General features: G+C 42.3%; 1 protein-coding gene across 1 annotated transcript; it reads right to left on the reverse strand.

Moving 5' to 3' along the window:
- Positions 1-11,352: 11,352 nt before the first annotated feature.
- On the reverse strand, positions 11,353-48,130 carry ATP1A1 (ATPase Na+/K+ transporting subunit alpha 1). Its single transcript, XM_069090258.1, has 23 exons — positions 47,876-48,130; positions 35,179-35,283; positions 34,402-34,461; positions 32,476-32,679; positions 31,310-31,423; positions 30,749-30,887; positions 29,810-29,923; positions 28,639-28,907; positions 28,065-28,263; positions 27,026-27,135; positions 24,402-24,536; positions 23,478-23,670; positions 21,841-22,043; positions 20,756-20,892; positions 18,661-18,811; positions 17,748-17,916; positions 17,470-17,624; positions 16,769-16,892; positions 15,071-15,216; positions 14,835-14,965; positions 14,242-14,343; positions 12,229-12,320; positions 11,353-11,691 (listed from the first exon to the last, which is right to left on the reverse strand). The coding sequence occupies exons 1-23, from the start codon at positions 47,885-47,887 to the stop codon at positions 11,663-11,665; spliced, it is 3,093 nt and encodes a 1,030-aa protein (XP_068946359.1). The 5' UTR covers positions 47,888-48,130; the 3' UTR covers positions 11,353-11,662.
- Positions 48,131-52,745: the final 4,615 nt, after the last annotated feature.

Here is a 52,745-nt window from a genome sequence, read left to right on the forward strand (position 1 = left end):
CTTCCTTCCTTCCTTCCTTCCTTCCTTCCTTCCTTCCTTCCTTCCTTTTTTGCTTTTGTTTTGGAGGGAGGAAAGCAGGGTAATTGGGGTTAAGTGACTTGCCCAAGGTCACACGGCTAGTACGTTGTAAGTGTCTCAGGCTGGATTTGAGCTCAAGTCCTCCTGACTCTAGGGCCAGCTCTATTCACTACGCCACCTAGCTGCCCCCATATACATTATTTCTATGCTCTCATGGCTCTCTTCTTGCATCTACTGGCCTTTCTTGATCTCCTCCACTGCGTCCTCTTCCTCTTCCTCTTCCTGTCCTATAAGTGTAGATGGCTCCCAAGACTCTGTCTATCATAGACCCCCTTCTCTGTCTCCACTTTCTCTTGGGGAGAGAACATCATAGTAGAGGGACAAGCAAGCTGAAGCTGGCCTCAGGAAGACGGGGTTCATACCCCACATGTGTTGCTTTGTGACATTGGGTGAAACAACCTTTCTGAGGCTCTGTGAGAATAATACCTGTAGTATCAACCTCAAAGAGTTGCTGTGAACCTCCAGACAGATGATATATTTGTACTAATAATAGCATCTATATGGCACTTCAAGGGGAAGGCATCAGAATGGAAACAAAACACATTACAAACATTAACTCACTCTTCACAACAACCCTGGGGACTAACAGGTGCTACTATTAGTCCCATTTTACATTTGAAGAAACTGAAGCAGACAAAGGTTAAGCGACTGGCCCAGGGTAATACAGCTAGTAAGTATCTGAGGTCAGATTTGAATTCAGGTCTTCCTGATTCCAGAAACAGAGCCCTATCTACTCTACCTCCTAGTTGCTAAGCCTTAAAATGCTAAATAAATGCCAATTATTAACATTGATGATTATATTCCTGAACACTTCCCCCCAACCCAGTTCTCGCCTCTTTAGAAACAAATTGCTTCTGTTCACTTTATTCAATCTCAGTTCATACAAATGTTCCCAGATTTCTCTTACACCATCTCTAGTAGCATAATGATTTTCTTTCTTTTTTTTCCCAATGGCTGTGGGTAGGAAGGAGAATATTTTTTCAAATCCTCCTTCATTGAAAAAAGTAAAACTTATATAAAAAAAACAAAAAATATTTTCTCGCCTAAACATTTAGCCTTGCCCTTTCCCCAGAGCTCCAGTCATGTACTTCTTATGACGTGATGGACACCACTACCTTGATGCCTCTCTGGATGGTTAAGCTCAACATGGCTCAAACCAAATCCATAATTTTCCCTTTGACACCTGTTCTTCCCCTAAATGCTCTATTCCTGTTGATGGCACCAGTATCCTCTCAGTTCCCCAGGTTTAAAACCTCCGGGTGACCTTTGATCCTTTCCTTTTCCTCCTATATTTCCACTCAAACCACCACCAACCTAACTCAGGCCTTCATTTGCTCTCTCCGAGTCTATTCTAACAATCTCCTGACTCGTCTTCTTGTATGTACCGTTTCCCACCTCTAGTCATTTCCCCCCCCCCACCAAAATCATTATTCTATTATGTAGGTCTGACCATGTCTGCCCTCTGCTCAAATGTGATCTGATGCTGCTTACTTTAAAAAGGCTAACCTCATTATCTTGGCATGCAAGGGCCCCCATAAGCTGCCCTTTGCCCACCTTTCGAACCTGGCATCTTATTATTCTCACACTAATGAGGCAGCTAGTGAATAGAACTCTGGGGCTGGAGTCAGGAAGACCCAAGATCAGGATCGACACTGACCAAGTCACTTAGCCTCTGCCTGCCTCAGTGTCATCAACTGTAAAGTAGGGATAATAATAACATCTTTGAGAGTTGTCATGAGGAAAAAAACAATGTATTTGTAAAATGCTTGGCACATGTTATTGTCGAATCGTTTTAGCCATATCCAATTTTTCAGGACCCCACTGGGGATGGTGGTGTTTCTGGGCAAAGATAGTGGAGTGATTTGCATTTCTTTTTCCAGCTCATTTAACAGATGAGGAACTGAGGCAAACAGGGTTAAGTGACTTGCCCAGGGTCACACAACTAGTAAGTATCTGAGGTTGGCCTTGAACTCAAGTCCTTCTGACTTGAGGACCAGTGCTCTATCCACTGTGCCTCCTAACTTCCCCTACTTGGCACATAGTAGGTGTTCAATAAATACTCATTTCCTTCCCCATATTTATAATGGGCTTCTGCCCTATCTCTGTCTATTGACATTCCTCCCTTCCTTAAAAACCAATTTCTCTCTCTTCTCAATTTTTTCATAGCCCCACATCCCCACCCTCCATTTTGAGAGAAGAGAAGGTGGGTAATTTCAAAATTGGTTAAGTTTATTCTTTTGGTTCTCTCCTCCTTCTTCCCCTCTGAGGATTCAGGGAGGATGTGTTTCTGTCCAATTACACAGGAAAGACTTGGTTTACTTATCTGTGAAATGGGGGTATTGATAACATTTGTACTACCTACCTCACACTTTGGCTGTGGAGGAAATGTTTTTAAAACCATAAAGTACTCCACAAATACAACTTCTTGTTATTGATAAGAAAACCAAGTCTCAAAGACATGAAATGATTAGTGACAGTCACTAGCTGGTAAACCCCTCTTCATTCAAGTCTCTCAGCCTCCTAAAACCTCTGTGTGCTCCATCATATTATGAGTAGTTTGGTAAGAGAGAGTTTGCCTTGGGGGCTGAAAGAAGTAGGAAATGAATGGTAGATAGCAAATGGGGTGAAAATGAATCAGGTGAGAAGGAAATGGAAATTAAGAGTGGGTGGTTCCCAGGATGCTAGGAAGAAGGACAAATACTTAATCACCTCTTCCTTAAAAGCCCATGGCAGGTGCCACCATCTTGTTGCTCCCTCCTACTCACTTCTCCAAGTCATCTTTTTCTTTTTTTTTTTTTCAGAAGCAATCAGGATTAAGTGACTTACCCAAGGTTACACAGCTAGTAAGTGTTAGAGGTAGGATTTGAACTCATGTACTAAACATGCATGTATGTGTATGTATATATGTATATGTACATACATATGTGATATATAAAGCAATAGGTTCAGGGATCCATAAATTCTTTATTTTGGTGGATAATTGTCATAGTCAATAGAGAGAGGTCTAGCCCAGGAGTCAGAAAGACCCAAATTCAAATTCTGCTGCAGACACTTACTAGCTATACTAGCCTTCTTGCCCCACTTAGTTTTCTCATCTGTAAAAATGCTTTGCAAATCTTTAGGTCGTATATAAATTTTAGCTATAGGCTATATCTATCATTTCTTTTAGCTTCATTGTTTTCTGAGCTTTGATTTGAATTTTCTTTTGATGTATGCTACTAGATTTTAAGCTCCTTAAAGACAGGAATTATGTCTCATGCAACTTTCAATTTCTCTTAGATTTCTGCAAAGTGCTTTATGCAGAAATGTTTAGTAAATATTAGTGAGTAACCTCTTAAGGAGATCAAAGAAAGAGGAAAAGGACTCATCTGTTAAAGAATATTTATAAAAATAGCTCCTTTTGCAGTTGCAAAGAACTGGAAACAATAGAGATGTCTTTCAGTTGGGTATTGCTCAACAAGTTAAGATATACGAATATAATGTGCTTTAAGAAATTATGAAAGATCATTTCAGAGAAACCTAGGAAGACTTGTATGACCTGATACAGAATGAAGTGAGCAGAATCAGAACAACGTATACAATTACAACAAATTTTAAAGACAAATAATTTTGAAAGACTTAAGAATATGATCAGCACAATGACCTGATAGTTCTAAGGAACCAATAATAATGTATGCTACCTAACTCCTGGAAGAGAACATAGACACATGCCACATATGTGCATGTGTGAACGTATATGCACATACATGTATGTATATGTCTGCCCATATAGATACAGTGTAATTTCTCTGTATGTGTATCTATATATGTATTTTTGTATTTTGATATGAATCTCTGTCTAGATGTGCTGTTATCTGTGTAGTGGATAGGGAGGTGGGAAGCAGCTGGGTTTCTTGATTAGTAATATAGCTGAACAATATTTGTTAGAAGTATCTACAGGGCAGCCAGGTTGCGCAGTGGATAGAACACTGGCCTGGAGTCAGGGGGACCTGAGTTCAAATACGGCCTTAGATAATTGACACTTACTAGTCGTGTGACCCTGAGCAAGTCACTTAACCCCGATTGCCTTGCCAAAAACCAAACCAAAACAAACTATCTGCAAATTGCCAGCAGTGTGACCTTAGGAGCTGGAGACACAATGTCAAAAATGAAAAGCAGTAACTCTTGTCAAAGAACTTAAATTCTGCTGGATAGTAATTAACATTTAGGAAATGCTTTTTAAGTTAGCAAAGAATTTTTTACATACATTATCTCATTTGATCCTTACAATAATCTTGTCATGTAGGCATAATTATTATTTCAGGTTTATAAATGAGGAACTGAGATTCAGGCAGGAAGCAGAAAAGGTAGGATTTGAACTCATATCCTGTTTTAACTGTCCCATACTGCCTTTGTCACACCACTAGTAAGTGTTGGAGGTTGGATTTGAACCCAGTTCTTCCTCATTCCAAGTCGAGCCACTCTTGCTACTTCTCCTTGAACAATTTATTCTTTGAGCATAGTTTCCTCATTGGTCTACTTTACTATGTTTTTTTGAGATATGCTATAATTAAGAAAGTGCTGAATTTCTCGTTCAGTCATTTTCAGTTGTGTCTGACTCCCCATGACCCCACTTGGGATTTTCTTGGCAGAGATACTGGTGTGGTTTGCCATTTCCTTCTCCAGCTCATTTTATAGATAAGGAAACTGAGGCAGAGTTAAGTGACTTGCCCAGGGTCACAAAGCTAGTAAGTGTCTAAAGCTGGATTTGAACTCAGGTCTTCCTGACTCTAGGCCTGGTGATCTATCCACTGTACTACCTAGCTGTATAAGTATAAACTGTTGTTGATTATATTGATATTTGTATACTAAATGTCAATAAACTTCCTATTTTATTATTATGTGTTTGAAGTATAACAAAATCATCACATTAACGTACTTAACTTCCCAGTCCACTCTCCCATACCTTCTCTGCTTTGGCTATCACCTTCCTCTCCCCTCAGATGATATGGACTCCATCTAATAATGGAGCTTTTACTGTATCTGACATATGCTCTTACTTTATATGAAATATGTCTTTGCATGTTCCTCTCTCCTTAAGTATCGTCTTAACCCATTAGAATATAGCCTCCTTGAGGGCAAAGATTGTCTTGCTTGCTTCTATCTGTACCCTCAGAATGTGGCATGGTGAGTTTTCTCCCTGTCTCTGTCTCTCTTTCCCTTCCTCTTTCTCCTCTTCTCTCCTTTCTTCTCCATTCTCTCCTCCCTTCTTCTCTCCTCTACATTCTTCTCCTCTCCTCTCCTCTGCCCTCCTCTGTCCTCCCCTCCCCTCCTTTCCTCTTCCCTTCCCTTCTCTCCTCTCCCTTCCTCTTTCCTCCCCTCCTTTCCCCTTTTCCCTCCCCTTCTCTTCTTGTCTTCCCTCTTCTCTCCTCTTCACTTTTCTCTCATTCTCTGTCTCTCTCTGTCTCTGTGTCTGTCTCAATCTCTGTCTCTGCCTCTGTCTCTCTCTCTCTCCCACTATGCATTCTTGTGCTTACAGTTCATCTCAGGTCAAGACACCACAATGTTGATAGCTTACCAGGAGGCATACCTCCAGCTCAGTTTTCCAGGCCTGTTCAAGAGAAGGGAAGTCCTTTTTGAAAACACTGAAGGGCTTTAAGGAGGCAGTCAGGACGTCCTTATTATGAATACATTGACCTTGACCGTGACTGTCCCTCACTTGCTACATTTTTAGGGGAGGACCCCTCCCCACCCCAAATATGCACCAGGCCAAGGATTCCTGGTATGAATGTCCACCATAGGGAGATTAACAAGAAGAATGCGGTAACATCAACTTCAGGAAACCAGATCTCCCCCTTGGACTGAGCAGTTGTGTGGGAGTTAGTGGCATCTGAAGTATGGGCTCTTGGTATGAGAAATATCTCCTACTGTAATTCCCCCATCATCTTCCTCACCTGTCAAATGGACAACATGATCGTTAAAGTCCCTTCCAGGCCTGACATTCTATAGTCTCTTGTCCCAAGGACCTTTTAGTTTGGGCCTTCTGTGATTGTCACACCATGCAAATGATGAAGCACAGGCCATTGGCACCTTTTCTAGGTGTATGATGCCAACTCCTCTGGGAGAGGGTCATACAGAAAAGACCTCATTGTACTGAGAGAGAGGATCATTTGGATATGGGCCCTGGAAAAATATTTAGCAGGCCTTTCTGATAGAAGCAAAGGGGCATAGGTATACTCAGAAACCATGATACATGCAAGTAGAAATTAGGGGATTTGGAGAATCAGATAACAAAATGTGAGCTAGCATGGTGCAGTAGAAAGCCTAATGGTTTGTTGCAAGGGTAGAGAAGAGAGAGGCATATTTGGAAATAAATGTAAATAAAAATGAAACAGAGCGAGAGGGGGGAAAAGAAATCAAGTTATCTGAAGCATGGCGTCTGACAATTGACCCGTCAGTTTTATGCAAGGTTATGTCAGAAGTCTCAGTGCAGTTTTACACACACACACACACACACACACACACACACACACACACACACACACACACTCTGGTAAAATGTTCACATGACAGTTGGTTAGCCCCCCCAAAATGTAATAAGTGTATTATTGGCAACTAGTTAATTTTTATTATCTTTTAAATTTTTAACTGATTAAAAATGATTTTTTAAAAAATTTATATAGCAAGAGGAGTAAAGAAAAGGCTTTTGAAAAGGATCTTGTATTTATTTTATGGGAACTGAGTCAAAGCAGATGTGTAAAATTTCAAACAAAGGAAGATTAAATGAACCCACACAAAGTCCACTGCACCAGGAGTCCAGTTGGCTTGGGTTCAGATCTTGCCTCTACAATTAACTTGGGTGCTCCATGGACACGTCAACATATAGTCACATTTAGGTACCACTTTGGAGTTTACAAAGTAATAACCTTAAGGTAGGTAATGCAAAAACTCGTACCCATTTTACTGATGAGAAAACTGGGGATTACGAAACTAGGTGTCTCACCCAAGGTCATGTAGCTAGTAAAGTGGGAGAGCAGCTTTTGTTCAGTTCTCAAACTGCTTTCACTTTTCCTGAGCTATAAAATGGACAGGCCAGACTAATTGATCTCATAACCCTTCATGATTCTATGTGTAATGATTTCTAAACAACTACTATTTAAGTCAAGAAGCACTTGCCTTCAAAAGCCAGCAGGGCGTGTATTAGCCAGAGGCCAATTGCATAAATTAGCTAAGGATTAAAGCTCCTAAACTGTCACTTCCTCGTCTTTGAGCTGGGGCAGGATGAGCTGCAGCACCTGGGGGCAAGGCCAGTGGCCTAACCTTTTAGCCGAGTGAGTTTCATTTCCAAGAAACTTTCCATGATTATCAGTCTAACTTTCCTGGGGGTTAGTTTGTTCTTTTTAAACGTGCCCTGGGTCAGATGACTGCTTCTATTTTTTGGCTCATAAAACCAGTTTTCGTCTTTAACTGCTCAGGTACACAAAACATCCCCTTTGGAACTGAGAGCCTCTTGGGATCCTTGGACCTATTCTGAGTAGTAGTAGTGCCTAGACTCACAGGGTGTGACAGTGAAAAGTGCTCTCTGCACCTGGGGCCAGCAGATTGAGGTTCAGAATCTGCTCCCAGAAACCGAACAAGTGTCTCTATCTGCCAAAGCCTCAGTTTCCCCAACTGTGTGATAGGGATAATAAAACCTCACAGGCTTGTTGGTAAGGAAGGAGTTTTACAAACTTTCAAATGCAATAGAAATGTGAATTATTATTATCTTCCTTTAGGTATGGAAGCAGGAGAAGCAAAGGTTCTCCTCTGTTAGCAGAGGAAAGGAGTTGGGCATGGGGGTGGGGAAGAAGAATTGTTAGAATGATCATAGTAGTCGGTCATTAAGCATTTCTGTGTTGAGTACTGTGTTAAGTACCTCAAAGAGCTAATAGTCTAATGGGAGAGGCAACATACAAGCAACTGCACAACTTGAAATACTCAGGTATTACCGTAATTACCAACTCTCACCCAACCACATTTACAATTTCACGTCTATGTAAGCTTTAGGTCTGTACAATGTTTTACAAAGTGCTAGGTAGGGCCTGACTTGGAGTAAGGATAGGATGTAAGGATGAGTTCACATCTGGTCTCAGACACTGTGTGACCCTGGGCAAGTCACTTAAGCTCTGACTGCCTCAGTTTCCTTCTCTGTAAAATGAGGATAATCATAGCACCTACCTCTCGGGGTTACTGTGAGGATCAAATAAGATATTTGTAACTGATGGTTATTGTCATCATTTTCTTGAGTGAACTTTGTAATAGCCCTGTGAATTAGGTAGTGCATCATACAAAGAATTTCAGAGTGGAAAGAAACCCCAGAGACCATTTAGCACAACCAAATAGGAATGACTTCTTCAAAAATTTATTATACAGCGCCTACTATATGACAGGCTCTATGGCAAGAAGTTTACAAATATTATTTCACTTATTCCTCTCAACTCTGAAAGGTAGGTACTGTTATAATCCTCATTTTACAGATGAGGAAACTAAGGCAGACAGAGGTTAAGGGACTTGGCCAAGGTCACTTACTAGTTACATTTGTAAGGCTCTTTTCCAGCTAGAATTTTCATGTATCCCAAGAATTCTGAAGTTTCCATCACCTCTAAGAAATGAACCCTATCTTTGTAAAACCAATTTCTTCTTTAAAATCTACATGTGACAAGAAGGCAAAGGATTTTCCAAAGCCCGGTCTCTCTGAAAATTTAGTTTCAAATCTAAGGACTGAGGGGTGGCTAAGTGGAGTAGTGAATACAGCACCGGCCCTGGAGTCAGGAGGACCTGAGTTCAAATCTGGCCTCAGACACTTAATACTAACTAGCCATGGGACCTTGGGCAAGGCACTTAACCCCAATTGCCCTCCAAAAAAACTCAAATCTAAGGACTGGGCCCTGCCTCATTATTCTTAACATACTTTATTGGGTCACTGAGCTTAAGACCTTGCTCCTATGAAATTAATAACAATCAGTTTCTGGACATCTACTTGTCTCTTTGTAAGATTTTTTTTTAAATATCCAGACCAAAATAATTTCTTCCTTATATCCCCACCTCAATTCTGTTTTCTTCCTTCTCTTTGATAATGGCCCTCCAATTACCCACAAAACCTTGGAGTAGTCTTTATTTCTCCCTCCTCCACTTCTTCAATTACTGTAAATCAATACCCTCTCAATCTTATCTTTAAAAATTTCCTCATCCCCATTGCAATATAATTTCTTCAAGGGTGGGAGCTTTTAGGTGGGAGAGCTAAGTTTTTGTTTTTTCTATTTTGGTGACATAAGGAAATCCCCTCACCAGTGAAGGGTGGTAAACTTCAATAACATGAGAGTTATATCAGAGGAAATGACTTGTCCAGGGTGATGGTAGCTAGTATATACCAGGCAAGGGCTTTGGATCCAAGGCTAGCTCTTTGGTCACATCCCTTCATGGTCTCTAAGTGGGCTAAATGCAAACACTCATCCCTGCAATGTGCCTTTGCTTATGCAGTTAGTGCCTTCCACCAGGAATCAATGTTTCCATCTCACCTATGTTTTCCATAATTGACCACCTCCTCACTATTTCAGGATGGGTTCCAGCAAGGCTTGATTTCAATCATAACTTATTTCTCAGCAGACACTTTAGTTTTCAGATTTTTTTTTTAATTTTTAGTTTTCAACATTCATCTCCACAAGATCGTTCCAAATTTCCTCCCCCCCACCCCAAAATGGCCCTTTCCCCAGTCTGCCTCTTTTCTATCTCCCCATCCCCTTTCTTGCCCCCCCCCCCACTTCTTTTAGGGCAAGACAGATTTCTATACCCCATTGCCAGCATCTTATTTTCCTGTTGTGTGTAAAAACAACTTTTTAACATTTGCTTTTAAAACTTTTGAGTTCCACATTCTCTCCCTTCTTCCCTCTTCACTCACCCCCATTGAGAAGACAAACAATTCAATATAGGTTATACACATGTAGTTATGCAAACCATTTCCATAGTAGTCATATTGTGAAAAACCTTATTTCCCTCCATCCCATCCCACCCACCATTTATTTTCCCCTTTGACCCTGTCCCTTCTCAAGTACATGCTTCTGACTATCTTCTACCTCAATCTGCCCTCCCTTCTATCATCCCCCCTCATATTCATTAGAATGTCTTGCTTACATTTCTAGCCATAGCACTTAGCACAATGCAAATACCTAATGCTCACTGTCCAACTAGGAGTGACCTCTGCTTTGTAGACACATTTTACATTCCATCTAATTCTTGTGCTCTTAAACTATTTAGTATTATTTCTGCCCATGCCCTAAGCCAGGGGTGGAGGAACCTGTGCCCTCAAGGTCACATGTGGCCATCTAAGTCCTCAAGTGTAGCCCTTTGACTGAATCCAAACCTCCCAGAAGAAGATGGTCACAGCACCTGTGAATGAATGAATTTTTCCTAGGTTGTGAAAATTTAGTTTCATCTGATTTCTTTCTTATATAAGGTGGGTGTGGTCACTGATTAAAAGGCATTCTTTAAAAGTCACTGTTGCCTAGGTAGAAAATTATGATGGGAAAGGTGTTCTGTGACGGGCAGTGTATATGCCACAAACTCTGTTCTTTCTCCGGGACAACAAAAAAGAACACATTGTGTACTAGTCCTGGGGGCTCTTGCCAACAAGGCCTTGTTATTTTCATGAGAAACTCTTACTAATTCCTAGAGAAGAAAGGTGACACAGAATGGGCCCTACCTTGGAGTCAGACATCAGAATACTAATTCTATTTTTGGCCAACTGGGAAATCTGGATGACCATTTTTCTAATGGGTACTGAGTGGGTCATAGTCCAAAGGGATTCTCTGACTGGGTGTCAAGGAAGCAGGTGTTTCTTAATGATTTCAGTGAAGTTTCTATCAGAAGTTATAAATAATGAAATCAGTAATAAAAACCCTTGGAGTATGGAATCCATAGTGAATAGCCCTTAATCCAAGGCCTATAGGAATTGAGGGAAAAAGTCAATAATGTGGCAGATATTCCAGGCTATTCAGAATTGGAAATTCCTTTTGCAAATTTCCTTTGGAGGCTATGTGAGCAGCATACTAAGTAGGAACTTTACAGCTATAGGACTGAATGGATCTAAGGGAACCAATGTGAGCTCGTGTCTCTAATGACAGAGATGACATCTGAAAATGGGGTCAAGTGAACCCACTCATCTTTCCAAGACAAAGTAAGCCAACTCCAAATCACAAGTATTTGTGCCAAAAGCAGGCATCTCCTCCCCAACTCCCCCCTAAAAAAAGACAGGAATCATTCAGTTATAATCCATCTTTATTGTAAAAATCCAGATATAAAATGTATTCTTTCAGTCTTTCCGGTTTTTCCTTTTTTACAAAAACAAAAAGGCACATAAAAACCTTCCCATAGACGGATGTATACAGGCAGCCCCATCCCCCCTCCCCCCCATATCTACATGCTTCATTCCAGAACACATTTGCTTTCCCCACATGCTTTGGTTCTTTCCTACCAGGGTAAAATTCTGAATTCCAAGACTGAATTACACAAAGAGGCGGTGATGGATGTGGAATATGTGGAAGGACCCACGACATGCAGTACAGGGGGGCTAGTAGTAGGTTTCTTTCTCCACCCAGCCTGGAAAAGTGCAGGAGCAGACAGGCACAGACACACACGGGCACAGGGGTTGGGGGAAAAAGGAAGAAAAAAAAAAAGCCGTTAGCTCTGATTGAGAACTCTTATTTAAGTAAAAACAAACCACAAGGTGAGGATTATCAGCATAAATAAGCAAAGCTAAGCTTTAGGGATGGAGCCTGTCCCCAAACTCAGAGTGCACTCTAAATTTCCCTGCCAAATCTCCTTTCAAAATAAAAACGAACTCTCTCTGGAAATAGGGTTTAATTGTAAATTCTGACAGTTATCAAATTAGACCTTTGCATTTCAAAGCCAGTGGATGCTACTGGATCCTTAACATTCCTATGGATGAAAAGACACTTAAAGTTCAGTTAAGCTCAGACATCCTTATGAGCAAGTGTTGGGACTGGTTCCTACCAAACACACCCAATTGTTAAGATTCACAGGTCCCTGTGTTCAGAGAACACAGACCTTTTAAAGGCAAATCCAAGATGGCACCACCTGCCTCCCACTCCCCAATCATAATAAAAACGTCCTTACCACCAGGGCTCCTCCTGATGATTAACTTTCTGACTTCATCATACACGAAGATAAGGAGAGAGTAAGGGAAGGCACAGAACCACCAAGTTGGTCTAGAAATAGAATCAAATAAGTTATGCACACTCTTGACTACATAAGGGAGAAGAAAGAAGAAGTAAGTAGGACAGAAGTCATGTGCTTCTGTCAAGCAATGATGAAACCCTTCCTCATTAGGACACCCTAATGACACTCCTGGATATGCACAACACACAACAAAGAGTCACATTGAGATAGGGTTAAATAGAAAAGCTAACAGAAATAAGCATTGAGCTCCATGCCTCAGGCCTAAAAGGACACTTCACTAAAGGAAATCAGGTCACGGGGTTTACTTAGCCTTTTTTGATTTTATTCTATTTTTAGCTTATTCTTCATGATGGGAAGAGATTTGGGCATGTTTTCTGTTGCTAATTTTGTGATGATCCCATTAAAATTCTTTTTGGAAGTTGAACAATTATTTGCTTCATCTGCTGGCCTTCTGAACCTTGGAACTATGGCCTAGTCAACCGGAGTCATAGTAGCCTCGAGGGATATGGAGCTTTCTTTTTATTTGTATCCTTGGCACTTAGTCCAGTGCCCGGCATATAGAAGGCACTTAATAAATGTTTACTGACTGATAATAGGCTCCAAGTCTGAAGTCTGGGGATGCTAAAACCCATATGTTATGGGAAAATTGGGGGGGTGGGGATTTTTCTCCAGCTCATTAGTTGGACCCTGGACAAAATCCTGGCCAAATTTTAAAGGAATGTCCCTGTTACTTTCCTCTATACTGATCCCAGGCAAAGGAATTCATTTTAAAATAAATGTGGGAGAACTATACATTGTAGTGACAAAAACAGTTTACCAGTATCATCACAGTAAGGACAGCTGACGTTAATATGGCACTTTATAAGTTTGCCCATAGTGCTATAACAAACACACACACACACACACACACACACACACACATTTGAATACCAACAATCTTGTGGGGCAAGTATCATCATTTTACAGATAAGTACAGTAAGCGGAAGAATCCATCCATGGTCTCCCTTAGCAACATCAACAAAATTGCAAGTAAAGTCCTTGGAGGGGTTTAAAACTCCACAGAGAATTTTATAATTTCAGAAAAGTGTGACTCCTTCCCTGTGCTAATACAAATGGAATTAGTTCAGGAAGACTAAAAGGTAAGCAAAGACTGATCTCTAACAGAGACCTGCTACTGGGTTCCCCACTACAGTGCCATGTGGTCTAATGAAGACCAATACTGCTGCTGCCATTGATTTCCCAGAGGAAGCTCTCCTACTTCTTTGGGAGTTAAGAACAGCAGAATGCCTTGATACTTAGGCTTGAGAGCAGTCCTCAATGAACTCCTCTAATACCAGTCCACTCACCACTACATTTGTACTGCTTGATAATCTAGGCGTGTCTCCATTTTGGTCAAAGGTTAAAAATCAGATTAGAGGGGCGGCCAGGTGGCTCAGAGAGTAAGAGCGCTGGCTCCAGTGTTGGGATAACCTGGGGATCAAATCTGGGTTCAGATACTTAGCACCACACCCAGAAATAACTGGCCGTGTAACCTTGAGCAAGTTACTTAACCCTGATTGCTTAAAAAAAAAAAAAAATCAGATTAGAGAACCTCTGGTTTGTGGGGCAAAAACAGAGCTCTGCTTCTGCTGGCAGATGGATGTCCAGGGAAGACCTAGTTTTCTGTTTAGGGAGTAAAGAGTGGCCAGCAGTCCTGTGTAATCAGTCACAGGTTGTAGGTGAGGAAGTCTCAGAGACAGTTTTAAGTCTCATGTTAGGCCAAACCCAAAACCAATGTAGTTTAGCAGAGACCATATCAGCCTCTGGGTTGGTAGACCCACTACCTGACAACTAACATTCGCAAGCACACTCAGAAAAACTTCCAGAAGTTCTGAAAGCAATCGCCAAAAAGAGCTACATCTCAAAGTTTATTATTTTTTTGGTAGATATCATCTGAGTCTAGTAGCTTACTTGAGGGGATACATCCTTAGGGCAACACCCATTCCAGGACAGTATGAAAGGAAGGCAGCAAGGGCAGTTTCTTCAAAGAGGCCAAATATTAAGATCTTGTTCCTAGGGAGAGAAAAAAAAAAGTTGAATGGGGGTGGGGAGGCAATGACAAAATACCCCTACCTCCAAATGTCCAGCTTTCCCCCAACTGCCCCAGGTTCCTTAGAAAACAACTTGAAAATGATGCATTTTTTTCTTCCTGACACCTCATTTTAAAACCAAGGAGGCATGATGGAAGAGTGGACAATTAAGCAGCCAGTGGAATTAAGCAGGGGAATGCTCCAGATCAGTGGCCCAGACCACTTCAGCCCTTGTGCCTAAGGTTGGGTTGAGCCCAAGAACAGAGGGCTATCCTACATGTAGCCTTAAACCTTCAAACTATGTCTGAGGTGAGGAGGGGGGATAGGCTCAGGAGGAAGAAGAGGGCCCACCCAGCTGTCATGGAAAAGATTCTCTCCTGGTGTCCCCAGGGGATGACTCAGCACCACCCGAAGGCTGTGTTCCACTGAGGTACTTTCTACCTGAGCTCTCCCCTTTCAGCATGTGCTACTTACTTCATTCCCTGCTGGAAGACTGAATTCCTTCTGGTCTTACAAATGATCAAGTCAGCCCACTGCACCACCACAATACTGACAAAGAAGGCTGTGTGGCAGGTGAACTCCACTATTTTCCTCTGTTCGTAGGTCTAAAAGAGGGGGAGACAAAAACACAGGTTCAGACACAGTCAAGCCGGTCACCTCGCTCTTCCTTATCTTCCCTAGTCTTAGGAAAGCCATCCAAGAGGTCTTACCCACTGCTGACCGTAGCTGTCTTCCACATCATTCGTCCAGCGGTCATCCCAGTCCACTCGGATCCCTAACAGGCCTGAGGGCAGAAAACCATTCTCGGCCAGAATCACAAAATACGTAAAGAAGCCTCCGAGAGCTTGGATCATCCCTGAGAAAGGGGAAAATGTGCTCTGTTAATGTCACACCCCCATGATACTTCACAAGGGTGTTAGGTTAGCCCTTTTACGTAAGGGACATTAACTTGTGTGATCTCCACTGCAGCTCTGAGAGGTTTCATGGGGAGGAATTGATGATTGCTCTTCCAGAGGTGAGGAAATAAGGTAATGAAGCTCTCTTCTTAATTCTATAAACCAGTCAGCCCCACCTGAACGTTCTGGTCACCATTCCTTTCACTGTACCAGCTGTGATTCCAGGCAATTCTATTTTCAGACAATGAAACACTGATCACTTGACTTGCCCACTAATAACGCAACTAGTACTTCAGGGCGTCTCCAAAAAGCGTGTTAAGAGCTATGGTGAGAACTCCCCACCCCCCCAAGGAAGGTGGAAATAGTTCGTTCCTGGGTGATTTCACAGGAACAAAGTTGTTCTCTGTGGGCAGCTCTCCCCACTACATGACTCACTTTTTGCCTCTGAGCACGAGTGAGCTGACCTTTTCAAGCTATCATCTCCACACTCCACACCTCCATATTCCAGGCATTTTCATTGGCTATCCTCCAAGCTGGGGGGGATGCTTGCCCACATCTAGGTGTCCCGGCAAGTCCCAGCTAAATTCCCACACAAGGAAGCCTTTCCTGATTCCCTTTGATGATAGTGCCTTCCCATTCCCATTTTCATACCTTGTTTGTACAGAATTATTTGATGAGCATGTTGCTCATCCATAAGACGAAGTTTCTTGAGAATGGACTGCCTTTTGCCTCAGTACTTAATAAACTTTCATTGATTTAGCCATTCAACTAAGTCTGTGCCAAATACGACTTCTCCATTTTTTCCCCTGGTGGTGGTGGTTTTAAGCCCATAATTGCTATCTCTGCAAGTTCTTTTACTCAACCAAATATCCTAGAAAGTCTAACTTTCTAATGGTACAAATTCCAGATGCCTTAATGTACATAATCAAAGGAGAGTGAGAGAACTTAACAGCAAGGAAAGAGAGAGAATGCAAAAGAGAGAACATAATAGAGAGACAGAGAAAGAGAAAAAAAGAAACCTTTGTCTTTCAGTTCTTACTTAATAGTTCAGGATTTTCATCTCTAAGAAATGATAATTTCTTACAATGTGACCAGTCAAATTCTTCAGGCTTGGAAATTAATCTCTAGCATTCACCGCAAGCCTAAGGTCCAATTCAGACTAAGGGCTGTCATTTGAAGGCTGCTCTGATGGATGCCTTCTTTTCTGGGCTTCATGAGGTGAGGCTGTCCTCAAATGCCAGGCATGATCTTACCCCAGGGAATAAATACCAAATGTTGAGTAAAAAACCCAAAACTCCTCTGAAAGTGACTTGGCAAGAATTAACATGTTAATCTTGAGATACTTTCTGAGATAAGGAATGGAAGAGATTCCATAGGCTTTATTAGATTTCTGAAAGCCCTTTTAGACTATCTAGGACAAACACTGAAGTCTTTGGTCCAAGTTTGTCTGTCTCTCTCCCTCTAAAACCCAGGTGCTTCGAACTCAGCACAGACACTGTGTCTGCCACTTACCTATCTGTCCATAGGCCATGCTAATAAGCCGTTCATTCACCAGTTTGTCAGTTTTAGGATTTCTGGGCTGTCTCTTCATGATGTCACTCTCAGCTTGCTCGTAAGCCAGGGAAATAGCTGGCACCTTGGTAAAAGGACAGCAGACTTTCATGATTACAGCTGTGACAGCACGGGCCATGGCACAGAGATGCTGTAATGTTTTTCTTGGGCTTCAAGAGGCTAAGGTAACCTTATCGTCCCAATCTGGTTTAGAAGAACTGGGGTTATTATGGTCTGGTTACCTGATCTAATTTGTAAAGGGAAAAGACATCCTGCTATCTGAAAAAAAGGTGTCACTGATACCAAGAAAGACATCAAGGGAAAGCCATCACAATACAAAGTGTTTCTGCTGTGCTCTCCCTTTGGGATAGAGGTATTCAAAACACGTACTCAATTAACAATAGAAATGGAGCTGATGACCTCTAAGGTCCTTTCCAACAAGGATTCTATGAAAAATGAGGAAGGAGGGAGATTATCAGTACCCCAGCTGATGTGATTAAGCATTATTTTCCCTATGGAGCAGACAGGGGGATAATCTGAACATATCCCTGCAGTGGATGAGAACACCAGCACCCCCCGCACCCCCACCGTGATGTAACTAACATCCTCCAAGGAACAAAATGTTTGCTCTCTACTACGTGGAAGCAGTCACCTGAACTCACCATGTCAGTGCCCAAGTCAATGCAGAGAATGGTGACAGTCCCCAAGGGCAGAGGAATATTTGCAATGATAAAGATGAGGAAAGGGGTGATTTCTGGAATGTTACTGGTCAGTGTATACGCAATGGATTTTTTCAGATTATCAAAGATCAGTCGACCTAGGAAAAAGCATTATCAAGCTGCATTAAGGAGTCAAAAAACAGGTACAAAACAAATATGGAGCATCTTTTTGATGGGGGAAGATTTCCAGCAGATGCCAGAAGCATCAGGGTTTCTTGTACCTTCTTCGACTCCAGTTACAATAGAAGCAAAGTTATCATCAAGAAGGATCATATCAGCAGCCTGCTTGGACACATCAGAGCCAGAAATACCCATAGCGACTCCAATGTCTGCTTTCTTAAGGGCAGGAGAATCGTTCACACCATCCCCAGTCACAGCTACAATAGCACCCTGCCCAGAGAAAAGGAAAACATTAACAATAAAGGAGACGCTTCACCTTTGAGGGACTGGCTGCCCAGCAGGGGGTGGTAGAGGTTGTCAAAACTGGTCTCATGCTTATCAGTCACTCTCCTAGCACTTCCAATGTGCCACATTTCTGCTTTACAAATGTAGCCTGGGTTTCCTGGTCACCTTTTTTTTATTTTTTAGAGGGGGAAAGGCAGGGCAATTAGGGTTAAGTGACTTGCCCAAGGTCACAAGACTTGTAAGTATTAAGTGTCTGAAGCTGGATTTGAACTCAGGTCCTCCTGATACCAGGGCCAGTGCTCTGTTCACTGTCCCACCTAGCCACCCCCGGTCACTTTCAAATCAATTTTCAAAGGGGAGAGATTCTGCTAAGCAGAAGGAATTCCAACCCAGGCATCCTTACTGAGTGTACTACTGAACCAGACTGCTTTCTTTCTCTACTTCTCTCTGACAGTGCTTTCGAAATCAATAAAGCCAGAGGCATCCCAGGCTCATTGGCACTGGAGGGGATCTTAGGTCATCCGGTTCCCTTGCTTTGCAGATGAGGAAAACAAGGCCCTGGGTGTTTTTCCTTTCTTTTCTCCCCAGGCTAAGAAGACATTACAGTTTAGCCCTTCTTACTACTATGCATAGACATGATCTTGCCAGTGCTTCCACCACAGGTACCATGCTGCTGCAAGTGTCATTGTGAACTACCAGCAACCCACAGGAAGGGTCCTGCTCTCTGACCTGTCTCTGGCAACCTTCCACAATAATGAGCTTCTGCTGAGGGGAGGTTCTGGCAAAGACAATCTCGGTGTGATGCTTCAGAATGTCATCCAGCTGTTCAGAAGTCATGTCCTTCAGGTCACTGCCATGCACGACACAGGCCTTGGCATCTCTAGAATTGCAAACAAACATGGCAGCATGAAGTGCTCTCTGCCTCACCTCCCTCATCTGTAAAATGGGAGCTATACCTATACATATGCAACAAATATGTACACATGTTCATAAAATATAAAGTATCTACATGACTTATTGTATATAAACACAAATATGTGACATACATATATTTGTGTATATACACACACAACATGACTGTTACATACAAATGTGATGACATATCACATATATTGGTGTTTGTTGTAGATATGCATTGCTACAACAAAATTATGTATGGAAAAGTGTTTTGCAAACCCCGAAGCAATGTAGAGATACAGTATTACTAATTATTAGCTCACCTGCACAGCACCCCCAGCCCCTCCCGCCCCCTAAAAGGCAGATCTGTATAGGTAAAAGCAAATTTCATTATCCCATTTTCCACAGTTATTATGCAGAAAATGAGTACAGCTGATGTTTTAGCTCTGGGGGAAAGAGATTTAGACTGGCTGGGGGGAAAAGGACAAACTGACCACAAGATGCTAGCAGCCAAGGGAGGTCATCTATCTCCTCTCCTTCTGGAGTTTTGATCAGACCCTCTTGGGAGTTTCCTAACTATGTGACCTAACTTAGGAGGCAGGTGACCAATATCGATGGCTAAATGTTTCAGAAAGTTTATTTTTAAAAGACTGGGGATAACCATGAAAATAACACTGGGTTGGGAGCCAGGAAATTTTGCTTTTCAATAATCCTGGTATGATGGCTTTCTAGTTGTTTGACTCTGGGCAAGTCAACTGTCCCCAGCCCCTTTTCTCTACAAAATGAGGGGCTTATTCCAGTTTCCTTCAGCCATTAAAAAAATGTTATTCTAGGTTTGCCTTTACTGATTTGGACTCCTATAACTCAGTATTCTGACCAGATTCTGTTGTCTACATGCCTAATTTAGAACCAAAAGGGGCTGAGACAAGTGATTCTCTGTCTGGATAATGCAAGGAGAAGTTGACTTGCTTTGGTTACTGGAATTTTTTTGTCCTAGGAACTCCCTGATGAGGTAATTCTTTCTATTTATCAATGCAGAACAGCAACTGCTCTAAGTAACTTGTAGTATCAGGGGCTGTTGTCTAGGCAGCCAAAAGATAAGTGCCTTATCCAAGGTCACCCAGTTATCAGGAGCAGGATTAGACAGAGTACAACATGGCTTCTTGACTCTGAGTCAGCTCTCTAATGCTATATTGGCTGCCTGAATATTTTAGGGGAAAAGCAAACTTTTTAGGGGTTAAATTATATGGATTTAGTATACTCTACTTTCTTATTGTGGGGGACTGGTATTTTCCCTTGTTTTCCTTGGTATCTTTAAATAATACTTAGGTTGTTTCAAAAATTGTTGCCCTGTCTCTTTCCCCAACCCCAACTCCCCAAGCAGGACTTACAGAAAGGGAGGCAGTTTGCCTAGGTCTAGGTTCTAACAACCTTTCAATTTCTCACGAATTGGCTTAGCTGGTTCCCATGTCACCTAGGAAGGTGAGATGGTGGCCTTTTAGTTATCCTTGTCTATTCCAAAGATACTTTCGATGAACTGGAGAACACCCATGATGATGTCCTGCCAGCTCAACTTGGGGTAACATTTAAGCACATCTGAGCTGCTTTCGGGAGACAACTCCAAAACCCAGGGCTTGTTCCCTTGGGAATATTGGGGGTGGGAAAGAGAATGAACTAACATGCAGCTGTCATCCTGAGTTGCAAACTAGTGAATGCTAAGCTTCTTCCTCTAAACTTCTTAGCAAGCCTGTTCACATCTGACTTTCTAAACTGCTAATATACTCACTCAGAAAAGAACTAATTCCTGACATTGTCTGGTTATGCTGTACGAAGGCTTGGAACCAGAGAGAAAAGAGAGAGAAACCAGAGATCACTTAGTCTGATTTCACAAAATAGCCATCCCAGCAAAAAGAGCTTCTGGTCTTACCTGGCATTTACTTGGCTCACGGGAATATTGAGACGGGCAGCAATGTCTTCTACCGTCTCATTGCCTTCGGAGATGATGCCTACACCTTTTGCAATAGCTTTAGCTGTGATTGGATGGTCCCCAGTGACCATGATTACCTGGTAAGAGAAAAAAATCCAGTTCTTATAGTTGCCAAGAGAACAAATGAAAGAAAATATCTACTTGTGACGGCCACAAAGACCAATGAAAAAGCAGTACTTTGTTCTCAAGAGGGAGGCTTGGCAGAGATGACAGAGGGCTGGCCTTGGGAATCAGACAGATGAGGGTTGATTCCAACTTCACACATATAACTAGTTGTGAGACCATGGGCAAATAAATCACTGAGACTCAGATTACTCTCCAAGTCACAATGAATTGGTATTAGTGAAGGAAGGCAGGGACCGAACAAAAGGGTTATTTAAGGGGAGTGGAGGGGGCACAGCCACATTATTAAAAAAGAAATTTCCTGAATTAATAAGTATGAAGCAAAACCAAAACATAAGAACCCCAAAGAACAATCACACACAAAATACGTAACTCTACTAGCAATGAAAATTTGAAATGAAAACTCGACTCCATGCTACTACATGTATTCAACTAGCACAGAGATTAGAAAGTTCAATGTTTGTATATCTGGAGGAAACACTCCCCACTCCCACTTCCTCACACGTGAACCATACAAAGACATTTGTAGTGGATGTTTACTTGGAATGGCAGATGGGAGAGAAGGTCTACCACCAAAATGTGCCACATTGACTCAACTGAATAAAGGGGGAGAAAAAATGCAGAATGACGGGACACATACTGACCAGAGTCATGTAAAAGTGTCTATCTGCCTGCATTAACCAAAAAAAAATTTTCAAAATTCACCAAGTTTAATTTTTGCTCCATTCTCTACCCTTCGAAGACTATAAATAATACTCAAACACTGTCACACCTGCTTCTATTTACAGCAAAATAGTCGAGACACAGAACAAAAACCATAGTAACTTTAAACCACTCCTAAAACATAGAACCTGATTTTTTCCCCCTCGTTGGATGTTGTGAGAGCAGGTGCGGAAAAATACCTTAATGCCAGCACTTCTGCATTTGCCCACAGCATCGGGGACAGCGGCCCGGGGAGGATCAATCATGGAGATGAGCCCAACAAAGCAGAGGTTATCCACAGGGAAGTTCACTTCATCCGTATCAAACTGGAATCCTTCGGGAAACTGTTCATCAGGTAGGTAGGAGTGAAGAATGCCGGGGGGGGGGGGGGGGAACAACACAGCTGGAGATCCTCACGAATACCAAGGAATCTTAGAATCAGCCAATGGCAAGAGACCTTGGGCATCTTTAGTCCACAACCTGATGATATGAATGACTTCCTCTCTCTCAGGCCTTTGAATCGGGTAACTTTCTTGGATCACCAGCACTTTCTGAGGGGCCAGAAACAATGTTGAATTGAGTCAGGGGTCCAGGGCTCAAATTCAGATGGATATTTTTACCATGTAAAATGAAAAGTAGATAAGCTCTAAGATCCCTTCCTGGTTCTAATTTATGGATGCTGTGAAAAGACTGGAGAAGACAGAGGGATGGCAATCACCCAACACAGTTAAGAGTCTCTTTAACTTCTTTCTTGTCATGGATCCCTTGTTATGGCAGTTTGGTAAAGGGTATGTCCTGCTTCCCTTTTCAGAATAATGCCTTTAAAATGGAAGGGAGAGCAGGTGGAATGGCAGATAGAGCACTGGATTTGGAGTCAGGAAGACCTGAATTCAAATCCGGCACTCACTAGCCATGTGACTTTGGGCAAGTCACTTAACCCCAATTGCCCTCCAAAAAGCAAAAAGCAAAACCAAACAAAAACAAAAGACAAACTAGGCCTCAGAAACTTACTGCCTATGTGATTCTGGACAAATCACTGAACTCTGTCTCCTACCCCCTTTTTGCCCCCAAGATTAAAAAGGAAACTAAAAGTTAGTTTTTCTCCCCTATCCAAATTCCCAAAACCCATGAAATCTATCTGAACCCCAGGTTAAGAACTTCCAAGTTCAGTGGGTTAGACATCTGGAATCCTGAGCTTTGGGCTCTAGGCCTAAGCCAAGTCACTTTGGCCTTTTGCAAGCTATTTCTGTAGTCTGTATATCAATATCCTTGGCTGCAGAAATGGGGACAAGGCTGCCCTCTGTCCACCTTGCTTACCCACCTCAGAGAACTGACCCATTTATGCTTTGTTCAGGCTAGCATTTTAATATTTGTATTCTGATCACTCAGTCACGGACAGGCAGGGAGGCAACATTCTGTTAGAAGATATCATTCAGGATGAACTCTTCATTGTGGACAATCCAAAAATATGTAATAACCAACTACAGAATTCCAAGGAAGGGATCCTTAGGGACCAGCTGGTTGTCTACATCCATCAGGAAGGAATTTTTTGAACGGGTTTAAACTGTGAGCTTTATTTATTTTAGATAAAAAGGAAGATTACCCTTGCCACAGAGATTTGGAATTGTTGCTCTTAATGATAAGGAACGCCCATTTACTGGGCCAGAGGCCATTGCAACATGTATGAATAATGATCAGAGCTGAACCTCTGAGATAAAGCCATGTTAGGACTTTCCCACAGTGCCATAACTGAAATTGCCCAGGTATACACCACAGCGCTGGAGTCCTTCTCCTTCCCCTCACCTGGAAGACAGGACCCTCGTCCCCATCTCTTTACCTAACACTCTTTCTCCAAGGCCTCCCAGCTCCAGGTAGGCATTCTGAAAGGCATCTTTCAGTTCCTCATCCAGCTGCTGTTCTTTCCCATGGATCAGAATGGAGCTGCAGCGGTCCAGGATTCTCTCAGGCGCACCCTTCATCACCAACAGATGTCGGGGTTCAGATGTGTTTGGGTTCTTATGGATAGAAAGCTGAAAGAGATTTTGCAATGTCCAAGTTAAATTAGATGCAGTGAGGAAAGGGGCTGGGTTCAAGTCCCAGTTTTTGTAGGTCTGACATACACTGATTATGTGACCCTAGGTAGGTCTGAGTACACTAAGCTCAAAAACGATTGCCGAATATGCTTGGTATAAGAAGGTTAATCTGGGAGTGCTCTATAGCAAAGAAATCAAATCCTATCCCCCGAGTTAGATACGGCATCTCTTAGGGGAAGGGGAAGCACTACAAACAAAATAATCAAAGATGCTAGGGTAGTGTAAGTGGAATAGTACCACAATACTACAGATATTCTAACTTGGAGACCAGAGGCTGAGTTAAGTGAATTTTAAAATGAGGACTCCAATAAGCAGGGTGAAACCCCAACCAATGCATCTTAGGAAGCATTACAAACTTACAGACTTAGGACCTTATAAAATTGCTGAAGCAAAATGGAGTCATAACAAATCTCAATCAACATCTGAAAAGTTAACTTTGAACAATAGTTTCCTCTATTAAAGTTCAAAGTCATGTAGCTCAAGAAGCATCCAACTTTTGGTCCAGGGCGAACCTGAATGCTTGAGAATGCAGTGACATAATTGTGACTTGTTTTCTTAAAGGGCATTTTACTCCTACAAAGTAGAAATGAAAAATGCTTCCTCCCCCACCATCTTCCTTTCCCCCACTCATGCCCAGCACCACCCCACACAAAGCAATCTTATTTAACCTGGTACTTGTTGGTGGAGTTGAAGGGTATCTCTACAATTTTGGCATATCTCTCTCTCATTTCTTTCACAGACCCACAACACACTTCAATGCATTTTAAGAGGGCTGATTCAGAAGCATCTCCAGCAACTGCCCGCTGCAAACAAAAGACATCATCTGTTAATGACATGAAAAGATTTCTAGCATTGAGCAAGATAGCTTTGAGAAATGAGATATATAACTTCACAGAGACTTTACTGATTTTATGTGTACCGGGGGAAATGGAATAGTAGAAAGAAATGGTTATATTAAAAAAAGACAGGGATAGAGAGTATAGGTGGGCAGAAAATGAGGAAACCATATCTATATTGGTAGTCTTCTGTGACTCTCACATGTGCGGCCTGATCTGAACTATTCTCCGTTCAAAAGCTGTAGGACAGCTAGAAGGGTATAAGGCTCCCTTTAGGGAACAAGATTCCTTCTTACTTCATTTTTGACCCACCCTATTTCTAGTTACAGATGCAGGTGTCCCACCCTGGGAAGTGTTGACCTATACTGTAATTCAATTCACATGGCCTTTGTTGTAAGCCCTCTGAATGTCAGGTAAGCAAGCAGGAGCAAGGGCAGACTGAAGGACCTTGTAATTGAAGCATTATCTTAATCATGCAAATCTGTCCAGGCTTTAAAGGCTCCAAGCCAGTAGGACAAAACAAAACATAACCAAAAGGCCCCATGGCCATGCCAACATTTTAATTCAAGTCTTAAGATACCAGATTATTACCAAAGACATTATTAGGTCATGCTTATATGGGCATGCTGAAACTTTTCTAAGTTGACTGGCAGAGTCTGAGAAGAGTCAGAAATCTGAAACAATGGGATCATCTAATCAAAGAAACCTCTAGTTACTAAAAACAGTCAATTTGTGCTGTTCTCACTATTAACAAACTCCTCTGATGTACAAACACCAGCACGTGTGATCTGGGTAGTATATCAGCCAGAAAACTATTATTAGCCTCTCAGTGCTCTAGGACAGAAAATTCTTTCCAAAACAAGGGATGTCCTGATGGATCTCTAAGGTCAAGAGTCTAGGAAATTTCCACTTCCTAGAAAAAGGAGAATGTCAAGGTTTATCCCAAGATCAACAGCTTCAACATTAACTTAATGCCAAGGAAAAAATTCCCCCTTTGTGATAAGGGGTGTCATTAAAACTCAAAGGCCCCAACTAAAAATGCTACTACTAGCTAATGTTGGGTAACTCTTAATATTATACACTGTACTAAGTGCCTCACAATTATTATCTCATTTGATAATCAGCAACTCTGGGTGGTGGGTGCTATTATTATCTGCATTTTACGGATAAGGAAACCGAGTTAAACAGATTTTAAATGACTTGTCCAGGCTCACACAGTTACTAAATGTCTGAGGTCAGATTTGAAATCAGGCCTGGAGCTCTATCCACAGCATTACCTAGCTGTCCCCTACTAACTGACCTCATTCCATTATCCAGGCTACCTCTTAACCCCAGGTGGTTACCCCAAATATAAGCCTCAGCTATTAAAGATCCCAAAAGGCAGCCTTAGTGTGGAGTCAAAAGTATGTAAGGGCCTTCTCTGAACTCCTTTTCAGACTAAGGGTCTGAATTTATGACCTAAGATTTTCCCCTTCTTCTGGATAAAGAAATTCACGGGAAGTATTTATGAAAAATCCACTGAACTGAAATAAAAATAGCAAAATAACTATATATGATGAAGGGGGTTTGATGAGTAAGTAAATTTATGATGAGTAAACTGCACTAACTTCTTAGGAACTAGTCACACTAAAGGTTAAATAGTCGGACTGGAAAACAAACCCAAATCTTCAATTCTAAAATCTCATATTCTTTCCACTATACCACATGTGAATGGGTGAAAAGAGCCATGGCAGAGAAGAGTGAGGAAGACCCACTTTCAAGTCCTAGCTAAGCTAGCTAAGCTAGATGATGGACTTGAGGGACTCAGTGTCCTAGGCTACTCTCTAAATTACAGAGAGGGCTGACCTGCACCTAAACCAATGAAATGACAAGTCCAAGTTCCTATCCCTACTAGTAGGGAAATTAGTTTTCACTGTTGCTTTGATGTATTATATATACTTGAGTGTTAATGGTAGGTTTCTTTGAAAACTAGTTCTCTAAGTCAAGTTTTTACACTAAGACCATCTCTCCATTACTCCAGTATTTGATTTTGCTTAGTATTTTTTTAAAAGGCATAGGAAAAAGATAAGGATTTCACCGTACTTGATCAATGAAATGTAGGTCTACAATTAAAAAGCTATTTGGGGTCTTTTAGCAATGTAACATGAGTTAGCTAGATCTGAGACATTAAAGAATATCCAGATAGTACTTCTTTTGAGCTGCCTGTACACATTCCCTCAAAATGGGCTCCCCAAGGGCAGCTAGGTGGTGCAGTGAATAGAGCATCAGTCTTGGAGTCAGGAGGACCTAAGTTCAAATCCGGCCTTAGACACTTACTAGCTGTGTGACCTTGGGCAAGTCACTTAACCCCAACTGCCCTGCCTTCCCCCCTTCAAAAAAAAAAAGGGGGCTCCCCCAAATTTGTTACTTCAGGTAGGCATGAAACCTTAATGTATGCTGGGATTTCACAAGCTTACCTTCAGAATAGGTAGGTTCTCCTGATTAGCCTGAAACACGGCACGGTTGCACAGTCCTGCAATTCTGGACAGGGCAAGCCAAGTAGTTGAAGTCTTATCAAAAGAGACACCTGAGGAGGAGAGACAGAGATACTGAATATGTAAAAATTAATTCATTTAAATGAGCCTTCAAAAAAAAAATTCTTTTCTAAATACCAACAGGGCGGCTAGGTGGTGCAGTGAATAAAGCACCAGCCCTGGAGTCAGGAGTCTGATCTCAGACACTTAACACTTACTAGTCATGTGACCTTGGGCAAGTCACTTAACCTCAAGTGCCCTCCAAAAAAAAAAAAAAAAGCTAAATATCAAGTGCCTCCTTCCTCTCTGCAGTAGAAGACACATGGAATGTTGCCTATATTCACATTTGGCCTATTTTTTTCTTATTACAAAGGAGAGTTACCAGTTGGGGTAGAGTGGGATTCTCCATACAGATTTCTCAGAAGTGAACTGGTGTAACCACCAACAGGCATAAATAACTACAGGGGACTTTCCTACTTAACGCCTTTTGAAAAGTCTCCATGCCTACCTAGAATCATCTGAATTTCTGAATGTTTTGGGAAACTAGCCTAAAAAGTCAGGCAATTCTACAGAAAGTTACTTTTCAATTGACACACTAGAATCTGAATAGGACAAGAAATAATCAAAGCTGATATTTTTTTTGGGCAACTTAAGAGAAAAAATTGATAGATGTATAGAAAAATTTTACATATACACACACAGATGCCCTCCCCCATTTGTGTCTAATGGGGGGAGGGGAATTTACATGATAATTTTGTATATTCAAAATAGCAAACTGTGCAGAACAGATTTGTAGTTTCACGTACAATCATCTTTTTAATTATACTATGTCATGAAAATGCTTGTTTCATTCCATAAATTAAAAATAATTGAGAGAAAACACCCCCCCCCTGTGTGTATCACTACCTCTAAGCTGAGCATGGCTTTTAAACCTAGCTAGAATGACCTAGCATGCATTGTTGCCGGAACCCCTTTCTCTCACCACTCTGGTTTTCTGTAGTATCAGCTTCGTGGATTTGATTGTCAAACCACATGTGAGCTACGGTCATTCGATTCTGAGTCAGGGTTCCAGTTTTATCAGAGCAGATGGTGGATGTGGAGCCCAATGTTTCCACAGCTTCCAAGTTCTTCACCAGGCAGTTCTTACGTGCCATTCTTTTGGCAGTCAGAGTCAGACATACCTAGGAAACATTTCAAAGTTGATTTTGACTTAATTAACTTGCCCAAGGTCTGGCTTGTCTTCTCAAGACTTCAGTTTCCTTATCTAAAGAAATATCTTTTGGGTTCTAACCCTTTTCTAAGAATAACCATCAACTAACCAATAAAAATTTACTGAATAAGCAACATAGCCATTAATTCCAATTTTTTGGGAGGAGCAACCAGACCCCCTCCTCCCATGCATTAAGCTTTTATATCTTACAAAGGAATACTGAGGATTAATTAACTACCCTCAATACCACAGAAGAAAGGTGTTCTTTAACAAAAAGTCTTAAAGTTATGATTTCTTCTTCTGCACTATTAGCCCAAAGGTCCATGGCCCTCTCAATCCCTCTTACCGTGACTGTGGCCAGCAAGCCCTCTGGCACATTGGCAACAATGATACCAATGAGGAAAATGACTGCTTCCAGCCAAGAGTATTCAAGAATCAGAGAAAGGATAAAGAAGGTAACTCCCAGGAATACGGCCACACCAGTGATAATATGGATGAAATGCTCAATTTCTGCTGCAATGGGAGTCTGGCCACCTTCTAGCCCAGATGCAAGTGTAGCAATCCGTCCCATTACAGTCCGATCCCCAGTGTATACAACGATGCCTCGGGCAGTGCCTTGGAAAAGAAACATTATACCAGTTTGTACATACCAGAGAACACAAACCTTCTGACCAATAAAGGTATACTCAGTTTCAGCATACTGAAAGGTAAACACAACCCATGGATTCATATATTCTTCATCTGTGCTAACAGAGAATTCAAAGGGCTGTGTCTATGACCTTTAGTGAAAGGAGTGGTCGAGTCTATAAAGGAGCTTCCTTCCCCCAAAAGGAAGCAAAGTTAACATCTGGTTCAGGGGCTCTTAATTTGTACATCACGGACCCCCTCTGGCAGTCTGGTGAAGCCTGTGGGCCTTCTTTTCAAATCTGTATTCATCAATTGAAAGAAATGCAAAATTTCCATTAGGTTTGTTATGGGTCTATCCTAGATGAGATTTAGATGATTAGCTCTCAAATTTTTTTTGATCTTAGGACCCTTTGTGTTCTTAAAAATTAAGAGGAGCCCAAACAGCTTTGTTTATGTGGGTTTTGCCTACTCAGGCAAGCTATTAACTCAGATCTTCATGCTCATATGGCCTCTGGATTACTACACTGTACACTTCTGAGAGAATCCATGAAAAAGGTAAAAAAAAGTCTTTTTCTCATTGTTTATTATCATGAAAACCCTTTGTGACTTCACAACTGCCTGAAAGGGTCTGAGGTTCTCTTTGACAACTGCTGATCTGGTGATCAAAACCAGAATCCAACTGGAAGAGGTTAGAGGAATGAATTGAAAACTAGCCAGTCGACATAACTCCCTAACGTGCATTTAATGGATTGCAGTTACTTTAATATAGATGTAGACAGAAACAGTGCCTTGTAATCATAAACCAGAGTTTCTCAGACAATTGTGTCAAGACAAACCTCACGCTGTGCTTGAATATGTACTATGTTTATAAAACTGTCAAAATGCTCTACCTTCCACGCAGTTGGTAGAGAAAAAGGCAATATTCCTCGTTTCCAGTGGGTTTTCATTAGTGAAATCAGGAGACCTGGTTTGTGGTTCAGATTCCCCAGTGAGAGAAGAATTATCTACCTATATGAACGAAAGAGTAGAAATCATTTTTTGATGAAGCGGTAAGAAATATATACCTCTTAGATTACTGTAGTCTATTAGCAATGATCACTTTTAAATTGGTGGGAAATTCAATGAGATACCAAACCTAAATTTTGTATGTGAAAGTGATCAGGGAATGAAAATCTTAGAGACATCTTGCCAAAAGCATCTGCCTAAACTAGGCTAAGCAAATTCATGGGCTTTATGGAAATAAAATTTTCAAACAGGCAATGAGACTCAAAGTGACCACACAGATTTTGCCAAAATTTGGTCTCTTTAGAGGTTCATTCTTCCCTCTCCCGAAATCCTATGTCAAGATAGCCTATATGTCAGAACAGGAAAGCAGGAAGTTTTCCAAGTAACTCCTTAAGCTTTCTGTAACAGTAGTTAGGTAATTGCTGGGGGGTTAGGATGGGAGACAGTGTCCCTGTAACAGCAGTTAGGTAATTGCTGGGGGGGTTAGGATGGGAGACAGTGTCCCTGTAACAGCAGTTAGGTAATTGCTGGGGGGTTAGGATGGGAGACAGTGTCCCTGAAACAGCAGTTAGGTAATTGCTGGGGGGTTAGGATGGGAGACAGTGTACCTGTAACAGCAGTTAGGTAATTGCTGGGGGGTTAGGATGGGAGACAGTGTCCCTGTAACAGCAGTTAGGTAATTGCTGGGGGGTTAGGGGGGAGACCTGGTCCCTGGTCACAGAAGGGGCAAAGGAGCTCCCTAGTCCTTTTATCAGCCTGATTAACAGAAATATGGAAGCGATGGGAAGGGACATGGGATAAGGCGAGAAGAACACAAAAACAACCTACTTTACATCCATTTGCAGAAATGATCCGGAGATCAGCTGGGATTCGGTCACCTCCTTTCACCTCCACTAGATCCCCAACTACAACCTCTTCAGCATTTATGCTCATTTTTTCACCGTTTCGAATCACAAGGGCTTGCTTTGGGAGGAAAGAGTTTGCATCTTCAAAAATGGGAAAAACTCACTGGCTTAAAAACATTATAATCAGCAAATTATAAGGGCTGGATCTTACGCTATCAAATATGTAACTGGTTAGTTCTCTAAAATACGTTCAACCAGTGTTTATTTTCCCCTCTCCCTCAGAGTCAAATAAATACTACATCTCTAATAGAAAGTGCTTTCCTCAGCTACCCTACTGGTGGGGAGCGCAGTAAGCAGACTAGCGTATCACTTTCCAGTGTTAAAGAAAAACAGACCTGGTTTGACTGACTATATCCCTATCTTGCAATCAGTTATGCCTCAATACTTGGAGAACCAGAACGCCAAGCTAGTGAACATCCCTGAGGCTAGTCACAGCCCCAGGTGAGAACTGGGAAATGGACCATTAAGAGAGTTGGTTACCTGTGGAACCATGTTTTTGAAGGACTCCATGATCTTTGAACTCTTTGCTTCTTGGTAGTAGGAGAAGCAGCCAGTGATAATGACCACGGCAGACAGGACCACACCAAGATAGAGCTGGAAAGGAAGGAACCAAGTGAGTGAAGGATGCTCAGTGACCAAGTACGTGGCAGCCTTCTGTTCAACTTACTGACAGTTACAAGGTGAAAGATGAAACTGAGAGTTAGTGGACAAAAACAGGAACTAGGGGAGTCTCGAATTTCAGTTTTGAGAATATGGACCTGGTGGTCTGCTTCATTAATTAGCTGAAAGCTTTGATTGACCCTCTATAGCCACATGGTCCTTAGATGACCAAATTAGTCAGAATGAGAACTACATGCCTAGAGACTGCATCACCATCTTGCTATGATGTTTTGGGAAGTTACAAGTGGGTGGTTGCAGTGGATGGAGAGCTAGATTTAAATCCCACTTCTGTGATACCTGTGTGACTTTTGGTAAAAGACATAATTTCTCTGAGTCTCAATTTCATCATTTGTAAAATCTGGGGAACTGGACTAGATGATCTGAATTCTCTCTATTCCTATAAGCCCCTCCACTGCTCAGTTTCTTTCCTCTGCTTTCTTAAAATGAGGGTCTGCTTCCCAACAGTATACAGGGTTCGGGAAGAATGACTGACTGACTCCAAAACAGCTGAGGCTAAGTGAGATGTGGGCTACTATTAATAGACGCTGGATTGAGCATAGCTCTTCGACCTGATCAGTGGAAAAGCATCAACACCGTTGGGGAGCAGGGGCTGCCTTGAATGGGCAAGGATGCCAGGTTCCAAAGTCATAGTAAGCAGAATGGCTGGTTCACAATGGCAAAGTACAGGGTGAAGTGGAACTTTGTCCGTGCTTTGCAGGATGGGGACGGAAGGGAGTATATGAAGACAGTGATTAGAGGTAGAAGGCGAGAAGGAAAAGCTGAGGGGTCTGGCAGAGAGAGAATGAGAGAGAAAGACAGCCCTGTAAAAAGAAAGACAGACAAGTTACTGACACTAGCTTTTCACAGAGATATCACTAACAGTGCTTGAAAATGAGAAGGGAAAGGGAAGGCAGGGAATAAAGAAACAGACACTTGTGCCTTACATGTACCCGGGTGACCCAACCAGGAAAAGAAGGGCAACTCACGTTATCATTCTGAGGCTCGTCTTCAGTAGCAGCTAAGATCCCATAGGCCAAGAAGCAAAGGATAGCGCCAATCCACAGCAACATTGAGAAACCCCCAAAGAGCTGCCGACAGAATTTGATCCATTCAGGAGTGGTGGGAGGAGGTGTGAGGGCATTTGGGCCATCTCGGGCCAGAATTTCTGCAGCACGAGCGGTTGTTAGACCCTGACAAGAAGAATGGAGAGGGCATGTTTTAAGCAATCAGGTTCACATCCTGCCTCTGACATGTACTATGTAACCTCCCTAGGGCTATTTCCTCAATTGTAAAATGAGAGGGTTGGCCAGAGAAGCCTCTGAAATTCCTTCTGGCTCTAGCACCTACAAGGTGATGAACCCTGGGCAAAATGCTAGGGGAAATAAGTCATGAGTTCTTCAAATAACCTTAGCACCAGGCCTTTTACATGCTGATAACCTAAGACTATCAGGCAGGGCTCATCCTTGTTTGAGGTGTCACTGAAACACCACCCAATGTTAATAGTGACAGGCCTCCAGAACACAGAAAAGAGCCCTCTCCCATTTGTCCTGGTCTGATTTCAAATTATTCAATGTCCTTCAGGTTCCAGGTGAGGAATATTTCGCTCTTACAGAGTTGCCTGTTTGCAAAAGGCCCTTGAGAAGAATATCATCCTGCCCCAGAAACTGCTAGCAAAAGGAAACCCCAGAGAACTAAGGATGAAACCTACTGTCCACCACCTGCAAGGTGATGATTTTAGGGTGCAGAATGAGACATTTTACTTATATGACTTCAGATATTTGTATAATTCCAAAAATCAGCTTTTTTGATCAGATAGGGAGAAAAAAATAGATTTTTGTTAACTAAAAACATTTAGTAGGAAGTTGCCAACAGATGTGAAATACTGTGGGACATGAGAACACTATCTTGTTAGTTTTACATATTTTACATGGTTATAAGAGATTTCCTATGGAATGAGGATAATACCTAAGTTACATAACCTTTCTTTAAATTAGAAATCAGGAAACATCTTTGTTTTACTAAGTTAATATATATTTAATAATTATATATTTATTAAACTATTGTTATAAATAAATATCTGGATTCATAAAACTGACAATTGACTTTTTAAAAGTCACTTATGCCTACTGTTTTCTTTCTGGATGCACTACTGAGTTTCTTATAATAGACAAAAATGGGGGGCAGCTAGGATGTGCAGTGAATAGAGCACCAGCCCAGAAGTCAGGAGGACCTGAGTTCAAATTCGGCCTCAGACACTTAACACACACATACACAAAAAGTAGCCATGTGACCTTGGGCAAGTTATTTAACTCCAATTGCCTTATCTTCCCCTCTCCAAAAATAAACAAATGAATGAATAGACCAAAATATGGGAACGGGAGAAGCAAAAACTTATCTGACTTAGTCATTCCCTAAAGTTTCTAAATACAACTTAAAAATTCACTAATTTAAGACTTCTACCTACCATTATAGCCTTATTTATCATCTCCCTTTCAGGTACTCCTACATTCTTAGAATTCAAGCCTCCTCAAGGGAAAGGATTGACTTGTCTCTGCACCCACCCCTAGCACTTAGCACAAATCAAGTCAAATTGATCTGATTCAGTAATTGAGAGGGTAGGCACATTTCTGATCTTTTCCTTATTTCAAGATTTGGTAAAACTGGAAGGCCATGCAATAAGCCATGTTTACCTTTTAAAGTTTGTACAGTCACAGGAATCATTTTGGGCTTTGGGCTTATTTTTGTACTTCTGGGTTAATATGAATCTTAAAGAAAATTTTTTTACTTAGTAAACAAAAGAAACCAAATGCAAAACTGATTTATTTAAAATGCTCAAATATTGTGAAAAAAGAACACATGATAAAGGGAGAATATAGCCCACAGAGCTCTGCCTCTTAAAAGGCTGTACTTACCCGGGTCAGGTCTGTTCCATATTTCTGATGAAGCTCATCAAGGCTAAGTTTATGGTCTTCCTGGAAAAAAAAAAGTAAATCCTGGGATAAATAAGGGGCAAAAATTTACTCAAAGTACTGATTAGCTCAACTAATCAACTTTTCTTATCCATTCAAAGACCAAGGCTTCATCAATTTCAAGAAAAAAAAAAGTTTATGATGTCAAAGTTGATCTACACAACTTGCCAACTAAAATTAGGTCACATCTTTTGTTTCTCAACTGAAACTTGGATCATCCAGAGACATGCCTCAGAAGATTTCCCCTATACAGTTGAGAATTTTCCAACCTATAAACAGGAAGGAGCACCCTGGAAGGGCCAGGTCTCTTAATTGTTCATTTAGGTACCCAAGACAGGTTCCAAGCTCAAGTTCATTGACCAAAGTTGTCATTCTCTACTAATAACAATACCACTTTGGCCACAATTTTAAAAGTCTGGAATGCAACCCTCTAAACTGAATGTTCTGAGGGTCCCTTTCCAAATTCTAAAATCCTGCCATTCTATGAGAAGCACAGAAACTACCAAGTTGGTAGATCCCAGAAGGCATCTTGTTCAAGCCATCCATGAATAAGAATCCCTTCTACAACACGCCCTGACAAGTGCTAATCCATACTCCTCCATTCACTATGAATGCCATATATAAACCAAATTAGAAGAACTGAAAGCCAATTTTAAAGAGGGATTTTCAAAGTAACAGTGTACATTGTTGGTATTGTGACTTCCCAAACAAAGACCTTACCATTGAGACCTCCTTCTTAAGTTCATCCATGTCCTTCTCCTTCTTGGCCTTTTTTTTATCTCCATGCTCTGACACTGCTGCAGGCTCATATTTATCACGTCCAACCTATTTTGGGGTAAGGGAGGGAGAAAATTCTTTAAAATTGGTCCTCTGGCCAGTGCCAAAGGGCACCTCAACAGGATTTCAAAGTGAACAAGTTCTGCAGATTTTTCCAACAGGCTAGCATGGTGTGGTATAAAAAAGCTGGAAATAAATGGTCAAGAGGCCTAAATTATAATCTTAACAAGAGAACTGAGTCTCAATTTACTTTGCTTTGCTCATCTGTCAAACATAAGGGGAGATTACAGAGTCTTGCTATGCTCTATGATTATCATCTGGTCTCCTGTTGGCTATATCTAGTTTTCATGTAATGATCCCTTCCTAAGGATTCATCTTGGAAGATTTGGCAGAGATGAGCTGTAAGACCATTTTACCATTGTTGTAGTTTCCAGTGGATGTGGCCACATTCTCAATTTCCAACCTCTCTTCAATCTGAAGACCAGGACAAGCTTCTTGGTCCCTACTTTCCTATTTTGAGGATTGTAGATATACCGATTGAAGAAATCACAAGTCCCAAAGTAAAATCTTTTTTTTAGCATTCACATGAGAAGAAAAAAAGTTGTTACTGAAGATGACTTAAATTTAAAAAAAAAAAGTGAGAGAGAAAGAGAATGATTGAGTCTTTTTCCCCCTTAGGAAAATGTATGGAGGGAATAGGTTGGTGAGGGAAGGAGCTCCCCTGCCAACCTGCAGAATGAAAATAAAACCTAGAAAAAGGAACATGTTCACTGCAAATGTTTTGACATAAGCAGGATGTAGAAAAGTGTGTGCATTGTCACACAATTCACAGGATCCACCTACACCACTTAAGAACTGCAACAATTTTTAGATGTTGATTCTATAGTTTAAATTTAGAATCTTCCTCCCCACCCTCCCAACCCCCCAATGCCCAGAGAGTCTCTTCAGAGGACACCAGAACCTTTGTGCTCCGATCAAATCTGAACAATGGAAGGTTGAGCCAAGTGAACTTAGAAGAACTAATTCAGCCTAGGAAGGTCCCTGTCACTGCTCAAAGTTATAAATAGGTAAGAATGGTTTAAACAAAACCCAAACTGTAAAATCTATACAATGTTTCCAGGTGTCCCTAAATAGGAATATACTAAAAGTACGTGCTAGGTGCCCCCCACCCCAAAAGCCTGCCCTCAAGGGGTGTATGTTCTAATGGGGATAGGGGTGGGAAAGAACACATACAGATAAGAAAATACAAAATACAGGGTGTCCCAAAAGTCTTAGTGTAGCTGAGCCAGAAGATGCTTGAGAGGCAGCAGGTAGTTTGGCTGGGCCACAGAGTAAATGAATATCAAGCCACTCTGAAAAGATAGGCCTAAACCAGATTTGTGAAGGGTTTTATATATCAACTTGGGGAGTATGTGTTTAATCCCAAAATGGAGAGCCATTGAAACTTCTTGGCGGGGGGAGGGATGAAAGACAGGCCAGGTCTAAGTGTCAGCAAAAATCACCAAGAGGGCTGCTACTTGGGAGATGGTTCAAAAGGGGAAAGGAAGAGAGCTAAGGCATGTCAATTAGGAAATTACTGCATTATCCTGGGCAAGGTGTCAGAGGGAGAACTGACCAGACTTGGCAGCTGACTGGATGGGGGGAGAGGAATCCTTCATTGGATGGGTCTACTGCATATCAAAAATGTACAGAAAGTGATTTTAAATGACCATTTCCCAAACAATATTGCCTTGGCTTTAATGAAAAGTGTGCATTCTGATAACAGTGATCATTATATTGCTTGTGAAGTTATCATTAAATTATATTACAGAAACAAGCATTTGTTGGCTACAGGTACATTTTCAACATAAAGTCTAGTCTTGAAAATTATAGTGTTCTTTTGTTACCTATTTGAACTTGGGGAGAAAAATCCTTGCATAAATAACTTAGAGTCAATAGTCAATAACCCCACTGCCCCCACACCCCTATCCTTTAAGAAAACCAAACCAAAGGAAAAAAGGCCTTGAACTATATACATAATAAAAGACAAGTTTACATCAAAGGGCCTCTACATTTTAAAGGTCAGCAGCTGGGAGTGAAAGTTCCACAGAAGGCTTCTTCCAAAGGAGAGGGCAATTCTCTAGCTCAGTCTCTATCTTATCTTCTAAGAATGAAATGGGTCTAAAGATAGAGGAAACATTCTTGACATTCTTTCCTACAATAGGGCACAGGGGAAACTAGGAAGTAAGGACAGTAGTAGGAAGGAATTAAGGCAGGGTCTTTTGGAAGCCCACCTGGAGCTCACCCCTTCCAGTTACCTGCTTTGAGATAGTTTGAAATTAAAAGTGCAACTGAAATGCCTCTAGAAACCTCCTAAAGTAAAAATTCTGGTACTCCAATTAATTTTGATGATCTGTTTAATTACTGGGCCTTCCCACCCCCATTTCTGCTGCTAAATTAGGGAAAAGTATTTTTATCTAGGTTCTAGAAAAGCTGTGGATCATAGGACTAGGCCATGGAACCCTGAAAATCTAGCTCAGCTGTTTTTTTAGGGTTGTTGCTTTGTTTTTTGCTTTTTGGTAGTATTTCTATCTCCACTGCCTCAGACTGTAAATAGCTAGGTGGTGCAGTGGATAGTGTTAGGCTTGGACCTGAATTCAAATCCTGCCTTACACTTAACATCTGTCTGTTTTATCATTTGAAAATGGGGATAATCACAGGAAAAACCCCTCATGGGGTTTTCATGAGGATCAAATGACATTAACACTTGCTTTGCAAGCCTAAAGGTGTAATAAATGTGATCAGTAACTGATTAGACACAGGCAGCATTTTTAAGAAAATATATACTCTTTCATTTTAAAGATGAGAAAACTTGGGGTCCAGGGAATTAAATGGACTTGCCTAAGAATCCTGACTCCAAAACCAGTGCTATGAGGCCTCTTGGATTTTTAGATTAATTTACAAAATAAGTGACTTTCCCAGGATAGCACATCAGTGAGAAAAATGAGGTCTGAAGTTGGAATCTAGCAAGCTGTTCTAGCATTTCTCCCTTTCTTTGGCCATTTCTGCATATTAAATAAAAAATCAAAAGAATGCTTAACAAAACCGTTTTAAGAAAAAGAGATGATTTAGAAGCAATGGAAAAGTGGTTTTCACAATTACGAATTCTTTCCCTTTCTAATTAGGTTTATGTCTTATTTAAGCAGACTGGCTCCCAGAAGGGCTGGGCAGCTATTCCAATTTCATTGCTTCTCTGTGGCTTGGAGTAAAGATAAGCAAAATGAATCCTCCGGATGTTATAAGGATGTCAGTATCCCTGCATCTTAGACCCACTGGATCAGCCAGTTTGAGGCTCAATTGCAAATTCTGAGCCAAGGCCTTTCCCAAGGTACTTACCCATAAAACCCACCATCCTACTCACTCTGAGCACACCAATGTGTTGGTATTAGTTTGGGTGGACATCTCTTAGACCCTCTTCTCCCCTGTTTACAGGAGAATCAAGGGCAAAGGAATGCAGTACAAAAGGGGCTTCAGACAAGTCAAGGTCTGGAACTTTTGATGGGAAACCAATTTAGAAATAAATTCATTTAAAAACATATCCTCCCCTTTAAGAACTTATATTTTATTAGTGGATATAAAACCCTTATTGTCTTAGTTGTTTGTGGAATGTTTCCAGCCTGGGGAAGGGAGGGAGAGAGGGAGGAAGGGAATCAGAAGGCTCAAGCCTTCTTCTGTATTATGCTGTGAGAACTTGATAGTCTAAGGTCCCCTGACTCTTGTACTGCTCCCCACCCAACTCCCACCCCCAAATATTGATGGGAGTGGGGTGAGGGATGGGTAGAATAAATTTATCCAAAAGACAGTTTGCAGCATTGAGGGGAAGGCAACTAATAATCAAGAAATTAAAATTTGACCTGACTTTTCATTCAAAGGTGAGTAGTCACTTTCTCTCTTACATGAAGGGAGTGTTTCCAGTTTCTGAAGAATTCATATCCTTAGTTATTCTATGAGATTATAGATTTAGAGCTGATCTTGATCTTTTGAGATTTTCAGGAGGAGATTAAGACCTAGAAGTTAAATGACCTGCCCAAGGTCACACAAGTAAATTCAAGGACAGCACCAAAATTTGAACTCAGGTTGCTACAAGAATAACCCAAGAAAGAAATAGGAATATATGTACAAGAATAAACCAGGGACCTGAAGGCCAAGAAAGAGCTGAAGGGGGAAAAAAGGAAAAGAGCTTGATTTCTTCATCTGTAAAATTCAAAGAATATTTCTATAATTCATATTCTAAATCCCCTTTTGCAAAATCATTTATTGTACTTGGTACAAATCTTCTCTCCTCTATAGATGGGGTTCCTAGGACACAACATCAAGTCCCCACTCCTTCCCACCCCGTAAAAAGGTGGGGGTAGGTCCTGGAGAGCATAATCTGGTAAACTCAGAAGTAAACTCCCTTTGTGTCGTACCCATACAGTATCTCCAGACTTGGGTGTCAGCCAGTCACCCAGCAGGAGACAGAGAGAACAGTAGCTGCCCCAAGGAAGAGAGTAAGTAAGGCTTTACTAGCTGGTCCCTCACCCCTAAATAAACAAGGCTTAAAACAAGATAAATGGTTTGTCTTTAAATTCTTAACTAGCAGGTTCTAACCCCCTTCTTTTGGGGTTTGTTTATCCTCCCTAAAAAAAAAAAAAAAAAGCCCCTGTCCCCCTCCCGCCATTCAGAGTAATTTCCCTAAAGGGCAATGGACTAGAGAACACATTTTGGGGGGGACAGCATTTATTAAAGTACCCACTATGTGCAAAGCACTCTGCTGGAGGTATTGGGCCTACAAAGATAAAACAGTTCCAGCTCTTAAGGAATTTAAGGCATATGGAACGAAGGAAAATCAAACTATTTTCTTAGAAGAGGTGAATTATCCCCATATTCTGAACACTTGGCTTCATTGTTTTCCAGACTGAAAGAATAGTTAAGGTTTATCCAAAGAATGCCCATTGTACACTATCTCTTTCGGACAGAAAGTCAAGTCAATAAACAGGATTTCAGGCTTCTCCAGGAGGTTCAATTTGCTCTCCTCCCCACCTTTCTCTCTCCTTTATCTTCAAGTTCTCTTAGGCCAACCCCGGCTGCCACCCAAGATAGCTGCTCCTACTCTGAGGACAATGAATCTGTCACTTTCCAAAACATACTTCAGTGAGGATCAGTTTTAGAGCTGGAGGGAACACCAGGCATCACCTAGTGCAGCTCCCCTTGCTTTTTCTGTTGAAGAAACTGAGGCCCAAAGAGATGGAGTAATGTCTAACGCCATACAAGGCAGCAAGCATTAACCCTATTGAGGCTTAGGAGATTTAAGGCTAAATAAATCTTAAAAAACAAACAAGGACTTCTGCTATGTTGTATTCTAAAGACACGTCAATACCATGACCCACAACACCGGGCATATTCCAAAGTCAAAATGTAAAGGTACTAGAACCGCCTCCCCCCCCCCCCCATATTCATAGCAAAACTTTGTGTGGGAGCAATTCATCAACTGGGAAACAAATTGCAGAACATGTTAACAAGCTATGGGCTATGTAAGAAATGAAGAATACTGAAATTCTGAGAATCATAGAAAGACTTATGTGAATCATTGCAGGAAGAATCAAGCAGAACTAAGAAAACACTACACATAAAGACTACATTGATACAAATGGAAACAGCAAAAACAAAACCCACAAAACACTGTAATCATGATAACCAAGCTTGGTCCAGAGAAAAGGAAAAGGATCCTTTGCACATTTATTAGAGGTGGAGAACCATTGTCTCTCTCCTCTGCCCCCCCACCCCAAGGTGTTTTGCTGAACTGCATCCCCCTTTCTTTTTTTTAATCTTTAGTACATGGGATGGCTCATTAGGTAGGGAAAAGTTGATAAAAAATTAATGTAAAACCAAGCAGAAATAGGGAAAAAAAATAAATTCTTTTCTTTTGGAGGGGGGCAGCAGGGCAATTGGGGTTAAGTGACTTGCCCAAGGTCACATGTCTATTTTTTGTGTTAAGGGTCTAAGGCCAAATTTGAACTCAGGTCCTTCCTGACTCCAGGGCTGGTGCTCTATTCACTGCTACACCTAGCCACCCCAAAAAAGAAATTCTTAATTACTATGGATGCCTCTTGGTACCTGAGCAGAAATACTGGGGTGGGATGGAGAAAGGCATAAAAGGTAGTATCAGTGAAAATACACAAGAAAAACACAGCCATCTTCATCTTTAGACTTATGGGAAAATCTAGTATTATGCAAACACTATGACCCGATGATCAAAAAGTTAAAGCCTAACTGTTAGCAGTAATTAACCATGGACTGCATTAAATGCACTGCCAATAAAATCTGTTGATGGTATTTGTAACATTTCATTCATTCAACATTTCTTTTTGCTAGAATCCAGGGAGGCAGTTGCTGCAGCATCTGGGTTCTAGTCCTGACTCTGCTCCTACATAGGCTGGTGATCTGGGAGCCGGTCCTCTCACCAACTTTCCTCATCTGTAAAATGAGCAGCTTGTACCAATGATACAGGTTCCCTCCAGGGCTAATATTCTACCAATGTAGGCCAGAGTCTTAGGATCAGAATGTAAAATGAACTCAAGGGGGTAGGGAGATGAGTAGGATGTTTTGAAACCTTCCAGGTTCTATTTGTTACCTACCTCCTCCCCCCAAATATCACAATAAATCAAAGAAATGAAGACATTTTATATTTTACAGAGCCTTGAAAAAATTCGGTACAACTAATTAGGTGAGTCATATGCAAAGAACATTTTCTCTGACTTCAGCCAAAGCATACACTTCCTCTCATGCAGTCAATTCAAAGCAACAAGAAAAAGTCCAAATTTGTTTTAGTCCTCCTTTCTCTTACTCCAGAAAGAAACTGAAAGGTGAGAGAACAGAACTATGTTTCCTGAAATTAGAAACTCTAAGTCATATTTAGAATCAAGACCTGGGAATCTCTTAGGGCTTGCTCTGTGTGTGTATGCACATACACATACACACACATGTATAATGTGTGTACACAACTGAAGGAAAGGTATTTTAGACCTTAAAAATGCACTCTAAAAAAGGGCAACGGAAAACCTGGATTACGGTTTCCATAAAGCTTGGAATATGGCATATACAAACTGAACTCACAATTTAGTTGTCTGTCTCAATCCAGAAACACAGACATGAAGTCAATGGGAGGAAAAGATTCTGAATATTAACTCTCCTTGCCCAAATTTAGGCATTCCAAACATTATCAGAGAGGTTCAAACTGATCTGACATGAGTGCTGCTTCTCATTCTGAGTTAGACCACCACAGAAATAAGCTATAACAAAAATATGCTGATTTATACCCCCAATTTAGAAAGCTGAATAGCTAGTTTAAAAAAAAGGGGGGGGGCGAGCTGGGGTGGAGGTCAGCAAGCTATGTGGTGCAGTGAATAGAGCACCGGCCCTGGACTCAGGAGGACCTGAGTCCAAATCCAGCCTCAGACCCTTGACACTTACTAACTCTGTGACCCTGGGTAAGTCACTTGAACTTCAACTGCCTTGCCTCCCCTCCCTCAAAAAAAAGGGGGTGGGGGTTACACATGTGTTTGCTGAGGATTAAGCCAGTGACATACAAGCATTTTTAAATCCAGAGAGCACCATATCTGAAAAGTACAAGGACTCAAACCCAAGATATTACTAATAATGATAATACGAGGAAACATGGTATGGTATCAGGCCTTTGTGGTTACTTGATCCCCACAAAAACCCTGTGGCCCAATGGGAAAGAGTGTGCATGGGATCTGAGAATCAGGAGAACCGGAGTTCAAAACCTGCCCCAGACAATTATTACCTCTGTGCACCTGGGTTGTCAATCTCTGTGCCTCAATTTTCCATCTATAAAGTGGGGGTAATAAAAACCACCTTTAATGAGATTGATTTGAGAACCAACGAGTCTATAAGTGTTCTGCACATCTTAAAATTCTATATAAATGTTAGCTATTAAAGTAGGTATTATCATTGTCTTTTTCAAATAACTTGCCCAAGGTCAAAAAGCCTAGTGGCAGAAGAGACTCAAACCTAGATTTTCTAATGTCAGAGTTTTCCCCACTATACTCCTGGATGCTCTTTGAGGAAATGAGAAGCCTAAAATTATCGGCAGGGTTAGGATTTTACTCTGGCCTGATTACCTCTTTTTCCTTTTTCTCTCTTTATCCCATGATCTCATCCTCACATCATAAATTTCAGTTAAAAATGAAAGCTCCCTCTATTCCAGACTAAGTAAAAGACTGATTATAAACCAGCATTTCCATTTGTTTTCCTTTCTCAAATAGCCTTTTCTGAGTCTGGATCAATCATCCATCCTCCCACCCTTCCCTAAATACTTTTTTTTTTTCCAACGTGGATTAGAGTTTCCATGGATTATAACCTGAACCTTAGTGAGGTGTAAATGTAGCCAAATGAACTTACAATTAAGAATTTACTGGTCAAACAAGTTTCTAGTTATTTTTTTATCCTAAAGGGCAGGGGCTGAGGAGGAAGCAAGGATGGGTGCCAGCTTGGGGGCACTTAAATATTCAACCTCTGAAAAGACCAAACTTGTCCCCAGAAGGTTCTGCCATGGTTAGCATCAATCCTAGAGCCACTGGGGGAGGTGGGGGAGAAGGGGAGTCTTATGATGGAGAATTGGGGGAGAGGGGGGACTAATTTAGATAACCTTCAGTTTTTTTATCTTAGTAATAGTGCTACCAAGTTACTGGCCAGCAGTTCTACAAAATAGCAAAGGGTACTAACCCAGAGCAGTTACACCCTTGTAGAAAGGTACACAGAGAACCCGGGAGGCCACAGGGCTGTTATAATGTAACACACTGATCACCAGGCAAGGGTGTGATGCAATCTAGAACTCAGCCCTCCTCCACACCTCAGCTTTGAATGACTAGTTCCTGCCATAATTCAGCTTGCATGTGGCCAGGCCCAGGCAAACTTTCCACTCAAGACTCCATTTACAATTTTTTGAGTCTAAAGTACCAGGTTTTATGAACAGCCCGAGGGGATTTAGTCACACTTTCAAGTTGAGCTCCAAAAGGGCAGCTGATAATGTTACAATACAACCAGGATTTCTGCTGACTGCTTGTTGGCTGTCTTGTGCAATCTTCATAGAGATTTTTAAAATCACTCCTCCTCTGGGTAGAACACTTTTCCAGTTAATTATCAAAGTTAATATTCAAACACACAGCCAGGGATTGCAAGGAAGCTCTAACCAAGCCCAAGGAATAAAAGAAGCAACTTTCTTAAGGCCTTAATGAAACAAAGTGCTTCTTTTAAAAAAAAAAAAATTAAGTTTCTAAAAGCAATCCATGAACATCTTTTAGGGAAATTTTTTTAAGGGAGGGAAGAAGAGAAAGGGAGGAAAAGGAACATGGACCAGGTAAAGCAAGATCATAAATTTAGAGCTGGAAAGTACTTTAGAGGTCACCCTTCATTTCACAGATAAGGAAATTGAGGCCCATAGAATTTAACTGTGCTCAAGGTCACACAGGTAACAAACTTTCAGGGCTGGGATTTGAACCCAAGCTCTGACTTCAAATCCAGTATCCTCTGGCTTTCAGCAGAACTATTTAGACCAAGAGCTTGAAGCAAAAACTTGACAGAATTCAGTTTTAATTTGTCTAGGGAAAAATGATTCAGTCCTTCTTTAATGGGGAGACCTACAGCAAAATCCAATTCTTTCAGAGATGGGCCATTACACATGCATGTAAATATTAAGAGCCATCAGCTATATACCTTGACCTTTAAAAAGTAGGGTGTAGAGAACAGAACTGAGAAAGGCATAGCTAACTCAACAATGACCTTAAAAAAATTAGCTGCTAGCCCAGGCTTCCTGGTAAACCAATTATCAACAGGCCTTTTAGTCAACTCCTCCACCCACATTTTAATCCCCATATGGAAAAATCCCAAAGCTTCTTCATGAAAGTCTTCTGAACATTTGGATTATCACATTAAATCACTGAGGGGTGGGGAATGGGGAGGGAGAAGTTGGGGGAGGGAGAAGATACAAAAAACTGTTTATGTTATCTCACCCATCAAGAACCACCACATACCAAAAAAAAAAAAAAAGCAAGCCCAAACATCTCATTCAACTTAGCAGAGCACCAAAAACATTTATTAAAATCCTGCAGCTTAGGGTCCCATAGAAGAGTTAAGGGTTATTTGTAATTTACTAAGAAATCCAGGCAATGAGAGGCTACCCATAAGACACCTGGCAGGAAAACAAGGTAATTCTCCAGCTGTATTCTGAAAGGTCTTTTGACACCAAATACTCAGGATCTAAACCTGCAAACATCTGGTCAGAAAGAACACTGAACATGACTTAACAGTTTCCTGAGTATCTCCCCCAAATCTTTAAATGTATTACCTTTCCAAAGATAAACTGCCATTTGGAGATTAATAATTCTAAAGACCTGTACGTTTAAAAAAAAGCCATCAAACTTCTACCTAGACTTTGGGGGTGCTCATTTATAGGATGATTTGGATACTTGCATAATGTAGTACATATATATTATATATAAAATACACACACATATTATACGCAGGCATCCATTACATTCCCCAAGGAGGTACAAAGCACCAGTTTTGGTTTTTTTTTGTATTGGAATTTTGCCTTTTTTGATATGGCTAATGTTGTAAACTCCTTGAGGGCAGGATTCTACCTTAGCTCACCTTTTTATCTCCCCATGGTGCCCAGGAGATAATTAGTTTGATGAATTGAAGTAAGGATTAGAAATCATTGTCATACAGAGCAAGAGGTAAAGAGATTGGACCAACGACCATTCCTTATCTAAGGCTAGAGGAGGACAGTTGGTGCATTCTATTCCCCCTAAGGGATGTCCCTTTCCCTATCCTTGCCTTTTTACTGGTTGTATCGATTGTTCAAATGTACTCCCCCCTCCTCACCCCAGCACCCTTTAACGTCCCAGATTCCGCATCAGTCCCCGTCCCGCCCCCCCGACCCCCCCCCCCCCCCCCCCCCCCCCCCCCCCCCCCCCCCCCCCTCCCCCCCGCCCTTCCTTGGAATTGACACCGTCTATATCTTGCATGCATATACTTGGTGGCATATTGTCTTTCTCCTCAGAATTGGAGCAAGTGGCCCCAAATCAGCTTTTACCTTTCTTTTATCTCTAAGAGCTTAAAGGCAAACTATAGGCACACAGTAGGCACTACTTAAGTGCTAACTGAATGACCCATCCCTAGGCACAGCACTGCCTTCCAAATTTGGCCCAAAGGGCATTTTTCTGAAGGAATGCTGCCCTCATTAATTTCGCCGATTTCACTCTTCTAATCCACATGCTCTCAACACTGAATAGCCACTTTTGTACTCGTGGGGATAATTCTGGGAGTGAAGTCGTTCTACCATAGGTCACAATTAGGTGGGAGGAAACTCTTGGGAGGGCAGCGACTGGGATTTATCTTTTTATTTTTTAACCTAATCCTGTCCTCCCCCCTGGGTCCTTCTCTGAGGAACCCGGTTGGAGTGGTTTGGGGAACTGCTCTTCGGTAGTCAGAAGGCACGGAAGGTAAACTACACACCGGAGTGCAAGGAAGGGAGGACACACACAGGTTGCCAGAAGCTTACACAAGAAAGCAAGCCCACCGAGATGCCAGCTCCATCTTCTTAGGGCTGGTGCCCTTAGAGTTGGTGCCAGTGGCTAGGTCCTGGGTTAGCAGTAAAAGCACCCAGTTAAGTCTCTAAGTATACCTTCCAGGCCACTTTTGGGTGGTGAAGAAGGCACGACCGAACTGGCAAGCACCAGCGGCTAGGACTCGGGGATGGGGGGGGGGGGGGGCTCAGCAGGAAGGGAAAACCCAGTAGTGGTTCCCCCCTCCCCCTCCAGGGAGTTCGGAGGAGGGAGGAGGCCTTCCAGGGTAGTAAGTTGGTTCACCGGGAGAGACGGGACTCCCTCCATGGCTGCCCTCCCTCCTCCCGCTCCATCCAAGCAGCGCCGGGGAGGGGGCCGCGCGCAAAGGCGCGGCGGAGAGGAAAGCCAGCTCCGGCCGGCGAGTCAGGCGTCGCCGGGGTAGGCTGGCGGAGAGGAAGAGAGTTCTCGCCCTCCGGGTGCACCGAGAGGGAAGGGGCGGAGGGAGAGAGGCGGGAGGTGAGGGCGGGGAAACGGGTCATTCAGGGATGGAGGGAGCTGGCAGCCGGCTCCTTCTCTGGGACCGCCCTTGGCCGCCTCGCCCGGGGGCCCCCCTCCCAGCCTCCCGGCCGCCGCTACTAGCTCCTAGCCCTGCGGCTGCCCACTTTCCCCTCCTCTCTGGCCCCAGGGCCCCTCGCTTAACCCAATCTTCCTTCAAGCTCCCACTACCTCCAACCTGCGCTCTCCTTTTAACCCCTCTCCCCCATCCCCATTCCCAAAGCCCTCTTCATTCAAGCGCTACCGCTTTCCCCTCCTGCCCAGTCCCAGGTTCCCATCATCTTCCTCTTTTCCCCCTTCCTCCTCCCACCCCACCCCACCCCCTTTGCCGCAGTCTCCCTCTCCTCCACTTCCTTCTACTCCTCCTCCTTCTCCTGCGCGGTAGCTCTGCGTAGCGCTCGCTCCCCCCTCTTCCTCCTTCTCCTCCCCCGGCGGCTCTGCTCTGCTTAGGGCCGGGAGAAAGGCACGCCACTCACCCCCTTCCCCATGGCTGCGGTGGTCTGGTGCCCGCTGTGCCGGGACCTGTCGCTTCTGAATCAAACAGGTAAAGGGATCAACTCCCGGCACCGGGCCGAGAGGAGCTGGAGCCGGGGCCGGGGCTGGCTAAGGGGCGACCGGGGCGCGGCCCGCTCCCGCTCCGGCTGCCTGCTGCCGCCGCCGCCGCCGCTGCCTCTGCTGCAGTTGCCACGTGTCCGCCTCCTCCTCCGCGCCCCAGTCCCCACTGCAGCTAAAGCTGGCGCCTACTCCTCACTTCCTAAAATATGCAACCTGCCTCCTTGCCCCGCCCACGGCCCCGGCACGTCACAGTTACCGGAGCAACCCGACACCCGGGCTCCCTTCCCTGTCTCCTCCTCAGGGCGCCGCAGCTCCGCCCCGGGCTCCTCCTCCACCGGCGCTGGGCTGCCCTGCAAGGGTCCCCAAGGGCCTGGACCCCTGGGAGCCACGGTGTTGCTGTGGATGCGAGGGTGCGGATGTTGAAGCTGGCTACTTGGTGCGGAAGCGGCGCAGCCACCCCAGATTGCTCGGGCGTGAGCTGATCTCTCTGGGTTAGATTTCAGTGGGGAGGAATTCATTTCTCTTCCCCTCCCTGGGCTCTCCCTCCTCCCCGCTCCCGAATGGCCCTGTGTGACGGGCATACGTATGAGAAAATAGCTGCAGTGGGTCCAGTTAAGCACTTAGAAATGAGGCGCTTACCCAGAAGCTATGGGAGCCACCCACACCTCCGCTGTCCTTAGAGCTGGGATGGAAATCTTCCACGAGCAGGCTGCTTTTTTTCCACACCTAGGCTTGGGAAGATCCGTACTGCTTCACCCGGCGTTCTAGCCTCATCCCTGTCCCTAAGTCCTTATATGACCTTGGGGAAATCACCTTTCTGGACCTCAGTCTATTTATCTGTAAAATGTAGTGTGTGTGTGTGTGTGTGTGTGTGTGTGTGTGTGTGTGTGTGTGTGATTGGATTAATTCTAAGGATTCTTACAGCTTAGAATCTTATGGTCTATGTCATGTCAGGGCCCTAGTGTCTTATTTTGTAAAATGAAAGGGGTGGAGAGGGAGGGTGTTAGAGGAGATGATTTCTAAAGGTGCCTTCCTCATCTCATGCGTTTATGATTCCATGAATCTCGTTTGGAGGGTAGGATAGGTTTGCTGCATGACTACTACCCACCAGGGCTAGAAACTGGTGACGGAGAAACTGGGAAGGAAGGCATTCTTCAGCTCTTGCCTCTTTGGTCCTGTCAAAGCTCCTGTCAACCTTCTGATGCCTTCCCCCACTGCTGTCTAAGGTCAAGTACCTGAATGATTCCTACTATGGTAACCTATTTAGACCTGCCTGCCCTAGGAAATTCAGGACCCACTTCCCACTCAGCTCCTACCCACTGACCTTCCCCATCAACACCACCATTCCTCCCCTGCCCGGGGATCAGCATTAGAAGAAAAGTGATCTGACAAATTCTTTCACGATAATTCACACCCTGCTTGCTCTGGGGACATTTTCATTTTAAAAAGAGAATGCTTATAAAAAGTGCTGCATCTCTAAAAGTGGTTCTGGCTCTGGCACTCCTGGCTACCTGTATGACCTTGAACAAGGTCACAGCCTCTTGGGCCTAGTTTCTTCAACTGTAAAATGGGAATATGGGGGGAACTGTCTAGATGATCTAGCTTTAATATTGGACAAATTTCAGGCACTATGGGAGGTTGGTAATATGAGTGAAGTTTTTTTTTCCTTTTTTTCAGGGGTAGTCAGGGAGGAAAACCCATTTTGGTGCCCTATGAACTGAACTATACCATATAGATTGTAACCTACTCTGATGACTGGTCAGCTTGGGAGGCAGAGAAGGTGGTGGTAGCCTATTCGATCAGAATTGGTACTGACTGCTGTAGAAGAAACCTCTGCATAGCCTAGAGGCACAGAGCCAACTTGATATTTCTGTCTTATTCTGAGATTTCTGTTTGCTAGTTAAAACTGAGTAAATGCTGGGTTGCTGGGACAGTTGAAATAATAATTTAAAATAGTTTTAGGAAACCTACTAATTTCTGTGGAACTTATAAATACAATGGGATGGAATTCCTTTTGGGGGGGCAGGGGGGTGAATTCTCAAATGGAAGTAGGCATTAACTTGCTAAGGATTATCTTCTTAGAATCAAAGAATGTTAATGCAGAAAGGAACATTAGGGTTCATCCAGTACAAACCTCTTAATTTACAAATGAGGAAGCTGAGGTCCAGAGAAGTTAAGAAAGTACCCAAGGTCACACAGTAAGTTATTAACATGATATAGGGAGAGTGTTACTGGTTCAGTTATGAGGCTAAATTCTTATTTCTACTTGGTAGTCAGCTGTTCTTCACATTGGTTTATGGCTTTGTACTTGTGAATGAATACATATTTCAGAGTTGAAAAGCAGGATTGTCATCTCTTTGTCATCTGCTATACTTACTCCCACCTGTCACCATCCAACTATGCTCTAGGAAGCTGAATTCAAGGTTTTTTTTTAGTCTCAATTTCTTAGACAAAGCCCTGGCACACTGAGCAGAACTCCTCTAACCATCAGTTCATTGAAGGGTATTGGCAGTGTTGTTAGGGACCCTGAAGACTTTGCAAAGTGTTGCATTTGTGTGTAATGATATTGTACTCACTACAATCAAACTTTCCAAATTTGTATCAGGTGTTTAGTGTGTTGGGAGTAATACTGATAAATGGATAATCTAGTATGTAGATAAATCAGCCTGTGGTCTGAGTGGATTAAGTCAAAAGTCAATGGAGAGTAAGTAAGAGTCCGAGCAGGGGGAAATCTGGTCAGCTAATTCACCTTTCCTTATAAGTAGCACAAATACTGGGCAAATGGCACTTGAATTGCAGGACCATGTAGAACAAAGAAGGGTACCCAGCTTACCTAGAGATCTGGTTCCCTTCATTAGGAACTTTCTAATTGGCATTTTGAATTGAGTTTCCTATAAGCACCTCAATTTCACCATATCCAAAACAAAATCCATCTTTCCCCCCAAACCTACTCCTCTTCCAAACTTCCCAATTTCTTTTCTTTTTTTTTTTTTAAGCAATCGGGGTTAAGTAACTTGCTCAAGGTTACACGGCCAGTTATTTCTGGGTGTGGTGCTAAGTATCTGAGCCTGGATTTGATCCCCAGGTCATCCCAGCACTGGAGCAGGTGCTCTTACTCGCTGAGCCACCTGGCCACCCCCGAACTTCCCTATTTCTATCAAAAGCACCACTGTCCTTCTAAGTCACTCAACTTTTCAAACTTGGGGTCATCTCCCACTCTTCCCTATCCTGTATCTGATCGAGTTACTGAGTCTTGTCAATTTGACCACTGCACAATGTCTCTTGCATCCATACTGTTCTCTTCACTTCAGTCCAGCTAAACTGCCATAATGTTCCTTCCACATAATAGCCATTTTTTTCTCTCTGTACTTTTGTACAGTATACATATAGTTATGCTATAACCTGTCCCCCATGCCTGAAATACACTTTCTCCTCACCTCTTGTCTCTTAGATTCCCTAACACGTCCTTCAAAGTTCAGTTCAATGCTTTCTCTTATAAGTGGCTTTTTTCCCCACACCCTTTCCCAGCTATTAGCACCTGCTAATTTACCTTGTGTGTATTTTGTATTTTGTATGTATATTTTATTTTGTATTTTGTATTTGTATTATATTGTATTTTGTGTGTATATTTTAAATGTAATTACTTATATGTAATATACCTGCTATTTTCCCCTACAGAATATAAGCTTCTTGAGGACAGAGACTTTCATTTCTGTCTTTGTGTCCCCAGAACCTGGCATAGTGTCTGATACATAGTAATAAATGTTTGTTGCTTGTTTGATTAAAAGAGCTTTCATTCTTCTGGGGGGATAGAACATGTTCACAGGTTAGTAAATGCAGGCTATATATGAATTAATACAAAGGGATTTCAGGGGAGGGGGCACTAAGAATTGGGGGAATCAGAAAAGGGACCCTTTCTGAAATTCTCCTTGGGTATCCTAGAATTCTAGCTGTATCCCTGCTGAGTGATGTGGAAGAATCAAGCAAGCTAGCCACAAACATTGATCAAGTGCCTGATGTGTACAGGCACTCATTTGGTGCTAAGTAGACAAAAATGGGACAGACCCTGTTCTCAAAGAGCTTATGTTCTAAAAGGAGAGCTATGTACACATATAAATATATACAAGCTATATGCCAAGAAAATCAAGATCATTCTTGAGGGAAGAAGGCACATCTCAAATTGAAGCTTACCCTTGAACTGAATTTTGAAAGAAATTAAAGTTTCTAAGAGATTGAGGGAAGAAGGGAATGGATTCAAAGAGTTGGGGGTATAGTTATATAAAGGCATGAAGACGGGAAGTAGAGTATCATGTGGAAGGAGCAAGAAGACATCTTAGCTAGAATAAATGTGAAGGGGAGCTTGTAAACAAAACCCAGAAAGGTAGGTTGGAAATAGGTTATCAGAGGCATTAAATGTCAAACAGGAGATGGTTTCTGATCGTAGAAGCAATAGGGAGCCACCGGAACTTCCAGAGAAGGGGAGTGACAGGGTCTGACCTATGCTGTAGGTGTGTCACTGGGGCAGTATAGAGTACAGGGCCTGGAGTCAGGAAGATTCCAAATCTAGCCTCAGACACTTTTAGCTGGGTGACCCTGGGCAAGTCACTGTCAACCAGATGGAACCAGACTCTAATCTGTGGGTGGCTAGAGCCATAGAGCAGGCTAGAGACAAGAGAGTCAGGAATCAAACAGAAGCCTAATTTCAAAGTGAGCAAAATGTCTTTCAAGGACACATACGCTGGAGCTCTGCTGTGTGTGTGTGTGTGTGTGTGTGTGTGTGTGTGTGTGTGT

This window comes from Petaurus breviceps, unplaced genomic scaffold (assembly GCF_028583685.1).
Source record: "Petaurus breviceps papuanus isolate PSGF00001 unplaced genomic scaffold, PetGlider_PUasm1.0 186, whole genome shotgun sequence".
Classification (NCBI taxonomy): domain Eukaryota; kingdom Metazoa; phylum Chordata; class Mammalia; order Diprotodontia; family Petauridae; genus Petaurus; species Petaurus breviceps.

What these genes read in the sequence shown, in the direction of transcription:
- ATP1A1 (XM_069090258.1), bottom strand. An exon ending in CTCTACCAACTGCGTGGAAG is followed by an intron (nt 28,908 to 29,809) that starts GTAGAGCATTTT and finishes TTCTTTTCCAAG; the next exon opens with GCACTGCCCGAGGCATCGTT. An exon ending in ACTCCACCAACAAGTACCAG is followed by an intron (nt 23,671 to 24,401) that starts GTTAAATAAGAT and finishes AATCTCTTTCAG; the next exon opens with CTTTCTATCCATAAGAACCC.